Below are 58,687 nucleotides of genomic sequence, written 5' to 3' on the forward strand. Positions count from 1 at the left end.
CGTTAGCTCGTTCAGATACAATAGGAAGGACACTCGTTTCCTAGAATTCGTATGTAATGAGACCCCGTGTAGTATTCTCTATGTATCATCCCTACCATCACTTTGTCAGCCTTCATCCCCTCCATCACTTTGTTAGGCTTCATCCCCACCATCACTTTGTCAGGCTTCATCCCCACCATCACTTTGTCAACCTTCATCCCCACCATCACTTTGTTAGGCTTCATCCCCACCATCACTTTGTGAGGCTTCATCCCCACCATCACTTTATCAGCCTTCATCCCTACCATCACTTTGTGAGGCTTCATCCCCACCATCACTTTGTCAGCCTTCATCCCCACCATCACTTTGTTAGGCTTCATCCCCACCATCATTTTGTCAGGCTTCAACCCTACCATCACTTTGTCAGCCTTCATCCCCACCATCACTTTGTCAGGCTTCATCCCTACCATCACCTTGTCTGCCCTCATCCCTACCATCACTTTGTCAGGCTTCATCCCTACCAACACCTTGTCAGCCCTCATCCCTACCATCACTTTGTCAGGCTTCATCTCTACCATCACTTTCTCAGCCTTCATCCCTACCATCACTTTGTCAGGCTTCATCTCTACCATCACTTTGTCAGGCTTCATCTCTACCATCACTTTGTCAGCCCTCATCCCTACCATCACTTTGTCAGGCTCCATCACTACCATCACATTGTCAGGCTTCATCTCAACCATCACCTTGTCAGTCTTCATCCCTACCATCATTTTGTCAGGCTTCATCTCTATCATCACTTTGTCAGGCTTCATCCCTACCATCACTTTGTCTTCATCTCTCATCACCTACCTCATCCCTACCAACTTTGTCAGCCTTCATCCCTACCATCACATTGTCAGGCTTCATCTCAACCATCACCTTGTCAGTCTTCATCCCTACCATCATTTTGTCAGGCTTCATCTCTATCATCACTTTGTCAGGCTTCATCCCTACCATCACTTTGTCACGCTTCATCCCTACCATCACTTTGTCACGCTTCATCCCTACCATCACTTTGTCAGCCTTCATCTCTACCATCACTTTGTCAGGCCTCATCCCTACCATCACTTTGTGAGGCCTCATCCCTACCATCACTTTGCCAGGCTTCATCCATACCTTCACTTTGTCAGGCTTCACCCCTACCATCACATTGTCAGCCTTCATCCCTACCATCACTTTATCAGGCTTCATCCCTATCAACACTTTGTCAGCCTTCATCTCTACCATCACATTGTCAGGCTTTATCTCCACCATCACCTTGTCAGGCTTCATCCCTACTATCACTTTATCAGACTTCAAACCTACCATCCCTGTCAGCCTTCATCCCTACTATCTCTCTGTCAGCCTTCATACCTACCATCACTTTGACATTCTTCATCTCTACCATCACTTTGTCAGCCTTCATCTCTACCATCACTTTGTGAGTCCTCATCCCTACCATCACTATGTCAGGCTTCATCCCTACCATCACTTTGTCAGCCTTCATCCCTACCATCACATTGTCAGGCTTCATCTCAACCATCACCTTGTCAGTCTTCATCCCTACCATCATTTTGTCAGGCTTCATCTCTACCATCACTTTGTGAGGCTTCATCTCTACCATCACTTTGTCAGCCTTCATCTCTACCATCACTTTGTCAGGCCTCATCCCTACCATCACTTTGCCAGGCTTCACCCATACCTTCACATTGTCAGGCTTCACCCCTACCATCACATTGTCAGCCTTCATCCCTACCATCACTTTATCAGGCTTCATCCCTACCAACACTTTGTCAGCCTTCATCTCTACCATCACATTGTCAGGCTTCATCCCTACTATCACTTTATCAGACTTCAAACCTACCATCCCTGTCAGCCTTCATCCCTACTATCTCTCTGTCAGCCTTCATACCTACCATCACTTTGACATTCTTCATCTCTACCATCACTTTGTCAGCCTTCATCTCTACCATCACTTTGTGAGTCCTCATCCCTACCATCACTATGTCAGGCTTCATCCCTACCATCACTTTGTCAGGCTTCACCCCTACCATCACTCTGTCAGCCTTCATCCCTACCATCACTTTGTGAGTCCTCATCCCTACCATCACTTTGTCAGGCTTCATCCCTACCATCATCTTGTCAGCCCTCATTCCTACCATCACTTTGTCAGGCTTCATCCCTACCATCACTTCGTCAGCCTTCATCTCTAGCATCACATTGTCAGCCTTCATCTCTACCATCACTTTATCAGGCTTCATCTCTGCCATCGCCTTGTCAGGCTTCATCCCTACTATCACTTTGTCAGGCTTCAAACCTACCATTACGTTGTTAGCCTTCATCTCTACTATCACTCTGTCAGCCTTCATCCCTACCATCACTTTGACAGGCTTCATCCAAACCATTACTTTGTCAGGCTTCATCCCTACCATCACTCTGTCAGGCTTCATCCCTAACATCACTTTGTCAGGCTTCATCCCTACAATCACTTTGTCAGGCTTCAACCCTACCCTACCATCACTCTCTCAGCATTCATCCCTACCATCACTTTGTCAGGCTTCATCAGTTCCATCACCTTGTCAGGCTTCATCCCTACTATCACTTTATCAGGCTTCAAACCTACCATCACTTTGTCAGCCTTCATCCCTACTATCACTCTGTCAGCCTTCATCCCTACCATCACTTTGACATGCTTCATCCCTACAATCACTTTGTCAGGCTTCAACGCTACCATCACTCTGTCAGCCTTCATCCCTACCATCACTTTGACAAGCTTCATCTCTACCATCACTTTGTCAGGCTTCATCTCTACCATCACTTTGTGAGTCCTCATCCCTACCATCACTTTGTCAGGCTTCATCCCTACCATCACTTTGTCAGGCTTAACCCCTACCATCACTCTGTCAGCCTTCATCCCTACCATCACTTTGACATGCTTCATCCCTACAATCACTTTGTCAGGCTTCAACGCTACCATCACTCTGTCAGCCTTCATCCCTACCATCACTTTGACAAGCTTCATCTCTACCATCACTTTGTCAGGCTTCATCTCTACCATCACTTTGTGAGTCCTCATCCCTACCATCACTTTGTCAGGCTTCATCCCTACCATCACTTTGTCAGGCTTAACCCCTACCATCACTCTGTCAGCCTTCATCCCTACCATCACTTTGTCAGGCTTCATCACTAGCATCACTTTGTCAAGCTTCAAACGGAACGAAAATCAGTGTCTAAAGCCTGCACAGTATACGGCAAAGGAAAATATTTGTAGAAGCCAAAACGGAATTGATCTTTGTTACCAATGCGTCCTCGAGATATGTTCTGTAAGACGTCAGGGAATCTTTACTGAGGCTTTGAATGTGGCTGTTTCAGTTCATGTATACCAATATTTTGCGTGCATATTATTATTTCTTAAATAATGCTAGAAAATAAATCAAAACCATTGACAATACGAAATAAGTTGTCGGTTTATCAACAAATAGTATACTGAAAGGCAAAAGAAACGTCGTAATATTGGAAATGACATTTAAGTATCAATGGAGTATTGAACTTATTTTAAAAAAATATACACAAGAAGTCAAGTTTGAGGAAAACATAAATCATGGTCTTATAGCCTGTATTGCCTAATAAAGTATTGCTTGAGATTGAGTTTGAAATGTTTTTGTTTGTGGAAAGGGAAGTGTTCACACAAACACAACATTGAAATCGAGATGCACGTGCATCATGCATGCATTCAGGCATAAAATACCGGTTTGAATGGCAGTCGTTCATTTGTTTTCTGAACGCAGCAGCTACTGAAGTTGCTGTATTTAGATCAGCAAAATATATGATAATTCCAGCTCCATGCCAAACAAAAGTATCAACAATACTAAATATGTCGAAGATACTGTTGAACTATCATGCAGATCTCCGTTTATTGACATTCTGACAGAAACAATAATTCAGCTGATGTCAGAAGGAGATATGTTTTGATCAGTGTATATATTGTTTACATTTGTGCCACTTCACGCTCCAGCTGCACTGCACTGACATGCAGTGAAACTCTACAAGCTGATGTATAATAACATGACATCCTAATAGAAGGTTTGCAAGTGACATTGTGGTGTGCCATCATTTCTGTTTACAATGTGAAATATTACGACTTTGGTTTTCTTGATTTATTTTACACCGGCAATCCTTAATACATTGTAAAAGATATGACACACTGCTCTGAAGGGGTATTGCTATTTTACCACCAAATATACACACCCCTCATATACCTCTGAAATACACAGTACATCCAATACATTCCTTTGATTATAATAGGTGATGTAATTTCGTTTGATATGACCATTCAAGATAGAACTGGCTCCATGTATTGATGGTTATTGAAATATATTAGTTCACTGATGTACCTGAAGCTTGAGTAAAACTTCTTGGCCAAATTACCTTTTTAAACCACGAACCATTCCTTGTCTGTTCCATATTTATCCACCATTAAGAGGGGTGTATACTGTCTTCAGTTCACATATAATCGCCAAAGGCACAGTGTTTGCCCTTAACCCTGACAAGCTGCAGGCCCTAAGGATCCAGAACGTTGTGGGTCCTGATCAGAGTGTGTAGGTCCCATATTTTAATATGGAAATAATGCTCTTAGTTATCGGGGTTGAAAAAACTTTCGGCCATAAGGACCTGCAGAAACAAAAACTGTGGTCCCGAGTGGTTTTCAGTCGTTTTCTATGTTTATTGGGGTTCGAAATATGAATGTTTCCTTTGGTGGGGAAACATTTGTAAATTTGTATATTTTCAAATGTTTTTATGGCTTAAAAACTTGTGCATCATTCCGGATATCAGGGGTATGTATTTGAACACTTTTTATATGTTCATGTTACCAGTACTAAAACAAAATGGTCACAGAAAGACTGGGCTCACATTGTGTTATTCACATATGCAGCCTTTGAAATCAAAGCTCATACCGAGGGCGTGGCTAAGCCAAATATTGTTATGCTAGCGGACAGGTTTCCATTAGGTCCTAGCTTAATCATGTCGCTTCAACCCATTGTCAGCTCTTTAGACAAATGTGAGTGGGAGAAGAGGGCTACAGATGTTACAGGCTTAAATGTTGTCATTCGCATTGAGGTTTGATAGCTGTTTAGCCTATGCAATATGTTATTACTCTCTCCTGGTGTATTGGTGTTAACTAACAACAACATTACAATTTGCGACATGTTTCGTATCCATTCATTATGCAATGCAGTTCTTGATTCATGCATTCAATTAATAATAAAACATCAAAACATCAGCAAAAATACTTGTGATCGGAACCTGCTTAAAGCTGCACTACTCACAGATACTCTCACACAGTGTTGTTTTACTTTTCAAATTTCTTTTAGGTAAGCCTATTTTCAAATGTCATGATTTAGCAACGCTGTAGGTTATCTGGAGGACTGGGGGCATCAACGCATTAACGCCATGAACAGATACCTCCCATCTTTCCTCTATCCCCACCCCCTTCCCCTATGGATAATTGGAGAAAATTATCACGCTAATTGAAAGGTCCCACACTCAGTCGTACATACAATGGACTTGGATTAACCTTTCAATATTCCATAAAATCAAGCAGCTATTCAATATCATAAATATACGACGTTTCTGGGCTACTTCTTGCCCATTCATCAAGTGAAGGGGCAAGAAGTAGCCCAGAAACGTCGTGTTGTAAATAATAAAGAAGTTGTACATCCATACCATAGGTCGTTATGTTACCTTCCAGCTTCGAAATGCCCATCAAGCATCTACAAGTCGATCAGTTTACAGTACAAATATTATGAAAATTTGCCCATGATTAAATGTGGTGATTAGGATGTAGTTGTGTGGCATTTCACCAATAAGGAGAACAAGGTCAAACCCAGAGGGCACACAACGTTGAGTCAACGTTTCATCAACGTTGAGTCAACGTTTCATCAACGTTGACTTTTGGTTGTTTGGTTGATCAACCTTTCATAAACGTTGATTCAACGTTTATCATGCGATCAAAGAAAATTAGTCGAGATTTGTTTAGATGTCAACGTTGTTTCAACGTAAGAAATCAACAAAATGTCAAGTAATTGTTTCCTTGGCAAATTTGATACATAATTTATATTGGTAATAGGTATCAAACTTAGCAACTATCATTTCTGAACATTACTTTCATAAAAGATCAAGATCGACCTAGTGACAGATATAATCTAATATATTGTTTGATTGTTCATCGATCAACGGACGGAAATATTACGTAAATCGCAATTGAAAATGAAAAAATTCAATGATTTTGGTATAAAGTCATCAGTTATTCGAATTGCATTAAATTTGATGTTTTCCCACAAAACTGTCAAAATTGTATAATTCCCGACGATTTGCTTTCGATGTTGACCTTTCGATCGCATCGTTTGGTCATATCCAGACATGCGCACAATTATCACGCACGCAAAGGCTGTTGATCGTTGTCAGTTCACTTGGGCGAAATTCAACTCGTTCTATTTGCAACATCTTCACGGCATGCTGGTGTTTATTTGGTAAGTATGAACTTCATGTGTAATGGAAACGTAAGAATGTTGTTTAAATCTAGCAGGTCAATGTAGCGGGACACTCCGATTTAGGGCTCATGTTTCATCTCACAAGGTTATCGGTATGTCACGTACGTGTTTCTCAATTTCGTGGAAGCCCCGGTTTTCCATGAACTTGTTTTGTTATCCCCTCCGCGCGTTTAGCGCGAAGCGGGGGATATAGTATTAGGCTCCGTCCGTCCGTCCGTTCGTATGTACGAATTGGAATATCTTAAGAACCGTTGAGTGGATTCTATGGTACCTAGGTTCATCAGGGTAAAAGAAAGGTCCCAGTCTGGTTTGGTGGCCTTGACCTTCATTCCAAGGTCACAACGGGACTTTAACGTTTTAGTCAGCGAGATATCTCAAGAACCGTTTCACCGTTTTCTTCATATTCAACGCCAAGCTTCATCTGGAGAAGGTGCAAGGCCCAGTCGATTTTGGTGACCTTCACATTATTTTCAAGGTCAGAGCGACACTTTAAAGATTTCAGCATGTTAACCTGCATGTAAAGATTGTCAGCGAGATATCTCAAGAACAAGTCACTGGATTTCCTTCAGAGACTTTCAAGACTTCCCTTGAATGTTTTTCAATAAGCAATTTCTTTATTACTATTTTTGCATATTTCATACACTAAGACATTCATGTCAAGGTCAAAGTGAGTCTTGAAAATATTTGTGCGTTAGAACAACTACAGAGCAAGATATCAAGAGAGGTTGACTGGTCATGTTTTTGTTTACATTTAACTTCATCTTAAATTACGACCTTCACTTTCATTACCTTTTAAGTTTGATTTGATAATTTGCGGGGGGCGATTATTTCACGTTAGTGACAATGCTTGTTATTTTTCAATGGATTTGCATGCATATATGTGGCATTTTATTATATAATCGAATAAGATTTCCTTTCGTACCCATCACCTGATTTGAATTTTGCAAATATACATTTTCAAGTAATCAATGAATAACATCTATATAAGGGACAGTTCATAATTTATGGCTGGTGTGTGTGTGTGCGCGCGCGCGTGCGTGCGTGCGCGTGATTTGATGATTTTAAGGGGGGGTCACCCATTTTGTTCAGGTGAGCTAGGGGGGTCAGCAAATTTGTACACACGTACTGTTTAAAATGATGCTTAGAAATTATGGGAAGGGGGGGTCATTAATTTACTACATGGCATGCAGGGGGGGGGTCACTTATTTTGTACATACAATTTTTTTTTTTCATTGTACATACTTCTCCATAAAAATCATCATCACCCCCTAGCCATAAATTATGAACGGTCCCTAAGGGCAGCTATACAAAATCGAATAGATATATCAATATTTTATATTACATCACATTATAATGAACATTTGTTCATTTGAATAGATCTATCAGTAAATTGTGCATTGAGCACGCTCTGAACCCTGTCAGCATATGTATATTCTTTGGGGGATGGGGGATGGAGAATGGCGAAAGGCAATCTTTCTCAGATCATGCAACGAAAATTCACATCAAAATGTCTTGTGCAAGTGTTTGTGACACTGTGTAACTTCACTAATGAATCTTTGATGGGACAATTTACAAAACTGCACCCATAGACTTTCATTCTTACACTTGTTTGGAAGGGATGTGATGATTTATATCTCTTAATGGTTAAAATGTTACATATAAAAGAAGTAACTTAGTAAAGAACATTTAATTATGAAAAATAGGATTTATCTTTAATGGAATTTGCGAAAATCTCATCTTCGAAGATTGGGTGGCATCACTTTTGCGGATCACATAAAAGGACCAATGCTAAGGTAACAAGTTTGTAACATTTCACTTGTTTGCCAGCATATCCATCACAACGTTTAAGAGAAAGATGATAATGCCCTTTCATTACCACCCATTTTGTTTTCTCATCAGTTAATGTGAAAATGGCTTTTGTTATAATATATGACTCCTGATAGCCAAATTGCTACATCAGTACAACTCCTATTTAATTTGAAATAATCATTTCCGGGAATGTCTAAAGAAAACTAAATCTGACAGAATAACAACAAACTTCCATTGTTTTGCAGGACAATGTCACACAATTTGATGTCAAGAATGAATGTTGATGGGCAAAACGGCAAGTTTTCTTTTAAGAATACAAGGTTGTATTCAGTCATCTCTGGTAAGTTAATTACCAAATGCTCTTTGTCAGCATTTTCATCATGACCATAGCAAATAATATATGACAGTAAAGCGTCGTCTAATTCATCCTAATTCATAGTCTAATTGAGTAATCAACTTGCAATTGAGGAGTTTCTTTGAAAATGTTTAAGAAAACTTCCATTCCTGTAGTTAAAAATATAAATTGTTTACACTATGAAAGTACTTTTCCTCATATTTTGTATGGATGCTGTTCATATACATGTTACATATGTTCACATGCCAAGTTACATAAGTGAAATGAACCTTTCAAGAGATTGATTAAACAAATACATGAATCATTTGAGACAATATATCTTCCATATAAAATTAAACATGTATATATAAATATTTCAGAATATGCCCTATCTCATAACAAGATAACAATGCAACAATAAAACGTTTTTCTTAATTTGGAATACTCTTTCCTTCTTACTGGAATTATACGTCCAACTGACATAAAACTTAAATGGACATTATATTGAATGTGTAATTTTAACCAAGTATTTTATCAGGTAAATATTTTTACTGCAATTTTCTGTTTGAACACTGTATATTACAGGTAGCCTTTTTGGGTATTTTAATTGGATGGACGAGTTTGGTGCAACTTTAGTGTAGCTTAAAGTTGAAATGCGAGTCTATTTAGAGGAAAGCGGAATACAAGTATTGTAACCTTGGTTGAATTTTCATGTGTTTACGTTAGATTTCTAAGAAAAACCTCCCATACACAACCACGGAACAACCCATTTTCAACGTTAATAATATGTCAAACTTCAACGTTGATTCCACGTCGGATATCTACGTCTAAAAAACTTTCATATACAACCTATTTTCAATCTAACGTTAACGTTGAGGACCAACCTATTCTCAACGTTGAAACAACGTTGATGTGCTAGCTGGGAAAAGACACCCATCTTCATTTGAAGTGTGTTTGCGGAAAAGGTTACACCACTTTGCCCTACCTTTAGTACCCGTCACACACACACACACGCACGCACGCACGCACGCACACATAAAATCAGGTCACCAGGAACACACGGGAGCTTATGGTACTTTGTCACTTTATTTGCTACTTCTGTGTTAGTGAGAAAATAATCAATTAATCCTGTTTAGGTGGATTTCATGTTGAATAGCCCCAGCCCATACAACAGCAACAAAGAAACAAACAAACACACGCACAAAACCCAATGCCATAAACAGGCTACACAGAGTGCAAGTTTAATAGTTGTTTAATGAGGAAGAAATTCAGAAATATAGATATGGTCTTGAAACACCAATAAGCATATCCGTGGCATGTTTGGATCCATATTACAGGATCCTGGCGTAATATATTCAAAGCGTAAGTCTCTGAAACTAAGAAATTTTGATAGAAATATATAACTCCGTAAATACTGAACTAGCCCCAGTGAGCTGGGAGATTCAGAACCAGTGGGGGTCTAGACTGGCTTCATTTTGGACTATTGCATTACACAAAGGATAGGGCCGAAAGTTTGGAGTATGAGGCAGTCAACTGGCATGTGTAAGGTCCCAGCGATACAGAGCGACTGTGGTTCTTACAAGGAGGGAAACGCATTTAACAAACCTAATCTCATAATAACATTAGCATTAGTATTTCGGAAAATAAATATATATATAGATCTGGGCAAGCAGAAGATGTCCTTCATTTAAAACACGCTCTGCTGCTCACAGCTGGTGTCTTTATGATATCTGTTGGAACAATGCAGTTGACTACAGCCGACTTGGTAGTGTTCATCTTGGTGAGGTCTGTCAGTATTTGACGTTGTATTGTCATGACGTTCCATGATGCGATAACTATTGTCAATTCATTAACTTTCTGCTTGAAGGACAACGTAGTCATGCGACATACTGAAATCGGAAAATGAACTACAGCTGGTCTTTTAGTATCCATCTAGACGAGGTCACCCACTACTGTAAATATGTATATACGATTTCAAGGCTTTCTGCGCAAAATCTAATCGAAAGCGTCTGTCAACGTATATACCAACTTCTGTGCGTGTATTGAATAGCTGATGACAGTTATTAAATGCAACTTGACAGTTGTCTCTCTGAGGTACGATTTATGCGGAGACCAGTTGATATTGGCGACATACATTGTTTTGTCAATAATAGCGTTTGGAATGATCTACAATCCATAGCATGAGACTTACTAATGTATGCATTTAACCATTAACAGGTTCACAATTATGTTGGGTAAAAATTAATCTTCAGCAACCCATGTTGTCGTAAGAGGGAATTCATGTGATTAGGTGGTCATTCTCACTTACTTGTTTGATGCATGCCATCGTATCCCACTTTCGAAGATCGATGCTCATAGTGTCATGACCATGTTATGTGTAACTCTTTTGTGTATATCATTACATGTTACTAAAATCGAGACCTGCATATTTTATGAACCTTACAGTAGAAGCAAGATGACTATATGAATATTATCTAGGAATAACCTTGAGTTGTCCATAAAATTAGGCACTTAATGTTTTGTATTTACAGCAATACGTATTCATACATGTTGCCAAGGGTTCGAAATAAATACTGAATGGTCACAATGTTTTTGAGAGATTAAAATAGTGCTGTCCTTAAGAAACAGCTACCGTCAAAATATATATCAATCAATCCAAATCTTTGAGTGTTGATTATGACGGGACGTCTATACTATACCGAACGTATTTCATATGGTATTATCTCAGGGCATACCGTTATACAAGAGGTACCAAATGGCAGATCGTTTTTCATATACTGCAATTTTGTAAGAAATATTATACCCCAATGTGTTGTGACGCCTAATATCTCGTTAACCACTTTACCCACATATGTGAAGTTTTGGATATGGCTTTGTCAATGATTCTTGCAAAATGAAATGGAAGATTTTCAAACATTAGATATCAAGAATATAGTTAGGCCGACTACTTTTGAACGCCCCTCGTACATTACGCAAACCAACTTGGCCTCTTGTAAGTGGTAGGGGACCTTAGGTAATAGCGTGTCATCGTATCAGGACTGTATGGGTATTTGTTCATAATATCAGTCACTGGTTTGGCGGTTCTGGTTTACTGGCGAAAAACCCGTTAAAAACAAACCAACTTAAATATTCAAAACCCGATATATGTTGAGTTATTAACAATGAAATTACATATTTTTATGACCAAATGACATACACCTGAGCTATTACGGGTTACATGTGACATGAGCTATTTACGTAATAATAATAATCATCATAATAATAGGCCATTTATATAGCGCCTTTCCACGTCACAGGGATATGCTCAAAGCGCTTCCTGAGCTCAAATTTAAACTATATACAGCTGGCAGGTACGGATGATTGAAATATATGTACAAATTCTGAGTGACAATATCAAAGAAACATCACTCACTTCACTCAGCTAAACCATAAAATTCTGTTTCAACTAACTAATCATGTACGTAAGCATTTTCTTCTGTTTACCAACTTCCCGTTCTCTAACATTTGTGAAACATATACTTAGCTTTATAAACGTGTTTTCTGTCAAATGACAGCCTAGCATGAACCATTCGTAAGCATGATACACTTCTCTTTGTCATCGTTGTAAGAAAACTTCCTTTTTGCATATTAATGTTTTTTGTCTGACATCCCGTGTCTCCATACACTAGTTGTATGTCAAATGATTCCCTAACATTCACAAGCACCTCATTTCACTTGAGTCTATGTGTCCTCATTCACTTGTTGTAAGTGTAATGAAACATTCACCACTGCTGCAGCCAGTTAGAACCAGTTAGAACCAGCGTCTTGCCACTTGCCAACTGACAGTCAAACATTCTCCGTCGAGGCAGCTGCAAGAAAGGCACGCTTCTTCATACACACGTTTCAGGTCAACTGATTGTCTAACATTCTCCGTCCATGTTGGGGTGATCAGGCACTGATTGCATATTGAATGACAGCTTGCTGCCTTTGTTGCCTGGTATCTCCATGGCTTCATACACCGGTTGGTCTTCATCGTCAGGCTCTGCGCCTTGGTTTTCGTAATTCTGGTCAGCGTGGTTTTCTCCCCCCATTGCAAGATACTCTGATTCAACTGAGGGATCCGATAACGGCTCCTCGTACCTGTAGACGATCAATTGTGATGTTGTGGAACGACGCGTGATTAGGAGAAATTAAAGTTGAAGCTTCTGTCAAATGTTACATGTGACAGAAATGACAGTGACGTTACGATACGGCGATATGGATACGTTCAGTGACATACAGCTGATGTAGCACTCTCAGCTGTGATACGCTAATTAATGCAAACAAGACCGTACATCTTTAAAATGGACACAGACGCCAAATTAGACGCCATCTTGAAACAGTTGAATGCTAATAAAGATCCAACTGGAAGAATCCTTTAACTCCGAGAGCTCGGTGCTTTACGACAAGAGTTTAGTCATGCTTCTACTGATTTGAAGAAACTCAAAGCTGAAAAAGGAGTTGTACGTGGTCAAGGGAAGGAAATAAAATACATTTTACGGAATTTCAACAGTGAGACAGTAGATTCTTTGAATACAGTTCTTTTGTCGGAGTTCACAAGCGTATTTCAGTAAACTGTGTTGTGTTGTGATGTTGTGGAACGACGATTAGGAAGAAATTAAGTTGGCTTCTGTCAAATGTTACATGTGACAGAAATGACAGTGACGTTACGACCGGCGATATGGATACGTTCAGTGACATACAGCTGATGTAGCACTCTCAGCTGTGATACACTAATGTGCAAACAAGACCGTACATCTTTAAAATGGACACAGACGCCAAATTAGACGCCATCTTGAAACAGCTGAATGCTAATAAAGATCAACTGGAAGAATCCTTTAACTCCGAGCTCGGTGCTTTACGACAAGAGTTTAGTCAAGCTTCTACTGATTTGAAGAAACTCAAAGCTGAAAAGGATTATACGTGGTCAAGGGAAGGAAATAAAATGCAGTACAATTTCAACAGTGAGACAGTAGATTCTTTGAATACAGTTCTTTTGTCGATTCACAAGCGTATTCCAGTAAACTGTGTTGTGTTGTGATGTTGTGGAACGACGTGATTAGGAGAAATTAAGTTGGCTTCTGTCAAATGTTACATGTGACAGAAATGACAGTGACGTTACGACCGGCGATATGGATACGTTCAGTGACATACAGCTGATGTAGCACTCTCGGCTGTGATACACAAATATGCCAAGCAGGAATAAAGGGTATAATATAATTCAAAGCTGTTAATTAATTGTTAATTGTTAATTTAACTGTTAAATTCCCCGATGTCCATTTCCGGGTCATTCGTTAAACTAAGACTGTGTCCTAATGTAGGGCAATCATTACTCAATAAACAGATGCCATTTATCACTGTAATGCATAAACAAATAATCTTAAATGACTTGAGTCAAGTTTTCTTTGACTGCAAGCTGCCCCGAGCCGTTGTGTCTCCCTTTAAGTCGAGTCATAATTCAGGACATTATTACATTATACCGTACATGTGTGGGTCTTCATCTTCAAATGCACAATTATCAACTCCCGGCTGCACTACTGGATCATCTGCAGTGACACCATTGTTCGCGTTTGACTCTTTCACTGCGACACCAGACTCGTCCCTGCAATTGGAAACAATGTATGATTGTAGATGTCATCAGTGACTGTCAGCATTATGGCACCATATACGGTCACCTGTCACCACTTGTATCAAGGACGAGCACTCATAGCATCAGTGACTGTCAGCATTATGGCACCATATACGGTCACCTGTCACCACTTGTATCAAGGACGAGCACTCATAGCATCAGTGACAGTGACCGTCAGCATTATGGCACCATAGACGGCACCTGTCACCACTTGTATCAAGGACGAGCACTCATAGCATCAGTGACTGTCAGTCACCTACGGTCACCTGTCACCACTTGTATCAAGGACGAGCACTCATAGCATCAGTGACTGTCAGCATTATGGCACCATATACGGTCACCTGTCACCACTTGTATCAAGGACGATCATCACTTGTATCACTCATAGCATCAGTGACTGTCAGCATTATGGCACCATAGACGGTCACCTGTCACCACTTGTATCAAGGACGATCACTCATAGCATCAGTGACTGTCAGCATTATGGCACCATATACGGTCACCTGTCAGCATGTATGACGAGCACTCATAGCATCAGTGACGGCATTATCACCATGACGGTCACCTGTCACCACTTGTATCAAGGACGAGCACTCATAGCATCAGTGACTGTCAGCATTATGGCACCATATACGGTCACCTGTCACCACTTGTATCAAGGACGAGCACTCATAGCATCAGTGACTGTCAGCATTATGGCACCATATACGGTCACCTGTCACCACTTGTATCAAGGACGATCACTCATAGCATCAGTGACTGTCAGCATTATGGTACCATAGACGGTCACCTGTCACCACTTGTATCAAGGACGAGCACTCATAGCATCAGTGACTGTCACGGCATTATGGAGCACTCATACCAGTGATAGCATTATGGTAGACGGTCACCTGTCACCACTTGTATCAAGGACGAGACTCATAGCATCAGTGACTCAGCATTATGGCACCATAGACGGTCACCTGTCACCACTTGTATCAAGGACGAGCACTCATAGCATCAGTGACTGTCAGCATTATGGTACCATAGACGGTCACCTGTCACCACTTGTATCAAGGACGATCACTCATAGCATCAGTGACTGTCAGCATTATGGCACCATATACGGTCACCTGTCACCACTTGTATCAAGGACGAGCACTCATAGCATCAGTGACTGTCAGCATTATTATGGTCACCATATCAAGGACGGTCATCCTGTCACGGTCACTGTCACCACTTGTATCAAGGACGAGCACTCATAGCATCAGTGACTGTCAGCATTATGGCACCATATACGGTCACCTGTCACCACTTGTATCAAGGACGAGCACTCATAGCATCAGTGACTGTCAGCATTATGGTACCATAGACGGTCACCTGTCACCACTTGTATCAAGGACGAGCACTCATAGCATCAGTGACTGTCAGCATTATGGCACCATATACGGTCACCTGTCACCACTCAGCATTATACCAAGACGACGAGCACTCATAGCATCAGTGACTGTCAGCATTATGGCACCATAGACGGTCACCTGTCACCACTTGTATCAAGGACGAGCACTCATAGCATCAGTGACTGTCAGCATTATGGCACCATATACGGTCACCTGTCACCACTTGTATCAATGACGATCACTCATAGCATCAGTGACTGTCAGCATTGTCAGCATTATGTTACCATAGACGGTCACCTGTCACCACTTGTATCAATGACGATCACTCATAGCATCAGTGACTGTCAGCATTATGGCACCATATACGGTCACCTGTCACCACCTGTCACTTCCTCTATACAAATCACATACATTGCATAAAGAGCCATAATTATCCAAATCTGTTAATGGCATCAATATTGCATTTAATATCCCAGTTGTATAGTGCGTATTGGTGATCACCGTGAACAAGTAATTTTGTTACTTTTTAGTTTAAACACATACCTTTTAATCACATGTAAAGGAAGGTTAATAGGCTACCAAAACTTGGATTGTCCTCTCCCATTGTTACGAGAATGTTGATAGTAGAGACTATATAACACGTTAATTAAGAAAAACAGTTCGTATAATGTAATAAAGAATTCTAAGAAGCCAAATTTAAAACATATCAACGCTTAAACTAAGGTAGAAAACAAACAGAAAACAAAAATATTAACAATAGTCCTTCAGGGCTAACTGATGTACTGTTCTATTGGCATGTCGGCCCCGAACAACGTTAAGGCGCACGTTACCAAGAAAACAAATGATAAACAGTTTGCTTGAAGACGGTTTACGTTCGGGAAAAATACATATTATCACTTACGTTACTGACTTCTTGCGGACGTAGACGTCGTTTCGCGGTGGATCTTGTGTAGATCTACGGTCGATGGACTTGCGACGTGTCTGATGAACATCAACGACCGGTTCTCTTGGGGTTCTGAAGAGACTTGTGAAGCGAACATATGACCGACTTAGTATCCCTTGACGACTGTTGTTATTTACCCGGTCTTCAGAATGCCGACGACTGATTGGACCAGCCCCACTGAGACAACACAAAAAGAAAAGATGACGAGGGAATGTTGGGTGAAAAGGAGGTTATGAGGGCTTATTGCTCTTTCGTAGTGAGGTGCGTGTACGTGTGTTGGGTGGGAGGGGGTTTATGGTACAGCCTGCTTGTACGAGCCCCGACTAATGTCTGTTTGACCAGTGCTTACCTATGAGGTACTACACTGCAGTGTAACAGAGATACCATCACACCGCACAGTATACTGACACACACACATATGTATTATGGATTTGCTTTTAGCTGAAACTGTCCATGGTATCCAGAGTGAGTGAATTCAAGTTAATCACACCCAGCGCATTACCCTGCGCAGTAATTAACACTGCGGCTTCATGTGTAGAAATTGCCTGAAACGAGTGGAGCTCTCTCTGTCCAGCGGATTTACGGTACCTCGGCGGTTCGAGTGTCCAGAGCGCTTTAAACGACTACATGCGACACATTGAGGATTTTAAGAAACGTGCATAAAATGTTCGTAATTTATTAATATGGATGGATTTAACTAATGATTGAAAAAGAAGAAATACAATTCATTTCAATTCTAGTTAGATGAGACAATTAATTTTCTCTCCGGTCCCTATTACTCAAAACTTTACTATCGACTCACACAGTGACAACGACAAAGCTCTTGAACTCCCACTGCTAAGGGAATACTACAAAGCTTACCAACTTGCAAGAATCAGCGTTGTTCACTCTCAAGGCTATAACGCACAGCTTCGTTCAGTTAAAAAGACACATATTGTACAGTTATTTAACAAAAATGTTACATTCATCAAAACTGTTAAAGCCTAATGAACACTGGTAAATAAGGTGTGCACTCTGTGGACTAATCAACTAAATATATATCTATGAGTTACAACAAACACATAATTTATTTTTTTTAAATCCCAGTTGAAATTTGTTTCGGTCTCACCTTGTGTTCCTGCGAACTCTACAGTAGAAGAAACAGCAAATAGCAGCCACAACTGCTATTATCAGGAAAAGCATAATGACGGCACCAATGACTGCGGCAACGGGTGCTGACATCCCTGAACAGAAACATGAAGCGTAAAGCTTAAACAAACCCGGAAGTGGCAGTGCAGGTCATACCACACACGTTGTCAGACAGAGGACCACACCATTGAAAATAAACACTTTTGTCAACGAGAAATCAGGTCACTGAATTAACTATGTAAAGTATTTTGATGAGATAGATGTCAAAAGTAGGTTTTTCCTTTGTCTAGCATTTGTTGGCAGAAAACCAAACGTCTTCTTAGCAATAAAGACCTATATTTGATATTTGATAAACCAATGACACACTCATAGTGGTATCAGATTTCCGGCAAAAAATACTGTCCCGCCAAAGTTGGAAATATCATTTCACCACAGGAATGGATAACTTGCCGAGTTGAAAATAATGTACGTTAAAACGGAAAGCAGAACTTCAAGTAGAGGAACACATTTTATGGATTGACAACTTATGTATTGCAATAGATGCAACGTTCGGGGTAGATGCTATTATTGTTATTAAGCAAGTGTTAGATAAAGCATCTACATCGGAACGTCACATCTATTGCAATAAAAAAGTTGTCAGTTCATAAGATATGTGCCTCTTCATCATACTAGCTTCTAAATGTCACTTAAAGAAGAGATCGTGTATGACAAAGACCCTAAAGAGGCATTTAAATGCCCTGTGTTGGTCCACCATGCATCGTTGAATTACACAGTAAAGTCACCATGTAGTGTTACCTGAATTAGGACTGTGTATGTTACAGTTTGTTCCAGAATACCCCTCCAAGCAGCCTCCACTCCCACACACGCCAGTCTCTGCATCACAGGACCCCCCTCCACAATACCCGCATCTCTGTGAACAGTCGGGCCCATAGCTGCCGTTTGAGCACACTGGGCCACAGAAAGGAAAACAGTGGTGAAGGTTTTACTGGAAGATATGGAATCCTGGAAGGGACATTGTCGCGTTGTCGCCCTCTCAAATGCAAGCAAAATGAAGCATAATTAACCAAATGCGACACGCGACATCGCGACATCGCGACAACGCGACATTTCGCCCATTTGTCGCATTGTCGCGATGTCGCGTTTTGATTTTAAAAAACAATTCCTCCAAAGGGCGACACACGACATAGCGACAATTTTCAAGGTCAAAATATCTCGCGTTGTCGCATTGTCGCCCTATGTAAGACGTGTAAAAACAGCCTAAAAATTTACTAAAACGCGACACGCGACAATGCGACAACGCGACAATGTCCCTTCTCGGATTCCATAGGAATACCATGTTAGAACAGCTTCTTTGAAACACACCACGGATCCAGTATTAGGTAAGGTTCCTATTGTGCTCTGAGGCAGAAGTTAAATGATGTTCTAACATATGATGCAAGATGAGCTGATTGTGTAAGGCAGGTTCCTACGCGTTTAAGCTAGGATGATGGATGAGTTGAGAGGTTTCAAGGTCTTAGAACGTGAAGATAAATTGATGCTGATGGTTAGGATGCAAGGGTAACCGATGGCTTAAAGGGCCTTGTGTTCTGAGGCTGAGTACATTGTCATCTGATGGTTACAGAAACTGTCATATTTATGTGACTATACATCGCTACCAAACATCCTGAGCAAGTGAGTGAAAATTTCCTTAACGCCACATTGGAAATGTTGTTGCTCTTCGCGGCGTAAAATGTAACTTCTGTGACTGTATGTTCACAAACACAATGAAAGTTATGTCAATTTAATAAAATGGCAGTAAAATATCACATTCAAGGACATAAATTGACTGTTGAGATAAACTGACTGTATTTACTCAGAATGATACAAACCGACTCTAGCCTACCTACTCACCATACACCAGGACCTCACAGAGGTAGAAGCCATGGATCTTTGATACAAATAGACTATAGCCTACCTACTCACCATACACTTGGACCTCACAGAGGTAGAAGCTATGGATCTTTGATACAAACCGACTCTAGCCAACCAACTCACCATACACCAGGACCTCACAAAGGTAGAAGCTATGGATCTTTGATACAAACAGACTATAGCCTACCTACTCACCATACACCAGGACCTCACAAAGGTAGAAGATATGGATCTTTGATACAAACAGACTATAGCCTACCTACTCACCATACACCATTAGTGAGTGAGTGAGTGAGTTTAGTTTTACGCCGCACTCAGCAATATCCCAGCTATATGGCGGCGGTCTGTAAATAATCGAGTCTGGACCAGACAATCCAGTGATCAACAGCATGAGCATCGATCTGCGCAATTGGGAACCGATGACATGTGTCAACCAAGTCAGCGAAACTGACCACCCGATCCCGTTAGTCGCCTTTTACGACAAGCATAGTCGCCTTTTATGGCAAGCACATGGGTTGCCGAAGACCTATTCTACCCCGGATCTTCACGGGTCCATACACCAGGACCTCACAGAGGTAGAAGCTATTGATGTTCGATACAAACAGACTCTAGCCTACCTACTCACCATACACCAGGACCTCACAGAGATAGAAGCTATGGATCTTTGATACAAATAGACTATAGCCTACCTACTCACCATACACCAGGACCTCACAGAGGTAGAAGCTATGGATGTTCGATACAAACAGACTATAGCCTACCTACTCACAATACACCAGGACCTCACAGAGATAGAAGCTATGGATGTTCGATACAAACAGACTCTAGCCTACCTACTAACCATACACCAGGACCTCACAGAGGTAGAAGCTATGGATGTTTGATGTAAACAGACTCTAGCCTACCTACTCACCATACACAAGGACCTCACAGAGGAAGAAGCTATGGGTGTTTGATGTAAACAGACTATAGCCTACCTACTCACCATACACCAGGACCTCACAGAGGAAGAAGCTATGGATCTTTGATACAAATAGACTATAGCCTACCTACTAACCATACACCAGGACCTCACAGAGGAAGAAGCTATGGATGTTCGATACAAACAGACTCTATCCTACCTACTCACCATACACCAGGACCTCACAGAGATAGAAGCTATAGATCTTTGATACAAACCGACTATAGCCTACCTACTCACCCTACACCAGGACCCCACGGAGGTAGAAGCTATGGATCTTTAATGCAAACAGACTCTAGCCTACCTACTCACCATACACCAATACCTCACAGAGGCAGAAGCTATGGATGTTTGATACAAATAGACTATAGCCTACCTACTCACCATACACCAGGACCTCACAGAGATTGAAGCTATGGGTGTTTGATACGAATAGACTCTAGCCTACCTACTAACCATACACCAGGACCTCACAGAGGTAGAAGCTATGGATGTTTGATGTAAACAGACTCTAGCCTACCTACTCACCATACACCAATACCTCACAGAGGTAGAAGCTATGGGTGTTTGATGTAAACAGACTCTAGCCTACCTACTCACCATACACCAATACCTCACAGAGGTAGAAGCTATGGATCTTTAATGCAAACAGACTCTAGCCTACCTACTCACCATACACCAGGACCTCACAGAGATAGAAGCTATGGATGTTCGATACAAACAGACTATAGCCTACCTACTCACCATACACCAGGACCTCACAGAGATAGAAGCTATGGATGTTCGATACAAACAGACTATGGCCTACCTACTCACCATACACCAGGACCTCACAGAGATAGAAGCTATGGATGTTCGATACAAACAGACTCTAGCCAACCAACTCACCATACACAAGGACCTCACAGAGATAGAAGCTATGGGTGTTTGATGTAAACAGACTCTAGCCTACCTACTCACCATACACCAGGACCTCACAGAGATAGAAGCTATGGATCTTTGATGCAAACAGACTCTAGCCTACCTACTCACCATACACCAGGACCTCACAGAGATAGAAGCTATGGATGTTCGATACAAACAGACTATGGCCTACCTACTCACCATACACCAGGACCTCACAGAGATAGAAGCTATGGGTCTTTGATGTAAACAGACTATGGCCTACCTACTCACCATACACCAGGACCTCACAGAGATAGAAGCTATGGGTGTTTGATACAAATAGACTATAGCCTACCTACTCACCCTACACCAGGACCTCACAGAGGTAGAAGCTATGGATGTTCGATACAAACAGACTATGGCCTACCTACTCACCCTACACCAGGACCTCAAAGAGATAGAAGCTATGGGTGTTTGATACAACCAGACTCTAGCCTACCTACTCACCATACACCAGGACCTCACAGAGATAGAAGCTATGGATGTTCGATACAAACAGACTATGGCCTACCTACTCACCATACACCAGGACCTCACAGAGATAGAAGCTATGGGTCTTTGATGTAAACAGACTATGGCCTACCTACTCACCATACACCAATACCTCACAGAGATAGAAGCTATGGGTGTTTGATGTAAACAGACTATGGCCTACCTACTCACCATACACCAGGACCTCACAGAGATAGAAGCTATGGATCTTTGATACAAACAGACTCTAGCCTACCTACTCACCATACACCAGGACCTCACAGAGGTAGAAGCTATGGATGTTCGATACAAACAGACTATGGCCTACCTACTCACCATACACCAATACCTCACAGAGATAGAAGCTATAGATCTTTTACACAAACAGACTCTATCCTACCTATTCACCATACATCAGGACCTCACAGAGGTAGAAGCTATGGATCTTTGATATAAACAGACTCTAGCCTACCTACTCACCATACACCAGGACCTCACAGAGATAGAAGCTATGGATGTTTCTGACAAAGACGAAGCGGCCTCTGTTTCCACAGGTGGCATTCAAGCTGGATGCCAATGTGCTGCTGAGCAGATTGCAGAGGTCTTCATCATCAGGACGACTGGTTATCTCCGGCCTGTTAGATACGTACACCTGCGGTCTGTGCCAGGTGAGGTTACTGGAGGCTGCAATCACACCAGCTATTTCAAAATGATCATTCAAAGAGAAAATAGTTTAGTTAACTTAAATGGTACTGATTTTGTCAGGCAGATATGTGCCTCCTGGTTTTGCTATGTATTGTGTTTTTGGATGGTCTTCATCTTTTGCGAATGTTATGATGTAAGACTTAACGTCATTACCCATACTATCATGTACATAAAAATACGTTTCCTGTATCAAAACCATAGTCATTCGAAAAAGGATTCCTCAGGTTTTACCTCCCTCTGCGTCCGTAAAACAATTGCATTTGTGTCCCTGTTTGTGACAGTGCCATGCTTGTGAGTATTGTATATGTTTTTGGTTACAGTGCGTACAGTTTAGGAATATCTATTCTTGTGATTATAGATTTAAATCGTAAATATGCATAGTTGGCTTTACACTAGCATGCTATTTAAACACGAAACTGCTGGGTAGTATACTTGTGTTTCCTTGAGGAATGAAACTGCCTACATATAATGAAATAATGCTCCCCAAAGAAATAGCAGTGTTATTTTATATAAATATCTTGTAAACATCTTTCCCAATGTGTAGGAATTTTCGGGGGGTTTTGGGTGCACTTTACAATGACATTCAAAGAATATATGGTTTCGGCAAACCACTTATATATTTCGCTTTACTGCGATAGAGTTGAAATGTTCGATTTGTTGAAAAATTCCTTGTTATCTTTAGACGGAATTTGGAAGCAAAGGTTTGATGTCAGAGGGGGCCCATTAAATACCATCATGTGTTGATACGTTTTTACATTGTGTATAATCGTTTTAAAATAAAACAAGACAAAAAATGACAATGTACTGCGCTCGCTCATTAGGTTTCCCTTATTTAATACTGTGTTATGACACTAAATACTCCACTCTACAACTCACACTGTGATCCTGGGTGTATCACAATGATGTGCACTTTGACGGTCGTTTCAAGATCAATCCGCAACCAGGCTACCTCGTTACTCGTTGTGACCAAAGCGGTGCAGTTGACGTCGTTGGCACTGCCGTCCACAGCCCCTTGTCCGGTGTTAGTTTCAATACCTGAGCTCATGGTTGTTGTCGCTTTGTTTAGTGCAATATTCACTGAAAGTACGGACAGATGAAAATAACGATCTGATAAACAGTTAAATAAAGCATAGTTAATCTGGAAGTATTTGTGTCATAGCAGGTGAAGGGAATTACACCGATGTGTCGAACTGTGAAGTATCAAACTATGAAGTGTCGAACTTTGAAGTGTCGAATGTACGGCTGTCTCGAAGTAAAAGCTGATCTCTTGCTCCTTATTTAATGAGTGAATGAGTGAGCTGAGTTTTACGCCGCACTCGGCAATATTTCAGCTATATGGCGGCGGTATGTAAATAATCGAGTCTGGACCAGACAATCCAGTCATCAACAGCATGAGCATCGATCTGCACAATTGGGAACCGATGACATGTGTCAACCAAGTCAGAGAACCTGACCACCTGATCCCGTTAGTCGCCTCTTACGACAAGCATCCATGGGTTACTGAAGGCCAATATTCTAACCCGGACCTTCACGGGTCACTTATTTAGTGGTCACTTTACATATTTCGTATTTAAGTATTTACCGCGGGTTCATTCAACTTTGACACAACGTTGTTTCACCTTTAGAAGAAAATACATTGGTTCATAGTCAGGCACAGAAGATGTCCCAGAGGCAAAATAAAGGGCAACTAGTGGAAAAGGGGAAAAGATATTTTCTCCGATACCACCACTTCCACTGAACTAAGACGGATATAACTCTTTCATGTGTTCATATTGCCGAGGTATGCTGACGGAGATAAGAAAGACTACGCGAAGTGTGTGTGTGTGTGTGTGTGTGTGTGTGTGTGAGCGAGCGCGCGCGCGCGTGACAGAATGTGAGCCAGAGAGAGAGGGAGGGAGGGAGGGAGGGTGTGTGTGCTTACGTACGTGCGTACCAGCTTTAATTAATACCGCTTAAGAAGTAGCCTACTTACCAATACCATTCCTAGTTGGGTGTTGATAAGTCAGTCCAACAGACTGACTCTAACCAGTCCTTGTTTAATATCTAGCGCCTGGCAGCTTAAAAACAAGTAGAATCTATTGACGTTTTTTCGTGTGTGTTTTGTTTGTTGTTGTTTTGTTTGTTTGGGTTTTTTAATATATTTTTGTAGGACGCTGCGGCCACCCGACATCAAAGTGGATACATCCAATGATTCATGATATTTTACACTGCCAGCGGTATCTAACCAGCGATAGACACACATTCTGATGACCACATCACCGCGAAAGAAATTATTTTTAAGGCACTCCTTTTTACAGACTTGACAGGTAGTTCATTTCAAATAATGATTTCACTTCCACTGTGCTTCCAAATACTGCTTTGGATCCAAGATCATGAAAATCATCTGTGAAAAGTTTTAGACAAAACGTCCAAGGAGCAACCATAAAACATTAGCGTGTTGAACACAGTAGCGAAGGCATAACTTTATTTAGAATCCCTAACGTTTGTAACGCTTCCGAATGAACTTTATACATACCCTCAAAGTTGAAAATAGAGCAATGTTAACTAACAAATATGTTCTGTCTTCCGGAAGGCGGGTGCTACCCCAAGGGCAGTATATGCTTAACCTTTCCCGAACACCCGCTGTCGTCACTGATATTCATTGATATTTGGGTGGGTGAGTGAGTGAGTGAGTGAGTAAGTGAGTGAGACAATCTAATGATCAACTGCATGAGCATCGATCTATGCAATTGGGATACGATGACATGTGTCAACCAAGTCAGAGAGCCTGACCACCCGATCCCGTCAGTCGCCGACAAACATGGGTTGCTGAAGGGGCGGTGGGGTAGCCCAGTGGATACCGTTCGTTCGTCACGCTGAAGACCCGGGTTCGATTCCCCACATGGGTACACTGTATCAAACCCATTTCTGGTGTCCCCCACCATGATATTGTTGGAATATTGCTAAAAGCGGCGTAAAGCTAAGCTCACTCACTCACTCTAAGAGGTAACTTCAGGGGTCACATATGTCTTTATGTTACATGGCATATGTACTCAGATTAACACCAAAAATATATGCATGTTGTCTGTGTTTGCTTAACATAACGTCTCTGAAACGACATTGAAGACATTTCAAAAGATTATGCAATGCGTAGAATGCTGCCAGTTTGCTGCAAGTATAACAATTTAAGTTTTATTATTAATGCAGTCGTAACACTGCCAATACTAAACCACACACTTGCAGGGCGTATTGACGTGCCTCTATACATCTCCGCTAAGGAAGTAGACAGTGTGTTCTATGATACTCCCCGTGTTTGTGCTACACAAAGAACATATTCATAACATCATTCATAAGCACGGTCACACATAACTACACTGTTGCGTCAATATGGCTGCGGTTGTACTGTACATGTAAAAACACAACCATGTACTGTACATGGTAACAAAATTATTTGAAGATATTAGTGTGACCTATAATTACAAATGCGACATTCTTTAAAATGATGTATACATAATCAACTCAAATGACAATAAGTATAGACATGTCAAATGACCCACACTAATGCTACACTTCTAATACCTGATCTAATACTGCACGTCACCTTCTGTCAGTGACCACACAATGACTACCATGTACTGAAATATATCGGAGGTGAACATTACCCAATTTAAACGAAAGTAAATAGCAAGAACATACCCAGTTCAGAATGAATTACTCCAAGGCAAAGCTGTATCAACACAAACTTCAATATTATCGGCAACATCTTCACCATGGTTGAGACGACAGCTACAATAAATACGAACAAGGAAGTTCAACCGTGTTTACTACTGACACTTGATCTTGTCACTATTGGCACACTACCATGTCCCAGTCATAAAACTTCTAACTTTCAAGGCGGCGTCAGTCCCGTTCAGCCCACACAGTTATAGTCACAAGGGCTGTTCAGAATGGTTGTACGCATTCTATACCCTATTTTATCACAGCAGAATAAGTAAACTATAGATGTCATGTTGGCATGGTGAGACTGTTTCACGCGTTTTAACGTAATATGAAAAGCAATCGAAATGTCGACATTTCCTATGTAGCCTTTCGTACCCATGTAGATCGAAAGACCAGGTTAGAACTGGTCTTCAGCAACCCTTGTTTGTCGTAAGAGGTGACAAGCGGGATCGGGTGGTCAGGCTCTCTGACTTGGTTTACACATGTCATCGTATCCCAATTGCGTAGATCGATGCTCATGCTGTTGACCACTGTAATGTCTGGTCCTCACTCGTGTATTTACAGACCGCCGCCATATAGCTGGAATATTGCTGAGTGCGGCGTAAAACAACAAACCCACTATGAGGCCCCCAGGATTGACGGTTTGCGAATCTACATGGAAATGTCACTAATTGTAATAAGCAGGAAGTTGTTATCCTTGAAGTTGTATGTTTCCATGTTTGCTTACCAACATTTATTGAATGCCATTCAAACATTATATCTGTCATGCAATATGCAGGAAAGGTGATTTGTACAGTAAACACCAAATAACATGTTTATTGACAGAACGTGTTTCTAAATATTCTCTCTTGTGAAAGGTTTTTCATTACATGGTAACTTCCACCTTTTTCAAAGTTAACGGTTTTCTTTGTCTCTATTTACAGTTTGTAACTCACAATATAACACCGTAGTTCACCAATAAGACTCTCTAAACTAAACAGAATTTTATTTACTGTGAGACATATATACAATGAAACATGTTCAGGGTCAATAAGCCCAGTTACACTGTTGTTGGGAACAAAATTACATGAAGAAATTATAGTCATTTTAGTTATTCACGACATTCCTCAATAAAAAATTGAACAATGACAAAATACATACCGACACACGCGCGCGCGCACACACACACACACACACACACAAACACACACACACACACACAGACGGCTGTCTCACTTATTGCATCAGTGATAAATGTTTGCTGTTATATACACTAACTTGATTCAACATGCAAATTTGTACATCGTTTCAAATTATTGCATCTGTTATAAATGTTGGACCGCCGTGATGTTGCTGGAATATTGCTAAAAGCGGCGTAAAACCAAACTCAGTCAGTCAGTATAACTGTTGGGTTTTTGCTATGCCTTGGTTTGTTGCAAACACAAACTTGCTTCAACATGAAACCCTGTACATCTTTTCACAGTATTGCATTGTAACTGTGTCCTGGTGTGTTATATACAGTAACATCATTCAACATGCAATCCTGTACATCTTTTCACAGTATTGCATGGTTACTATGTCCTGGTGTGTTATATACAGTAACATCCTTCAACATGCAACCCTGTACATCTTTTCACAGTATTGCATTGTAACTGTGTCCTGGTTTGTTATATAACATGCAACCCTGTACATCTTTCCACAGTATTGCATTGTTACTATGTCCTGGTGTGTTATATACAGTGACATCCTTCAACATGCAACCCTGTACATCTTTCCACAGTATTGCATTGTAACTATGTCCTGGTGTGTTATATACAGTGACATCCTTCAACATGCAACCCTGTACATCTTTTCACAGTATTGCATTGTAACTGTGTCCTGGTGTGTTATATACAGTGACATCCTTCAACATGCAACCCTGTACATCTTTTCACAGTATTGCATTGTAACTATGTCCTGGTGTGTTATATAACATGCAACCCTGTACATCTTTCCACAGTATTGCATTGTTACTATGTCCTGGTGTGTTATATACAGTGACATCCTTCAACATGCAACCCTGTACATCTTTTCACAGTATTGCATTGTAACTATGTCCTGGTGTGTTATATACAGTGACATCCTTCAACATGCAACCCTGTACATCTTTTCACAGTATTGCATTGTAACTATGTCCTGGTGTGTTATATACAGTAACATCATTCAACATGCAACCCTGTACATCTTTTCACAGTATTGCATTGTAACTATGTCCTGGTTTGTTATGTAAAGTGACATCCTTCAACATGCAACTCTGTACATCTTCTCACACTATTGCATTGTAACTATGTCCTGGTGTGTTATATACAGTGACATCCTTCAACATGCAACCATGTACATCTTTCCACAGTATTGCATTGTAACTATGTCCTGGTGTGTTATATACAGTGACATCCTTCAACATGCAGCCCTGTACATCTTTTCACAGTATTGCATTGTAACTATGTCCTGGTGTGTTATATACAGTGACATCCTTCAACATGCAACTCTGTGTACATCTTTTCACAGTATTGCATTGTAACTATGTCCTGGTGTGTTATATAACATGCAACTCTGTACATGTTTTCACAGTGTTGCAGTTTAACTATGTCCTGGTGTGTTATATACAGTAACATCATTCAACATGCAACCCTGTACATCTTTTCACAGTATTGCATTGTAACTATGTCCTGGTTTGTTATGTAAAGTGACATCCTTCAACATGCAACTCTGTACATCTTCTCACGCTATTGCATTGTAACTATGTCCTGGTGTGTTATATACAGTGACATCCTTCAACATGCAACCATGTACATCTTTCCACAGTATTGCATTGTAACTATGTCCTGGTGTGTTATATACAGTGACATCCTTCAACATGCAGCCCTGTACATCTTTTCACAGTATTGCATTGTAACTATGTCCTGGTGTGTTATATACAGTGACATCCTTCAACATGCAACTCTGTGTACATCTTTTCACAGTATTGCATTGTAACTATGTCCTGGTGTGTTATATAACATGCAACTCTGTACATGTTTTCACAGTGTTGCAGTTTAACTATGTCCTGGTTTGTTATATACAGTAACATCCTTCAACATGCAACCCTGTACATCTTTTCACAGTATTGCATTGTAAATATGTCCTGGTGTGTTATATAACATGAAAACTCTGTACATGATTTCACAGTGTTGCAGTTTAACTATGTCCTGGTTTGTTATATACAGTAACATCCTTCAACATGCAACCCTGTACATCTTTTCACAGTATTGCATTGTAACAATGTCCTGGTTTGTTGCATACAGTGACATCCTTTAACATGCAACCCTGTACATCTTTCCACAGTATTGCATTGTTACTGTGTCCTGGTGTGTTATATAACATGAAAACTCTGTACATGTTTTCACAGTGTTGCAGTTTAACTATGTCCTGGTTTGTTATATACAGTAACATCCTTCAACATGCAACCCTGTACATCTTTTCACAGTATTGCATTGTTACTATGTCCTGGTTTGCTGTATACAGTGACATCCTTCAGCATGCAACCCTGTACATCTTTCCACAGTATTGCATTGTAACTATGTCCTGGTGTGTTATATAACATGCAACCCTGTACATCTTTCCACAGTATTGCATTGTTACTGTGTCCTGGTGTGTTATATACAGTAACATCCTTCAACATGCAACCCTGTACATCTTTTCACAGTATTGCATTGTAACTATGTCCTGGTGTGTTATATAACATGCAACCCTGTACATCTTTCCACAGTATTGCATTGTTACTGTGTCCTGGTGTGTTATATACAGTAACATCCTTCAACATGCAACCCTGTACATCTTTCCACAGTATTGCTTTGTAACTGTGTCCTGGTGTGTTATATACAGTAACATCCTTCAACATGCAACCCTGTACATCTTTCTACAGTATTGCATTGTTACTATGTCCTGGTGTGTTATATACAGTAACATCCTTCAACATGCAACTCTGTACATCTTTTCACAGTATTGCATTGTAACTATGTCCTGGTGTGTTATATAACATGCAACCCTGTACATCTTTTCATAGTATTGCATTGTAACTATGTCCTGGTTTGTTATATAACATGCAACCATGTACATCTTTTCATAGTATTGCATTGTAACTATGTCCTGGTGTGTTATATAACATGCAACTCTGTGTAAATCTTTTCATAGTATTGCATTGTAACTGTGTCCTGGTGTGTTATATACAGTAACATCTTTCAACATGCAACCCTGTACATCTTTCCACAGTATTGCATTGTAACTATGTCCTGGTGTGTTATATAACATGCAACCCTGTACATCTTTCCACAGTATTGCATTGTTACTGTGTCCTGGTGTGTTATATACAGTAACATCCTTCAACATGCAACCCTGTACATCTTTTCACAGTATTGCATGGTTACTATGTCCTGGTGTGTTATATAACATGCAACCCTGTACATCTTTCCACAGTATTGCATTGTTACTGTGTCCTGGTGTGTTATATACAGTAACATCCTTCAACATGCAACCCAGTACATCTTTCCACAGTATTGCATTGTAACTGTGTCCTGGTGTGTTATATACAGTAACATCCTTCAACATGCAACCCTGTACATCTTTCCACAGTATTGCATTGTTACTGTGTCCTGGTGTGTTATATACAGTAACATCCTTCAACATGCAACCCTGTACATCTTTTCACAGTATTGCATTGTAACTATGTCCTGGTGTGTTATATAACATGCAACCCTGTACATCTTTCCACAGTATTGCATTGTTACTGTGTCCTGGTGTGTTATATACAGTAACATCCTTCAACATGCAACCCTGTACATCTTTCCACAGTATTGCATTGTTACTATGTCCTGGTGTGTTATATACAGTGACATCCTTCAACATGCAACCCTGTACATCTTTTCACAGTATTGCATTGTAACTATGTCCTGGTGTGTTATATAACATGCAACCCTGTACATCTTTCCACAGTATTGCATTGTTACTGTGTCCTGGTGTGTTATATACAGTAACATCCTTCAACATGCAACCCTGTACATCTTTTCACAGTATTGCATTGTAACTATGTCCTGGTGTGTTATATAACATGCAACCCTGTACATCTTTCCACAGTATTGCATTGTAACTATGTCCTGGTTTGTTATATAACATGCAACCATGTACATCTTTTCATAGTATTGCATTGTAACTATGTCCTGGTGTGTTATATAACATGCAACTCTGTGTAAATCTTTTCATAGTATTGCATTGTAACTGTGTCCTGGCGTGTTATATACAGTAACATCTTTCAACATGCAACCCTGTACATCTTTCCACAGTATTGCATTGTAACTATGTACTGGTTTGTTATATAGAGTGACATCCTTCAACATGCAACTCTGTACATCTCTTCACAGTATTGCATTGTAACTATGTCCTGGTGTGTTATATAACATGCAACTCTGTACATGTTTTCACAGTGTTGCAGTTTAACTATGTCCTGGTTTGTTATATACAGTAATATCCTTCAACATGCAACCCTGTACATCTTTTCACAGTATTGCATTGTAAATATGTCCTGGTGTGTTACATAACATGCAACTCTGTACATGTTTTCACAGTGTTGCAGTTTAACTATGTCCTGGTTTGTTATATACAGTAACATCCTTCAACATGCAACCCTGTGCATCTTTTCACAGTATTGCATTGTTACTATGTCCTGGTGTGTTATATACAGTAACATCATTCAGCATGCAACCCTGTACATCTTTTCACAGTATTGCATTGTAACTATGTCCTGGTTTGTTATATACAGTAACATCTTTCAACATGCAACCCTGTGCATCTTTTCTCAGTATTGCATTGTAACTGTGTCCTGGTTTGTTATATACAGTAACATCTTTCAACATGCAACCCTGTACATCTTTCCACAGTATTGCATTGTAACTATGTCCTGGTGTGTTATATAACATGTAACCCTGTACATCTTTCCGCAGTATTGCATTGTTACTATGTCCTGGTGTGTTATATACAGTAACATCCTTCAACATGCAACCCTGTACATCTTTTCACAGTTTTGCAGGTTAACTATGTCCTGGTGTGTTATATACAGCAACATCCTTTAACATGCAACCCTGTACATCTTTTCACAGTGTTGCATTGTAACTATATCCTGGTGTGTTATATACAGCAACATCCTTCAACATGCAATTCTGTAATCTTCTCACAGTGTTGCATTGTAACTATGTCCTGGTGTGTTATATACAGCAACATCCTTCAACATGCAATTCTGTAATCTTCTCACAGTGTTGCAGTTTAACTATGTCCTGGTGTGTTATATACAGTAACATCCTTCAACATGCAACCCTGTACATCTTTCCACAGTATTGCATTGTTACTATGTCCTGGTGTGTTATATACAGCAACATCCTTCAACAGGCAACCCTGTACATCTTTTCACAGTGTTGCATTGTAACTATGTCCTGGTGTGTTATATACAGCAACATCCTTCAACATGCAATTCTGTAATCTTCTCACAGTGTTGCAGTTTAACTATGTCCTGGTGTGTTATATACAGCAACATCCTTCAACAGGCAACCCTGTACATCTTTTCACAGTGTTGCATTGTAACTATGTCCTGGTGTGTTATATACAGCAACATCCTTCAACATGCAACCCTGTGCATCGTTTCACGGTATTGCATTGTAACTGTGTCCTGGTGTGTTATATACAGTAACATCCTTCAACATGCAACCCTGTACATCTTTTCACAGTGTTGCATTGTAACTATGTCCTGGTGTGTTATATACAGCAACATCCTTCAACATGCAATTCTGTAATCTTCTCACAGTGTTGCAGTTTAACTATGTCCTGGTGTGTTATGTACAGTAACATCCTTCAACATGCAACCCTGTACATCTTTCCACAGTATTGCATTGTTACTGTGTCCTGGTGTGTTATATACAGTAACATCCTTCAACATGCAACCCTGTACATCTTTCCACAGTATTGCATTGTTACTGTGTCCTGGTGTGTTATATACAGTAACATCCTTCAACATGCAACCCTGTACATCTTTTCACAATATTGCATTGTAACTATGTCCTGGTGTGTTATATAACATGCAACCCTGTACATCTTTCCACAGTATTTCATTGTTACTATGTCCTGGTGTGTTATATACATTAACATCCTTCAACATGCAATCCTGTACATCTTTCCACAGTATTGCATTGTAACTGTGTCCTGGTGTGTTATATAACATGCAACCCTGTACATCTTTTCACAGTGTTGCAGTTTAACTATGTCCTGGTTTGTTATATACAGTAACATCCTTCAACATGCAACCCTGTACATCTTTTCACAGTATTGCATTGTAACTGTGTCCTGGTGTGTTATATACAGTAACATCCCTCAACATGCAACCCTGTGCATCTTTTCACGGTATTGCATTGTAACTGTGTCCTGGTGTGTTATATACAGTAACATCCCTCAACATGCAACCCTGTGCATCTTTTCACGGTATTGCATTGTAACTGTGTCCTGGTGTGTTATATACAGCAACATCCTTCAACATGCAACTCTGTACATCTTTCCACAGTATTGCATTGTAACTATGTCCTGGTGTGTTATATAACATGCAACCCTGTACATCTTTTCATAGTATTGCATTGTAACTATGTCCTGGTGTGTTATATAACATGCAACCCTGTACATCTTTTCATAGTATTGCATTGTAACTATGTCCTGGTGTGTTATATAACATGCAACTCTGTGTAAATCTTTTCATAGTATTGCATTGTAACTGTGTCCTGGTGTGTTATATACAGTAACATCCTTCAACATGCAACTCTGTACATCTTTTCACAGTTTTGCAGGTTAACTATGTCCTGGTGTGTTATATACAGCAACATCATTCAACATGCAACCCTGTACATCTTTTCACAGTGTTGCATTGTAACTATGTCCTGGTGTGTTATATACAGTAACATCCTTCAACATGCAATTCTGTACATCTTTTCACAGTATTGCAATGTAACTATGTCCTGGTGTGTTATATAACATGCAACCCTGTACATCTTTTCATAGTATTGCATTGTAACTATGTCCTGGTGTGTTATATAACATGCAACTCTGTGTACATCTTTTCACAGTATTTCATTGTAACTGTGTCCTGGTGTGTTATATACAGCAACATCCTTCAACATGCAACTCTGTACATCTTTTCACAGTGTTGCAGTTTAACTATGTCCTGGTTTGTCCATATCATGAAGTCCACATATGCCCTCTTTTACTGCACGGGATAACTAAGCAATGATTAAGACAATGTCAATTAGGAGAACAGGGGAATTATTACTTGTTTACCTAAACCAAATAGAGACAGAAAATTCCTAAAGAACTGGCGACCTATTTCATTACTAAATTCCCTTTACAAAATAATAAGCACATGTATTGCAAACAGGTTTAAATCAATATTAGATACAATTGTACATGAAAATCAAACAGGTTTTATACCAGGGAGATGTATGAGTGAAAATATAAGACTTCTATATGATATTGTCTTTGAAACAAGAAGGTTAAATAAACCCGGCCTATTATTACTAATAGATTTTGAAAAAGCCTTTGACACTATCTCCAAAACATTTATAATACAGGTAATGAAAGCGTTCGGGTTTGGGCCCAATATTATCAAATGGATTCAAATTCTAACCGGTAATAATACAGCAGCTGTGATACAAAACGGGCACATCTCTTCCTTTTTCCACCAGGAACGAGGGTGTAGACAGGGAGATCCAGTCTCACCGTATTTATTTATCCTTGCCGTTGAAATATTAGGTATTATGATAAGGTCGAATCCTAATATAAAGGGTATAACACTTAATGATACAGAACAGAAACTCGGACAATATGCGGACGATACACAGCTATTTCTAGATGGATCTGAAACAAGTCTCAGTGTTGCAATTGAAACACTGAATAAATTCTATCAAATGTCTGGACTCAAAATGAACATAAACAAGACAAAAGCTATCTGGATAGGCTCAATGACAGGTAGTAATATAACTTTAGCCAATGACTCCTATCTTGACTGGCACAGTGGAGACTTTGAAATCTTAGGAATAACACTTAACGCTTCTCTTAAAGACCTTTGGGTAATTAACACCAGAAAACGCCTAGAACATATTAATAGATTACTTGCTAGTTGGCGAAGAAGAAACCTGACTCTAATCGGGAAAATCACTGTTATCAAAACTCTAGCAATTTCTACTCTAGTACATATTTTCTCAGCACTTCCTAACCCGCCAAAAACATTCATCGATGAACTCAATAAAATAATCTATAGATTCATATGGAATAATAAAATGATAAGATTAAAAGGTCTAATATCAGTAGAACTTACGAAGATGGAGGCCTCAGAATGATTGACATTGAATGTTTCATTAACGCTTCGAAATTATCTTCACTGAAATGTCACTTAAAGAAAACTTCAAATTTTAATAGCATTTTTCCCTTAAGTCAACTGTACTTTCTAGGTTCTAATGCTGTTGATTGCTTATCTGGCAAAGATAATCCCTATTGGAGAGATGTTTTATCTGCATGGAGAATATTTTATAAAAAACACACCTTTGACAGCGATGACTTAGACCAAATCTTAGCTCAGCCACTCTGGTTAAACCATTTCTTTAAATCTTCATACATGATAAGAAACTGGTTTAAGTGCGGTATACATTATGTCAGCGATATTTGTAATGAAAATGGATTTCTCAGTTTTGAAGATGTAAAACAGAGGTACAAAATAAGCGGGACCTTCCTAGACTATCATCATTTGTTAAATAACATTCCAATGAACTGGAGACAACTTGTAGGAAACAGAACTCTCTGCTTAAATCAATTAAACATTAATAGAGTTTACCTAGATATGATCTCAAATATTAAAGGTTCAAGAATATTCTATGATAAATTGATTAAGAACAACAATACCCCTAAAGTACTAGAGTATTGGAAAACTGTCTTTCAGCAGGATATAATGTGGAGTAATGTATTCAGATATTACAGGAAATGCACAAATGATTGTAAGCTGTTAGATTTTCAGTACAGATTTATTTACAGAATAATCTATACAAAGAAAGAACTATTGAAGATGAAGCTAGTTGATAATGATACTTGTACTTTTTATAAAAATACCTCAGAAGACATATTGCATGTATTTTTTTACTGTGATTTAGTTAAAAACTTTTGGCGAAAAGTAGAACAATTTCTAAATGCCCACCTCCAGTGTGATGTCACATTTACAAAATTCACTATCATATTTGGAATGTTCTCAAACAATAAAATACTAAACCATATTATACTTCTTGCCAAAAGATTCATTTATGTTTCAAGTATAAAACATCAAACACTTTCCCTTGAGGGATTTCTTAAGTTATTAAAAGATATATATACAACTGAAAAATATATAGCTAGGAAAAACAATAGCTTAGATCCCTTTGTAAGGAAATGGAAACATTTAGATACCTTACTGTGTGCTAAACATTAAATTCTACTTATAATATCAGCTGAGACCTCCAGACCCTACTCACTACAACCATACTATTCAACCTTACCCCTCCAATTTCATATTCCCTCCACAGAAACTTTAATGACATATTATGTATCTATATAATTGTTGTAATCTCATGATGTTATATTTATATATATATGTATACATGCGTGTATGTATGTGCATATGTATGTATATGTATATATGTATGTGTGCGCGTGTGTGTACATGTTTTCTTTACTGTCTTTTATGTCATATAGAACCTTGCAAAACATCACTGAAGCTATGTACATATATATTTGGTTGTTGTCCTCTTTGCCATATGTATTTTATGTGAGACTTGAAATGGAATAAAAAAAATTAAAAAATTTAAAAAAATGTCAATTAGGAAAGTGAAAAAGTGAAAAAAAGTATGGCAATGTAACTATCAAAGTCATGGTGTCAGTATAGTTTAAGGGTGAACTGGACCAGAAATTGGGTTAAAGCACATTACTTGAAGTTGAACCACCATAAATACATACATCTTGCTGTACCAAAAGATTATATTTACCATGCATAAAAATGTATTCATCATAGTCAGATATTTTGATGAAATGACAGTATTCTCTGCTAGGGAAGGTGATGAAAACATCAAGCAAGCAACAAATATTTGTTTTGGCGAAAGTTCAACATAGAGTAGCCTCCCTTTGACCGAACAATCTACATAAGGAACAACAATGTGTTACATATGATCTTATGGTCTTATTGGGTCTAAGTACTGTGTTGATACATCAGATGGCAACTTAAAGATTGATTAAACTCAATTGCCACTTAAATATAAATTTTAATAAGGATACATATAAATTTTTGCGAAACGTCTTCACGTCAGGAGGTGTACTCACGACATCTGATGAAATCAATTAGTATTTCAATAGTATTTTTAGAACAACCAAGATGAATATACGAATAAACAGTGTTTCAGTTTCGGTTCGAGCACTTAAGAAGACGTATAGATCTGACAGCCAAATAAGCACAGGATCCGTCTCCCTTAAAGGATCTCAAATTTGATTTTTGTAATGTTTTCCACATGGTCCTCAATTCCCTACCCCCAGGTCCTATTTCCTCTTTGTCACGTCATTTGTACTGTTCTTATTCCCCTCCCCCAATTCGACCCAGCATCCTTCTCCTCGTTTCAGTTCTCTCCTCACCATCTTCCCTTTCGTCCTCTCCTCCTCCATCATAAGCTATTCAACTTCTTCATCCCATTATGTTTTTGTCTCCTCGTTTCTATTGTCTCCTCACATCCTCCGTATTGTTCTCCCCCATCTCCTCAATTACATTTGCTTATCTTCTACTCTTCTATACCTTCTTCTCCCATTTCCTTCTCCTCCTCTTTATCCCCATACCCTATTTCTCCTTCCTCATTCTCCACCATGTCTCTGTCATCCTCCATGCCCGCCGTGACGTAGGGGTTAACGTCTTCATCACTGGATCCTGACGAGTCATCCCAGACACCCACATCCGGCAGCTGCTGATCCTGTAGCAATGGAACAGGGTTTCCGGGCATGGAGTCATCCTTCATAGCAACCATTGCATAGCCAACATGCAGTGATTCAGCTGAGAGAAGGACATGGCGGTTTTCTCTGGCATTCTGGGATTTCGAATTAAGACAGGAATCCAAAATAGATAGAAAATGGGATGACCTCGGTTCCTCGGTGCCAAAGGTGCACCGTGCTGTGCCAACTGTATTCCTGCCGGCGGATGCTGATGCTTCCTGTACAAGTAAACACAGTAAGTACGTGAGTGAGTATGATTTTACGCCATTTTTTCAATATTCCAGCTGGGCTGGGAAAACAAGAAACGGGTTTCACACATTGTATCTATGTGGGGAATTGATCCCGGGTCTTCGGCGTGACGAGCCGACGCTTTAGCCACTAGGCTACCCCACCGCCCAGAAAGTACATGCACTACCCAACAACCCGGATCAGCATGAGTTTTGGGGATTAACCAACATACGGATAAACCAATAATTTCCAGCTGGAAATATTTGGTTTATCCTTATGTAATTACCAAATAATCAAAGCATCCAAACTGATTTGGGTTTGTCATCTATATTAACACGTCGATTTTCCAATGAAAACCCCCGTTACAATGACACAATCGCATTACCACAGCCATGTCCAGGTCTGTGAAACCCTGAATGAAGGATTGACATTCAAGAATCCTTGCAAAGTTACCGTGTCCGACATAAAATCACAAAATCAACCAGACCTGTTTAAAACTTGTAACGTACATTCTTGTGATAGTGGTCTACGTTTTTAGGTTATTATTCTCCCCCTATTGATCCAAGCTGCGTTGAAGAAAATTGTCTTTATCAACTTGAATTTAAAAACACGAGTTACCCAATTCTTTATGTCCAGGATACTGAATTCTCCTGTCTATGTATGGTGATCTCTACCTTCAGTTGTTGGCGATCTATAGCCCGTGTTTTATATTGTATTGTCTTCTTTAGTTAAAAGGTTTTAGTTTTACATGCTAGTTTTATATTCATATCTGTGATACTGTGGTATTTTTACTGTCCTTCGATGGCAGCTTTTTACGTTCTAAATTTATTGATTTTGATATAGATAAAAATTAAATTGTTCTCGTCACTATATGGCCGAATTATTGCCGATGTTTACTCACTAACTCACTCTCCTATATTGTCCTTGACTAAAGTTGCTACTTCCTTAATGATGTTGTATTGGGTAATTCGGCCTCACACATTATCTACTTGAAGAGCTAGGGAATAAGTTGTTACATTGTAATTTTAGAACTGAGCAAAAAGCCGCCATCTGTGTGTGAAATATTCATTACCTGTACACCGGTGATCACGTAAAAACGTGGCAGAATAATTTCCTCATTCTGATTCCACCTTTTATATGTGTACCTGCAATAAAAAACATTTAGTACATTCGACAGGTCAACACAAGTATTCACACCCATGGTATAAGTTCCTGTAATATCATATCCAAGAAGTCTATAAACGACCCAAACTCCAGTGAACTGATGTTTTAGCATAACATCACTGCCACAGGCCAGTGTCCATATCACATGACCCGACTGTTCACTTGTTTGTCAACAAAAGCGCTTAGTTTTGAAATCAGAACAAACTGGGCTGATGTACGGTTTTCGGTGCGGTCATCACATTGTGTCATGTATGTTCTTATACAACAGCGACAGATAATGACACTACGGTAGAGGTAATATACAGATGGGTTGAGGTGTAGGGAAGGAAGACAGAAAGATGGGTTCAGGTGTTGATAGGGAAGACAGAGAGAAGGGTGCAGGTGCTGGTAAGGAAGACAGACAGATGGGTGCAGGTGTTGATAGGTAAGACAGAGAGATGGGTGCAGATACTTGTAAGGAAGACAGAGATGAGTTCAGGTGTTGATAGGGAAGACAGACAGAAGGGTGCAGGTGTAGGGAAGGAAGACAGAAAGATGGGTTCAGGTGTTGATAGGGAAGACAGAGAGAAGGGTGCAGGTGCTGGTAAGGAAGACAGACAGATGGGTGCAGGTGTTGATAGGTAAGACAGAGAGATGGGTGCAGATACTTGTAAGGAAGACAGAGATGAGTTCAGGTGTTGATAGGGAAGACAGACAGAAGGGTGCAGGTGTAGGGAAGGAAGACAGAAAGATGGGTTCAGGTGTTGATAGGTAAGACAGACAGAAGGGTGCAGGTGTAGGGAAGGAAGACAGAGATGAGTTCAGGTGTTGATAGGGAAGACAGACAGAAGGGTGCAGGTGTAGGGAAGGAAGACAGAGATGAGTTCAGGTGTTGATAGGTAAGACAGACAGAAGGGTGCAGGTGTAGGGAAGGAAGACAGAAAGATGGGTTCAGGTGTTGATAGGGAAGACAGAGAGAAGGGTGCAGGTGCTGGTAAGGAAGACAGACAGATGGGTGCAGGTGTTGATAGGTAAGACAGAGAGATGGGTGCAGATACTTGTAAGGAAGACAGAGATGAGTTCAGGTGTTGATAGGGAAGACAGACAGAAGGGTGCAGGTGTAGGGAAGGAAGACAGAAAGATGGGTTCAGGTGTTGATAGGTAAGACAGACAGAAGGGTGCAGGTGTAGGGAAGGAAGACAGAGATGAGTTCAGGTGTTGATAGGTAAGACAGACAGAAGGGTGCAGGTGTAGGGAAGGAAGACAGAAAGATGGGTTCAGGTGTTGATAGGGAAGACAGAGAGAAGGGTGCAGGTGCTGGTAAGGAAGACAGACAGATGGGTGCAGGTGTTGATAGGTAAGACAGAGAGATGGGTGCAGATACTTGTAAGGAAGACAGAGATGAGTTCAGGTGTTGATAGGGGAAGACAGACAGAAGGGTGCAGGTGTAGGGAAGGAAGACAGAAAGATGGGTTCAGGTGTTGATAGGGAAGACAGAGAGAAGGGGTGCAGGTGCTGGTAAGGAAGACAGACAGATGGGTGCAGGTGTTGATAGGGTAAGACAGAGAGATGGGTGCAGATACTTGTAAGGAAGACAGAGATGAGTTCAGGTGTTGATAGGGAAGACAGACAGAAGGGTGCAGGTGTAGGGAAGGAAGACAGAGAAAAGATGGGTTCAGGTGTTGATAGGTAAGACAGACAGAAGGGTGCAGGTGTAGGGAAGGAAGACAGAGATGAGTTCAGGTGTTGATAGGGAAGACAGACAGAAGGGTGCAGGTGTAGGGAAGGAAGACAGAGATGAGTTCAGGTGTTGATAGGTAAGACAGACAGAAGGGGTGCAGGTGTAGGGAAGGAAGACAGAAAAGATGGGTTCAGGTGTTGATAGGGAAGACACAGAGAAGGGTGCAGGTGCTGGTAAGGAAGACAGACAGATGGGTGCAGGTGTTGATAGGTAAGACAGAGAGATGGGTGCAGATGCTTGTAAGGAAGACAGAGATGAGTTCAGGTGTTGATAGGAAGACAGACAGAAGGGTGCAGGTGTAGGGAAGGAAGACAGAAAGATGGGTTCAGGTGTTGATAGGGAAGACAGAGAGAAGGGTGCAGGTGCTGGTAAGGAAGACAGACAGATGGGTGCAGGTGTTGATAGGTAAGACAGACAGAAGGGTGCAGGTGTAGGGAAGGAAGACAGAGATGAGTTCAGGTGTTGATAGGGAAGACAGACAGAAGGGTGCAGGTGTAGGGAAGGAAGACAGAGATGAGTTCAGGTGTTGATAGGTAAGACAGACAGAAGGGTGCAGGTGCTGTAGTCAATAAACACATTACCACATATAGTTTGATAATATTGACATACATCACATACATCACATCGCGATAGCTTCTGGTCAGTGACGTTTTATGTACTGTGCGGGAAGTAAAGGCATGTTGTGAAGACACTGGAGGAAAAAAATTGAACCCAGGAAAAGCGCATCCTAACATGTAAAGGGGACACAACTCTGATCTTAATTATGATGTCAAAACCGTGGGCGGCATTCCTTGATCAATTAATAGAGTTGACAGTTGAAAGCAAAAACCCCCAAATTCCAACTCTTGCAGAAAATATGAAAAATGAATATAATGAAAAATGAAAATGATTTTTTATCAATCTGTATCACGTCAATAGTTGTTCATGTTGGATTTACACTTACACTTGGATACATTGTATACACAACTACTGAGAACCATCCCGCTGCTCCCTCTGTCTGTTGTCATGGCGACGCCAAATTGAGTCATTTCCGGAGGCATTTCGAAAGGGAACCTTACAAAGGATTCGTTGGTTTCGAGGTTGATCCAGTCCATGTGGTTCTAGAACAGAGTGGGTGAGTATGGTTTTACATTCCAGCAATATATCGTCGAGGGACCCCAGGAATGGGCTTCACACATTGTGCCCCTGTGGGGAATCGAACCCGGGTCTTCGGCGTGACGAGCCAACGCTTTAACAACTAGTCTACCCCTAGGCCATCAGAGAGTTAATGCAGCAGTTAAAGGGGTATGGTGAAATCAGGACATAGCGTGAAAACACACATACCTGTCCCGCCCTATCCTTCCCAGTGATCATATTTTAGTTGAACATCATTTTAGATTCAAGGCACAATAATCAAGATGTAATGGACAAACCCCACAGACCGAATCAGCATTATTCCATAGGCAATAAAAAAAAAGATGCGTTTCAGATACCTGACAAGCCTGATCTTCAGACGTCCAGGACACCTTAACTATTATGGGCTTCAGTTACCTGACAAGCCTAATCTTCAGGAATCCAGGACACACCTTAACTAATATGTGCTTCGGACACCTGACAAGCCTGATCTTCAGACGTCCAGGACACCGTAACTAATATCTGCTTCAGATACCTGACAAGCTTGATCTTCAGGAATCCAGGACACCTTAACTAAAATGCGCTTCAGATACCTGACAAGCTTAATCTTCAGGATTCCAGGACACCTTGACTAAATGTGCTACAGATACCTGACAAGCGTGATCTTCAGGATTCCAGGACACCTTGACTACAATGCGCTTCAGATACCTGACAAGCTTAATCTTCAGGATTTCAGGACACCTTGACTAAAATGTGCTACAGATACCTGACAAGCCTGATCTTCAGGATTCCAGGACACCTTGACTACAATGCGCTTCAGATACCTGACAAGCCTGATCTTCAGGATTCCAGGACACCTTGACTAAAATGTGCTTCAGATACCTGACAAGCCTAATCTTCAGGAATCCAGGACACCTTAACTAAAATGTGCTTCAGGTACCTGACAAGCCTAATCTTCAGGAATCCAGGACACCGTAACTAATATGTGCTTCAGATACCTGACAAGCCTAATCTTCAGGAATCCAGGACACACCTTAACTAAAATGTGCTTCAGATACCTGACAAGCCTAATCTTCAGGAATCCAGGACACCTTAACTAAAATGTGCTTCAGGTACCTGACAAGCCTAATCTTCAGGAATCCAGGACACACCTTAACTAAAATGTGCTTCAGATACCTGACAAGCCTAATCTTCAGGAATCCAGGACACCTTAACTAATATGTGCTTCAGATACCTGACAAGCCTAATCTTCAGGAATCCAGGACTCACCTTAACTAAAATGTGCTTCAGATACCTGACAAGCCTAATCTTCAGGAATCCAGGACACCTTAACTAAAATGTGCTTCAGGTACCTGACAAGCCTAATCTTCAGGAATCCAGGACACCTTAACTAATATGTGCTTCAGATACCTGACAATCCTGATCTTCAGGATTCCAGACATAGAACATATTACAAAATACGATCTACTTCATCTTCTCCCAAAAGCCTAATTATTGGGATTCCAGACACAATAAAGAAGTTGTCCTCCAAATACCTGACAAGCATGATCTTCAGGATTCCTGACACAGAGTATATTCCAAAATACGGTCCAATTCTTCTTCCCTGGCTGTGATGCTGATTCCCAGGACACATTCACAGACGTGTTGTCAAAAGCAACCAGTACATTTGACGGTGGTACGACTGTATATGGAACACATATTTGACATAATGAATTATGAGTTATGCAGTATGCACGTATATTAGACAAATACACTGTAGGTATACAAAATCAAAGACTCGTGTGAACGTTAACATTGCACGTTAGCTGAGATAAATTAAGACCCTTTCTATAATCTTCAATGGCTGTTTGTTATGATTGTATAATAAATTATGTTAATTCTGAAATACCATTGATAAAATGCATTTGGCTATTTATAATATCTTCATCCTTTTCTACCCAAAATCCATGGTTGAAGCAGGACTCAAATACACCATAAATGTCAATGTTAGATATTGCAGTTGTAGTTGTACATACCGTAGCCGAGTTTAGGAATACGGAGAGAGAAGGGTGGAGAGACTCCGGCATCATTGGCGACATAAACAGAGACATTGTTGTCATCGTTGCAATTTAGGTCCTCAAGCAGTAGTGTCTGGGCTGGGTAGGATATGCTTTTATTGAGCAGATGAGTAGACGTGGCGAGATACCTCCTTAGGTCACCATTGTGATTCGAACGATCTGGTGGCTGAAGAAGTGAACACATGCGGACTTTGCAATGAGTATCATAACACACACAGCATGGACAAAATCATCTCCTTCGAGTACACGCACACGCACACGCACACGCACACCTCCTGTCTGAGTCCTAGACATTTACTACAAAATATTCTGTTTTGCAAACGTACACAAACCAGCTCATTTTCATCAAATTTCACTCGCACGCCTAATCTGCCTATTGGGGGAAGCTAAATATACTCATGCCAATAATGGTTGTCGCCCCCTTCATTTTTTTGAATTGGAGAGGGGGTGTGGGGTGTGGGGTTGAGGTGGGGAGGGGGTGACAACCATTATTATCATGAGTATAATACATAAAAAAAACTAGCAGGACACTACCCGAAGATATACGGTAACATCCCTCTTGCTATTGAGGGAAGTTATAAAATACCAGCCAAACTTTACCCGAAGATATACGGTAACATCCCTCTTGCTATTGAGGGAAGTTATAAAATACCAGCCAAACTTTACCCGAAGATATACGGTAACATCCCTCTTGCTATTGAGGGAAGTTATAAAATACTAGCCAAACTTTACCCGAAGATATACGGTAACATCCCTCTTGCTATTGAAGGAAGTTATAAAATACTAGCCAAACTTTACCCGAAGATATACGGTAACATCCCTCTTATTATTGGAGCACGTGTGTGTAGTGAAACTTCCAGCAGGCATGTTAGGAGCAGCTCCTGGCTCTGTGAAAATAGGAGTTGAATCTGACTGTACTGTAGCTCCATAACATTTGGCGTGTAAACGTGTAAAGAAATATCCGTAGTGATACAGGCATTAGACGTTTATCACTATAGCGAAACTCACCACCAATGGTACTGAGAAACTAAGGCAAGTGAAGGTCCGGGTTAGATTTGACCTTCAGCATCCCATGCTTGTCGTATAGGGCGACAAACAGGATCGGGTGGTCAGACTCGCTGACTTGGTTGACACACGTCATCGTATGCCACTTGCGCAGATTGATACTCATGATATTGATCACTGGATTGTCTGGTCCAGACTCGATTATTTACAGACAGCCGCCATATAGCTGGAATATTGCTGAGTGCGGCGTCAAACAAAAAACAACCAACCAACGACAAACTACGAATCAATTTACGGTGAACCAGGGATTAGCCCATTTATCCCTTGTGTGGCTCTGTCAATAAAAGTTATAATTCGTCAGCCCTATCCCACTCAAGCTTAACATCGGGTGGAGAAACACAAGAAATTATGTGTTATCGTTAAAAACATATGTTATAAATTTACTTTCTTCTTTGGTGAAGGAGGAAGCTGTTTTCGCCTCACTCCGGTACCCGTGCCGAGCGGTGGCGGACATCGCCGAGACGCTGAAGTTGTATCCCGTACTCGGAGTCAGTCCGCAGATCGTCATGTTACGATCGGATGTCACACTGGTATTTGTCTGTGAGCGATAAAAATCATTCAAAATGTGTTAGTACATTTCTTGAAGACATTTTTCCTTAGACGAACTGTACCAGCTATCCACAACTACACACAGCGATGATGACGCTGTATTGTAAACAATTGGGACCATATAGTTTCCAATATATTGTTTAATATCATTATTACATTTCATCATGCAAAACTTCCTTGGTACAGAAGGTATCGCTGTGGTGAGATCTCCTGGGGAGGAATTGCATCACACTGATTTGCAGACTATTGTGACGTCATCTTAGTTATGACGTTTTAACTATTTTAAACAACACGTGTATTAATACAACTTGACCATTACAAACACCGCACAACGCAAAATCTTTACGCAAAACCAAATCTTTCGAGCAGAATTAATCTCGTTTATTACTCTCTCACATTTGTATTAGGCGTTCTGAAATTAGTTGATTTCCTAAATCATGATTTAAGTAGGTGAGCATCTGGGAAACGTACAGAGGTAGAGTCACTGTGTGTGACAGTGAACGTGACAGGTCGATACTCTGACTCATTCTGCCACAACAACTCCACACAACGACTGGTGACTTTGCCAACGTCCAGAGATTTGAGAGGTGCCGGTTTCACTGAAACATGACAGAGATACCATAAACAAACGCTGTATCCAGTAGAACTGCATTACCGTATTTAAACAAACAAACGGAGTATGGTGTATGGTGTCACACTGAAACATGACAGACACAAGGATTATTTACTATTACTACGGCTAAAGCTAAATATTGTTAATTATAGGCATGGAGCTCTGTAAACGGGATTATTGATTTCAATCTTTAAACAGCGATTAAAGGAACCAATATTTTACAATAAAATATTCTATTCCAAAATTTCCAAAATTTATTCAATAAAATATTCTGCACGGTAGCCTTGGGCCCAGCAAAGTTCTGTGTGCTTAATTCCAAACAGGATCTGATGATCGTAGGTTAGACGCCCATATCCGGCCTGTTCTTAATGGGTCAGCACTATACCCGTGCTCATTGGTTACTCCAGAGTGTTGATGTCTAAACCCTGCGGATATGGCTGAAATATTTAATTTTAACTCACTCACTCACTCTAAACCCTGCATCAGCTTTGCATTCCCTCTAGTGAGGTTTTTGCTTAATGCCGCGTCAAGCTATGTGACGGTAGTTTGAAAATATTTGAGTCCAAACTAAACAATCCAGTGATTGATATTCTGAGCAACAATGCACTCTTTTGGTAACGATGACATGTATCCACCAAGTTACAACGATCAATTCTGTCACCTATCGCGACAGGCATGTTATTACCTGAATTCTACCAAAGTAATAACATATTCCAATAAAACTGGAGGATAGAATATCCTACCATAATCGCTTGAATTCATCGACGCGTTTATGTGCACAAACTCTCCATCTTCTGTGCTCACTGTGATGTTGAATATATACTTTGGCGAACCATTGTAGTCTTCTTCATCAAGAAAGCAGGAACGATGTGTACTCTCTGAGCAATTGTACCAACTGCAATGTCAAATAATATAACATAATTGCACACACCCCTCACAGAGCACGCACAGAATGGTCATAGAAAGCTTACGAACTCTTAAAGAAGATGTAATGCAATCTGAAATAGCGTAGGCGTCCAGAGCTATGACTAAAGTGATCATAAGTTCCCCGTACAGCCTGTTCAGCTTGACCTGATCAAGTGAATAGTAATGCATTGCGTGACGGTGTCACTACTGGTTGGGTCTATTATTGTGAAGGGGTGCACCTTTGTCAGTTGATTGTCAACACGTCCGAACAGCCGAGACAAAGTCGCCTTTTGAGATCTCAGTGTCGAGAAATCGTCAGCAATGTCCTAACTTTCTTTTAAAAAGAATGTACAGATGGTTTTATGTTTCCGATTCGGGCTTTTAGTCGACTACTTGGACAGAAATATTACAGTTGGACATGAAATAGAAAAGTGATAATTGAACTGGGTGTAGAAACTGACAGCGAGAGTGAATCGGATTGTGAAAGTACCTGACGTCTGTATGTTGTAAAGTTAGTAAACTAAACTAGACATCATATGACTGTATAAACAATTCAATTAAAACATGACATGATTGTTTTTTCAGAAGTGTTGTTTTCCGAGACAAGTTCTGTAACGAATCCATGTATGCATGTTTCGCACGAACCCAACGTTAATAACATTCTCTGCTCCCCTATTTAATGAAGTTAAATCGACCTGTTGTTTGTGCCATTTGACCTCCCGGGTCATGCATATGCAGAGTAGCTCAGGTCAAGCTGAACAAGCTGTAGTGTCCAGCTTTGAACAGCATTTCAGTTATCACTGAGTGTAATCTTGGTGTAAGAGTTGAGACAGAACTAACACAGGTCTTAGACTGTTACCACTGTGATGAACCTACTAGATAAGTAGCTAACAAACTTTTTGACCAAAACCGAGGAGGAATATTTCAACTTTCTCCTAAACCGTCTGCATGCAAGAATTACTAGAAAGACAGAAAAAAATAATTAAATCATCTGGATAGCATAATGGAATATGACTGTAGTGACGGTATAAAACCAGTTCGATGAGAGTGAAGAGCAAGAAGACCATGTGCAGCATTCAGACAACAGAATTCATCACATGTAAGATTGAACACCCTTTCATTGTCTGTTGCTTAGTGGCATGACATTAGGTCACAAAACTAAACATCATATGTAAGGTTGCAGATTCGATTCACGTCACTAAATCTAAACATCATATGCAAGGTTGCAGATTCGATTCACCTCACTAAATCTAAACATCATATGCGAGTTTTTAGATTGTATTCACGTCACTAAATCTCAACATCATATGCAAGGTTGCAGATTCGATTCACGCCACTAAATCTAAACATCATATGTAAGGTTGCAGATTCGATTCACGCCACTAAATCTAAACATCATATGCAAGGTTGCAGATTCGATTCACGTCACTAAATCTAAACATCATATGTAAGGTTGCAGATTCGATTCACGTCACTAAATCTTAACATCCTATGCAAGGTTGCAGATTCGATTCACGCCACTAAATCTCAACATAATATGCAAGGTTGCAGATTCGATTCACGCCACTAAATCTAAACATCATATGTAAGGTTGCAGATTCGATTCACGCCACTAAATCTAAACATCATATGCAAGGTTGCAGATTCGATTCACGCCACTAAGTGTAAACATCATATGTAAGGTTGCAGATTCGATTCACGTCACTAAATCTAACCATCATATGTAAGGTTGCATGTTTTATTCACATCTTATAACCTATGGCCAATGTTGTCTATTGTTCTTGCAGTTGCTTCGCATTATGGAATAACCTCGGTGGAGGTTTTACAATGATCATTGTAATACCTCGCAGGAGGTTTTACAATGACCGTTGTAATACCTCATACGAGGTACGAAGTTTTACAATGGTCGTTGTAAAACCTCATACCCTGATGACTGATCGTAAAATTTTCTTATTATTGAAAACTTCCAATATTCTTTGGCGATAACTGGTTTCGACCCCACAACCCATCGCTCTCTAGCTTGGCGGTTTTATCCACTACGCTACGAAGGATCGCTGTGAGGAATGAAATTGTTTGTCAGTATGAACCATGTGTTTCTCACACGCCAGGTACTGCGGGCAGCGCACGTGCAGGACACGGGTAGCGCGTGCAGAGCACGAGCATTGCGCGTGCGAGGCAAGGTGTTGGCTGCCAGTCGCATCCCAGTTGACACCGGCTGTTCCATCATTTGCAGGCTGTTCCATCAATGTTGTTCTACTCAGTACATGCACAAATTGAAATTAAGTGTTGTCTTAGACGGTTTATAAGTTAGATAAAACACTCCTCCTCGGTTTTGGTTGAGATTGTAAAACCTCAGTGTCAGGGATTTCCTCCCCCTGAGGTTTTACAATCTCAACCAGTTGCTAACGCGCCCTCGGGATTTCCTTCCCCTGAGGTTTTACAATCTCAACCAAAACCTCGGAGTCGTGTTTTATCCTACACTTAAAATCTCAACATCATATTAAGGCTGCAGGTTCGATTCGAGTCATAACATTGTCAAAAGGAAAAACATCCTGGCCAAACATCAATATTATATACACATTGAAATGAAGCTTTGGTGATGCCGCGCTACTGTCAAAAGTGGGTTGTTCAAAATGTTGTTAAACATTGAAGACAAACGACATCTCAGAAATAACGGACTTTTTGAAGAATAACTTTGCCATGTTCCAAAGAAATTGTAAATTCCATCAGAGTTATCAGAGTATTCTATAGAAAGCCCCTTATGAGAGTTTATTCTACAAAGACACGACTTCGTAACTGCAATACGAATGTTACTAATGGTTCACAATTACGAACGTTTACTGCTTTGATGGGTTATACCAACATATAGTGGAATTTCGCAATTCTGTAAAATAACACCTGAGTTGACACTCTCTTTACCTTCTCGGGAAACATACGATATTTCCAAATCAACACAAACGGAAACTATTACGACATTGTATGAGTGATTGAAATATCAAGCCTTTGCCTACCCGCTCGCTCCTGCTGCTGCCCAGATGACGGAGACGTTTATCCCTTCCGGGTCCTGGTCTCCTCCGAGATCCCAACGTGCTGTCAGGGTCTGCCAGTTGTTCACGACGAAGGTCAAGTTGGTCACGTAGAGACGTCGTGCTGTAGTATTGTGAACATGATGTTGAAAGTAGGTTGAGAGCCATTGACATATAACAGTATATATTACACATGTATTAGATTTGTTGTTTGTTTGTTGTTTTATGCCATTTTCAGCAATACGTCAACTTCTGTCTTTAAAAAATCGAATCGATGAAATGAAACCAACCAAGTCACCGAGAAAGACCACCTATAATGAGATCCGGGTGGGGTTTCCCCTCTTTGTAATTTTATGACCAGTCAAAAGTGTTTTTTTAAACCTTTAAAGCGATAAGGAAATAGCTACTTGGTTCGTTCTGTATACATGGATACGCGAATGTGTTCAAGCACGTAAGTGGGAATGTGTTCAAGCACACGTGTGTATTTGTTGCAGCAGATGTGTGAATATGCTCAGGTACATGTGTATATGGTTTTCAAGCACTCCTGTATGAATGTGTTGAAGTATACCTATGTATGTATTCAACACCTTTGTGTGAATGTGTTGAAGAACAAGCGTGTATGTAATCAATACATGTGTGTGAATGTGTTGAAGTACAAGCGTGTATGTAATCAATACCTTTGTGTGAATGTGTTGAAGAACAAGCGTGTATGTAATCAATACCTGTGTGAATGTGTTGAAGTACAAGCGTGTATGTAATCAATACTTGTGTGTGAATGTGTTCAAGTACAAGCGTGTATGTAATCAATACCTGTGTGTGAATGTGTTGAAGTACAAGTGTGTATGTAATCAATACCTTTGTGTGAATGTGTTCAAGTACAAGCGTGTATGTAATCAATACCTTTGTGTGAATGTGTTCAAGTACAAGCGTGTATGTAATCAATACCTTTGTGTGAATGTGTTCAAGTACAAGCGTGTATGTAATCAATACCTGTGTGTGAATGTGTTCAAGTACAAGCGTGTATGTAATCAATACCTTTGTGTGAATGTGTTGAAGTACAAGTGTGTATGTAATCAATACCTGTGTGTGAATGTGTTCAAGTAGAAGTGTGTATGTGTTCAAGCACATGTGTGTATGTGTTCAAGTTTTATGAACAGTCAGTGTTTTTACCTTTAAAGCCGTAAGGAAATAGCTACTTCGCTCGTACATGGATACGTGAATGTGTTCAAGCACATAAGTGTGTTTGTGTTCAAGTGTAAGTGTGCTTCTTAAGCTCATGTGTGTATGTGTTCAGTACAAGTATGTATTTGTTCAAACACATGTGTGTGAATGTGTTCAAGTACAAATGTGTATTTGTTCAAGCACATAGGTGTGTTTTGTTGCTTTTATTCAAGTACATGCGTGCATTTGTTTAGGAACGTGTGTGAATGTGTGCGGTACAAGTGTGTATTTCTTAATGCACGTGTGTGTGAATATGAATATCTTCAGAGCACATGTATGTATGTGTTCAAGCACACGTGTGTGATTCTGTTCAGTACACGCGTGTATGTTTTCAAGCACATGTGTGTGAATGCATTCAAGTACAAGTGTGTATTTGTTCATGCACGTGTGAATGAATATCTTAAGCGCACATGTGTGTATGTGTCCATGTATATTTGTGAATGTTTTCAAGCACACGTGAGTGAATGTGTTTAAGTACAAGCGTATATTTGTTCAATACATGTGTGTGGATATGTACAAGCACAAGCGTGTGTGTGTTCAATACATGTGTGTGGATACGTACAAGCACAAGCGTGTGTGTTCAATACATGTGTGTGGATACGTACAAGTACAAGCGTGTGTGTTCAATACATGTGTGTGGATATGTACAAGCACAAGTGTGTATGTGTTCAATACATGTGTGTGGATATGTACATGCACAAGTGTGTATGTGTTTAATACATGTGTGTGGATATGTACAAGCACAATCGTGTATGTGACCAATACATGTGTGTGGATATGTACAAGCACAAGCATACATGTGATCAATACATGTGTGTGGATATGTACATGCACAAGTGTGTATGTGTTTAATACATGTGTGTGGATATGTACAAGTACAATCGTGTATGTGACCAATACATGTGTGTGGATATGTACAAGCACAAGCGTGTATGTGATCAATACACGTGTGTGGATATGTACAAGGACAAATGTGTATGTGATCAATACATGTGTGTGGATATGTACAAGGACAAGTGTGTATGTGATCAATACATGTGTGTGGATATGTACAAGGACAGGTGTGTATGTTTTCAGGCACATGTAAGTGATAAAGTACAAAAAATTGTGTTTAAGCACATGCGTATGCGTGTGGTCAAGAACACGAGTATGTTCAAACACACACATGTGTGCATTTTTATGCACATGTGTGTTTCTGTTCACGTACATTGTGTGCTCAAGGACGCATGTATGTGTAACTGTTGACGCACATGGGTGTATGTGTTCAAGTGCATGTGTATTTGAGTTCAAGTACCTGTAGGTGTTGAAATACATGCATGTGTATATATTCAAGAACATTATGTAGAAGTGTATGTATGTATGCGTTCATACGTGCACGCAAACCGGTGCCTAGCAACAGCGCAAGGATGATCATTTAGCCTATTCTTTTACTTTATTTTTTTATTTTTATTTTTTTTTGAATTCACAATTCAGTAATATCAACAATTATTGATACAATATGTTGTGACACAAATGTTAAAATGTCTCAGAAACATCAGAAACCTAGACTTTCTCGCAATATACATACTGAGGACACACTATGCACTTATATCGAATGAGTGTAGTTTAAAGACACTTTTAGTATTTTAGCAATAACACAGCAGGAAACACCAGAAAACAACTTCATTGTACAACTTCATTGTACCCGGAATCTGTGTCCTTCCGATCCAACACGCTACCAGGTAACCCGTGAAGATCCGGGTTAGAACAGCAATCTCTGCCGGTCGTAAGAGACGACTAATGGGAAAGGTTTCTTCAGGCTCACTGACCTGGTTGACACATTCCATAGTATAACGATTGCATAGATGGGTGCTAATGCTGTTGATCATTGGATTGTCTGGTTCCGACTCGATCATTTACAGATCCCCGCCATATAGCTGTAATATTGCTGAGCGCGGTGTTAATCAATAAACAAATGAAAAAAAAGACAAAAGTCACCACTGGACTATTCCATTAGTCTGTCATACAGACCCTGAAACAAATATATCCAAGAAAGCCCACGCAAGTTTTGAAAATGTGGCAAGTCTAGATTTCCACAGCTTGAAGAACGTCTCAGGGCTCCTTTTCATTATATTTCTATTTGTTTTACTATGAACATTTTTTCTGTAAAATGTGTTCATTTCAGAGTGAGTGAGTATAGTTTTACGCCGCTTTTAGCAATATTCCAGCAATTTCACAGCTGGGGACCCCAGAAATGCTCTTCACACAATGTGGGGAATGGAACCCGGGTGTTCGGCGTGACAAGCAAACGCTTTAACCACTAGGCTACCCCACCACCTCGTTCATTTCAGAGACTAGTTGTTAATCTAACTATTCCATCTACATGTACATACTTACCGGCTGTACATGTGGAGAGGTGGCATGACAGCAATACGATGGCCCACACGACCAGAGAGCATGCAGTGGGAGACATGTCAGCAGCCTCCTCGAACCTTAAAAACATTCACAGAATCATGAAGAAATTGAGTCGGGATGCTATTGAACGACTTCATCACATCCTACTCTAAGGATGTTGAGGACATTGTTTAGCTGCCATTACAATTTGTGTTATGTCTTAAGATATAGAATATACACTGTTCACTTTGCTAAGGATCAAATCATTGATTCAACAGAAAACTAGGATGTGGGGTCTAAATTGGTTGAAATATCTAAGCTTATTGTAAGTAGGGATCCTAGGTTTCAGTATGTCATTTCATCTTGAGGATCCCATACCTGCTATTGACAGGTGTTGTGTACTTGTAAATGACTCGTTCCATGATTTGCAAAATGGTTGATTGGTGCCATGAAAAAACATTTTTATGGCTTCTCATGTATCAAGTGCATAAGGTTAGATTAAGGTGGCTGTTTGCCTAAAGAGGGGTTACTATAATATTATTTATCCAGTTTTAAATGGATACAATTTCAAATTCTATGTTTAAGTAAAGTTGGGAATTTTGTGATCCTTAGCAAAGTGTGGGTAGTATATATTTGAAATACAGAGATCATTGATGCACCTAAGATCAATTCACTACAAGGGAATGCCACTCTAACAGAATGCTTCTACAATCTACCGGGGTGTGACAGTTGATTGTAGGCTAAAATATATCTTAAATATAAAACAATTATTTACATTTGCGCTGACGTCATGAACAAATATTGGAGATTAAATCTTTCGAAACTGTTGCGCGTGTGAGATAACAGAAAGTATTGCACGACCAGGTACTCAGTTACCGTTTTAAAGACCTTACACGTAATTATCAATAATACCTTTGACAATCAAATATAGGAAAGTTGACATTACAACGTTCTCATCAGCAATAAGCTAAGACGACAATGGCTCTCACTGTGACTATTAACGATAGACCAAGGAGAAAGGTTAAGAAACAAAACATAACAATAAACAAAGGCAGAAGTGATCATTGTCCCAAATATCTCATTGTGATGGTGAACCTTCTTAAAAGGTCTGCATATTTATATGATTGTATCTTGTTTATATATCGAAGGACCAAACGATTTATTTTGTTAAATTCATATCTAAATTATTTTTTATTTCTAAAGCATATTGTATATCAAATCTAAGATTTAGCGACAAGACTGGTTGATTTTTCAATCCTAGTATTTATTACAAAACTTTAGCATTGACAAAATGTTAGGTTGTAGTCTCTTGTTTTCCTCAAATATTCCTTGAAACGTAATTAATTTACGTAATTTGTTAATTATATTCTCTGACCACAGTTAAATTTACCTTTGTTCATGCAAGCATAAGCAAACAAACATAATTACCAGAGTGTCACCTACAGCCTGGAAAGCCATGTTCACATCAACACTGAAATAAAATAAGAAATATTTCATTTGGTTGCCGAGTCTTATCAGTATTGTGAAACGAAACACGTGATTTCAAGGAAATATAGTCATGGACACTCATGAATATGCACATCTTCGTTTTTAACTTCCGCCGGTAGTTCACTGCTCCATTTTATTGACAAACAAGTATCACGTGTGAAAGATTATTTGGTTTTTCCGTTATAAATTATTTGACAGGGGCAGCCTGCGAGTGGGGTGGGGGACACTAGCGGAGGAGTCTGTCAGGTGTCTAAGCCTCTGCGCTAAGCTGACTTACGTCTCTCTGCCGTGGCCGGGCGGTGGGGTAGGCCAGTGGTTAAAACGTCCGCTCGTCACGCCGAAGGTTCGGGTTCGATTCCCCACATGGGTACAATATGTGAAGCCTATTTCTGGTGTCCCCCGCCGTGATATTGCTGGAATATTGCTAAAAGCGGCGTAAAACCCAACTCTCCCCTCCCCCTCCCAGCCGTGACAGGATACGCTACTCAGGACACTCTTCTGTGTAATATTTATTTTACTGGCTTTTCACTTCGGGTTAAGTGTTCATCTGCTGTAACTTGTGTACCTTTTTTCTCCCTAATCAAATCGACATGCCGTGATATACTTCTCAAATGTAGTCAAGAAGCCCGATCTCTTTCAAGATATGGCCATATGAAATAAAACTGTGATCCTTACTTTTTGTGGTAGAGAATAAGCTGCAATTCTGTTCTAAGCGGGCTTAACGTACACGTACCACATCACTGGTATCTGCAAACAAATTATCGTCAAAAGCGAGATAAAGCAAAATTGTTCATAGAGAGTACTTGTAACTATTGCCACTGGTGGCTTCTACTGAAGAACTATTGAATCCAACAGCGGTACTTGTAGGCGTAGGTAAGATGACGTGAACGTATCTGTAAGTTTAAAGTAAACGGCAAATTGTGCAACCCGTTGCAATGAGAATTATTGCTATTTTATATGAGAAATTGGTCCCGAAAAAATTCCTGCAGTCATTCTCAAAGTTTCTTTTAGGGAACATATGAAAGAAGTAACATAAATATCCATACTTACATGAACATAGCACTTTCTGTCCTGTCCATAGTCACTGATTGTACGTACACGATTGTAGTTTCAACGTCTTCAGGTAGAGTGGCCATCATGGCCTTTCTTGTATGGCATATTTAAAGGGATATTTCCTCTGTGTACAAACATTACATACGACTATAAACACCATATTATAGGCGTATTCTTTTCGGGTATGTGTGAAGGTATAACGACGATATTTGTAAACACAGATATATGTAGACATTATTCGTACTTGGCAGCATGATAGTGCACCTTCTACACAATATACTTGATTAATGATGCGTGTACATATTAAAAAGATATTAATCATGTATATAAAAGCATGTGTTGCATGTGTTCTCATAACGTGCCAAAAACTCGCACCTTCTGCTTGTCATAGATTCATAAAAGACATTGAGACACTGATCTCGTTGGTTCGGGATTCATTGTTAAAGGATTGTGTTGTATCATTTGAAAACCTTTGAGCTCTCGGAGACGACGCCGTTTTCCTCTCATACACTGACTAAATATGCAAACGTTCTCGTTGGTAAAGGAAACCTATTAATAATGCATCGTAAACGTTTCTTTTGCAGTTTGCATTACGGGTGTAGCAATCCCAATAATATGTTATTGAGACATTACGTGCTACCAATGCAAATGATCGGTGTTTGAAGTGTCTTTCTTTCAGAAAGATTTCTCCATGCTTGGCAGTCAGTATGGTATGCGACTACCTCTCTGCATAAACAAGTGTAGCTACCCAGGAAACATTTAGGTTGAACAGGTGCATGAATACACGTTCTAAATAAATCATGTATATGTCAGTTAAATATAGGTCGAAATTTACATATTCCGCAAAGCGATCTAAACGTTTCCTTTAATAGTTTCACATGTAACAAACGCAGCTTCCTTTATGATCATGAAAAATGCATGAGGAACTTTGCGTCATTCTAAGTATTAAGTGCGTTCGTCGAAAGCGTTTGGTTCTCGGAACATGATTCATTATACAGGTCCTGGTTTCCTCTTTTCTGTTTAGGGGGCGGTTGGGTAGCCCAGTGGTTAAAGCGTTCGCTCGTCACGCCTAAGACCGGGGTTCGAGTCCCCACATGGGTACAATGTGTGAAGCCCATTTCTGGTGTCCCCCGCCGTGATATTGCTGGAATATTGCTAAAAGCGGCGTAAAACTTAACTCACTCACTCACTCTTTTCTGTTTCCTATCTATACTGTCCAAAAGAAGTAAAGAGAACCCGAGTTTTGTTATATAACTATAAGTAATTTGTCATGGAGAGTTAATCTGCTCTGATCAGATATAGATGAAGTGTTGTCATCTGAAAACATCTTCTTTGACGTCTTTTGAATCATGCACGTAAGAATCTTACTTGAAATTCTTACTTTTCGAATGTTTAAAATGAGTGTGTTTTATGTGTTGGATACCAACAGAATGAATATGTGTGGTACATTCAGTACTTGACCGTTCTGCAGTAACCTGGAATTTTGGTGAGTTTAGACTTGATGTCGCTTCAGGCAAGACTGCAGCTATATCACGCCGAGGACATCGGAAATTGGCTTC

General features: G+C 40.1%; 2 protein-coding genes across 2 annotated transcripts; both read right to left on the reverse strand.

The window, feature by feature from the left end:
* Positions 1-11,816: 11,816 nt before the first annotated feature.
* LOC124275387 lies at positions 11,817-26,574 on the reverse strand. The gene is made up of 8 exons (XM_046710920.1): positions 26,457-26,574; positions 23,658-23,858; positions 22,557-22,760; positions 18,584-18,736; positions 17,769-17,883; positions 16,619-16,837; positions 14,195-14,311; positions 11,817-12,810 (listed from the first exon to the last, which is right to left on the reverse strand). Exons 1-8 carry the CDS (start codon positions 26,530-26,532, stop codon positions 12,591-12,593), a joined length of 1,305 nt encoding a protein of 434 aa, XP_046566876.1. The 5' UTR covers positions 26,533-26,574; the 3' UTR covers positions 11,817-12,590.
* An 11,246-nt stretch (positions 26,575-37,820) lies between these two features.
* Positions 37,821-57,211, reverse strand: LOC124275275. The gene is made up of 13 exons (XM_046710756.1): positions 57,126-57,211; positions 54,591-54,685; positions 50,979-51,117; positions 47,805-47,956; positions 46,920-47,047; positions 46,284-46,437; positions 45,633-45,721; positions 44,793-45,000; positions 44,313-44,458; positions 42,608-42,764; positions 42,145-42,223; positions 39,853-39,925; positions 37,821-38,770 (listed from the first exon to the last, which is right to left on the reverse strand). Exons 1-13 carry the CDS (start codon positions 57,209-57,211, stop codon positions 38,348-38,350), a joined length of 1,929 nt encoding a protein of 642 aa, XP_046566712.1. The 3' UTR covers positions 37,821-38,347.
* Between the last annotated feature and the right edge of the window lie 1,476 nt (positions 57,212-58,687).

The sequence above is a fragment of the Haliotis rubra genome, unplaced genomic scaffold (genome assembly GCF_003918875.1).
Source record: "Haliotis rubra isolate DU_JTF1 unplaced genomic scaffold, ASM391887v1 Scf2, whole genome shotgun sequence".
NCBI classification, from domain to species: Eukaryota; Metazoa; Mollusca; class Gastropoda; order Lepetellida; family Haliotidae; genus Haliotis; species Haliotis rubra.

Coding starts and splice junctions, on each gene's coding strand:
- LOC124275275 (XM_046710756.1), bottom strand. CDS start 57,211: ATGGCCACTCTACCTGAAGACGTTGAAACTACAATCGTGTACGTACAA. Junction 47,957..50,978: donor GCAGCAGCAGGAGCGAGCGG/GTAGGCAAAGGC, acceptor TTGACATTGCAG/TTGGTACAATTGCTCAGAGA. Junction 38,771..39,852: donor ACGTGATCACCGGTGTACAG/GTAATGAATATT, acceptor TTACTTGTACAG/GAAGCATCAGCATCCGCCGG.
- LOC124275387 (XM_046710920.1), bottom strand. CDS start 26,532: ATGGTGAAGATGTTGCCGATAATATTGAAGTTTGTGTTGATACAGCTT. Junction 16,838..17,768: donor AGAGTTCGCAGGAACACAAG/GTGAGACCGAAA, acceptor GTGTTGTCTCAG/TGGGGCTGGTCCAATCAGTC. Junction 14,312..16,618: donor GTCCGCAAGAAGTCAGTAAC/GTAAGTGATAAT, acceptor TTCCAATTGCAG/GGACGAGTCTGGTGTCGCAG.